Below are 72,089 nucleotides of genomic sequence, written 5' to 3'. Positions count from 1 at the left end.
TAGGAGTTTGAGGTTGAGTTGATGCCAATTGCATTAACCTTCTTGCTAAATCACGAAACACCTTTTGCATTGTAGCCACAAGATCAACAATTGGTGCAAAATCAATCATGAATTCATCCTGCTCATTGTGTGGCTCCTCTGGACTACTTTTTCTTTTCCCTTTTCTTGATCAACACTCATTTGTGAGAACAATATTATTAGCGCTATATTGAAAATCAATCCAAAATAGTAATGAAGAATAAAACATAATAAAAAATATGCATTAACATATTTCTTCTATCTAATTTGTACAACAATAATGAGTTTTACCTGTTGGGAGGAAGAAGTCTCGTGAGAACCATCGCTGTTGTGCATATCCTGTGGCTGTTGATCCATAGAGTAGCCCTGTATTTCAAAAGAAATATTGAAACGTGTTAAAACACATGTTTTATTATTCATTAAGACATTTAAATGTGCATAGTATGTACCACCTCACCCATGATACTGACTCTGTTTGGATCTATGCAATTCAAATTGTAATCAATAAGAAGCTCTTCACCTCCACGTATTGATTTTATCACACATACAAATACACAATTTCCCTCGCACACATCAAATATGCAATTGGGTTACTTCTTAGTTGATGTAGGTCATGTACTATTTATTAAACCTATAATATTCCCTTATGCTTTCTACTATTTTACTTTGTTCACTAACTTTTTGTTGTATATAATTTTCTGTGAGTGCATACCTACACATACCTTTTTTATATCTAACAATCTACATCCAACTATTGTAGTCATAGAAAGGTCTAACATACTCCATAAATTCAACAACCTTGTTGTAAGAAACCTTTATGCTATCCATGGAAAATAGCCCAAACCATGTAATGAGGATGGTGTTATGGGATATATCCTCTCTCCAACAAAAAAAAAAGTGTTTATTAGAGGAAGTTCATTGGGGACCCATTGTTTCTGTAGATGTTTGTACCTAAAGGGCACATCGCAGTTGCTTTCATTCTCATAATCATAAGAACATGACCCCCCTTGAGAAAGGAAAAAATTCATGTGCTTATTGAATTTCTTTCTGATATTTTGACCTCAAGTCAATCTCCTTAATTTTGACATACTAAATGTTTCACTTTCTTCTTCAATTCCTACATTTTCCTCGCTTGAGGAAGACAAATATGAAAAATACCTATTCATTGGTACCTACACTCCACAAAATAAGAGAGATAGGTGATAATGAGAGAGAGATTTTATAAATGGTAAAAGACATTAATTTCTATGGGGTGTACTGACTTATACTTGATGATCCATGAGACTGTGTGGGATCCTCATGAAAGGGCTTTAGTTTCTTGCACATGTAAATCAATTGGCTTATGTTAGCTAGAAAATTCATGATACATATACACAAAAATACATTGAATATTAGCATCACATATGAATTATAAATAGTAAAAGGTACATGACAAGTTAGTCAAATTAATCATTGATCTATCAAGAACTGAATATTGAATATCATAGGCATTGATCACATAAATGTACATTTCATTCTTCTCATTGATAATCAAACCCCCTCCAATGTTAAATAATCAAACCCCTTGTCATTGATATTATTCTTCATCCATCTCATCATCAAGATCATCATCGTTATTGACATTGTCACCACTACTATCATCATCATCATCATCATAGTCGTCATCATCATCATAGTCATCATCATCATCATCATCATCATCATCAGCATCAACATCAGCATCAACATCAACATCAGCATCAACATCAGCATCAACATCAGCTTCAGCATCAACATCAGCATCAGCATCAGCATCAGCATCAGCATCAGCATCACCATCACCATCAATAGAAGCATCATTGTCCTAATCAGTAACAACATCATTTGCATTAGGAGCATCATTAACTAGGTCTCAATCATGATCCACTTCTTCCTCTTCCTTAGTATCTTCTTCTTCCATCACCATCACCATCACCATCAATAGAAGCATCATCATCCTAATCAGTAACAACATCATTTGCATTAGGAGCATCATTAACTAGGTCTCAATCATGATCCACTTCTTCCTCTTCCTTAGTATCTTCTTCTTCCATCACATTATACTTTATCAACCTTCCTCTTCAATCATGTCTAACAACAAATGACCAACTCAATTTATGTGGAAGCTCTGAGTAGAATACCTGCTCACATTGTAATGCCCTACCTGGAGATCCTTGGAACACAAGGATAAAACATGCATTGAATAATTTTTTTCTTAAGATGAGTTACTAACAACAACATAAAGTAACCAAGTGAAAGAGTGAAACAACTATACAAGATAATAAAATAGGGAACATGGCTAAGCTCGCATGTTCACTTACACTAGTGGAAGTCTTACAAACACTTCCAACAATCTTCAAGCACTAAACCAAACTAACCAACCAAAGATCACATGAATCATGAGAATACATAGGAGAGATGTTCTTTTTAAGCCCCAAAGAATAATTTCCTAGCATGGTTAAAAATACAAGTCCATTCCCAACTAACCATAACATAATCAAGATTACAAGAAGAGACCAACAATAGTCATGCACAAGATGAGGGCTCAAAGTTATAACCATTGATCTACTGGACACCATGCTAAAAGATAAATGTTGAATCCTAAAATTTGGCTCAGTCTAAAATCTTGAAGCCTTGAAATTTGGCTAAGTTTGAATTTTTGAAGCCCTGGAATTTCCTAGAATCTTTATCTTAATTCGAAGAGGTCTGCAACCTATCTCAAATGAATTGTCGCATATATTAAAATATATCTTAAGTATATTAAATGATATATTTTAAACCCCATAGAAAATCTAATTCTAACTAGGAAGGTGTGCAACCCTAAAGGGTACCCAAAACACCCTTTAACTCTTAATCGAAAAGTCTAGAGATACCTGCTATTTTCCCAAGTAGGTTTTTGCAAGAAATTAGGTGACACTTTTCCAGTGTCGTACAACATTTCCTATTACTACTAGGCGGTACTTCTTACTACTATTAGGTGACCCTTTCAGGGATCATGTGATAGAGTTTACTACTATCATGTGATACTTTACTAGTGTCGCACGATAGATATTTTCTAGTATCGTATGATCTTTCTCCTTAAGGCATGTGATACTTTTCTAGTATCACCAGATGTTGAACCACTGTCACCCAGGATTGAAAAGAAACAACCTGATGAATAATCGGAAGGGGAAAAGAGTTAGAACCTCCACACTAGGGAGTACTGAATCCACAATAGTTGAGGCTTGGACACTCAAATGCATGAAGTGCAAGACACCATGCCATAGGAAGGGGAAAACATCTATCCATCCAAATCATAGTAGCATAAGAAAGAACATGTAGAAAGCAACATCGCAATGTACATAAATGGTTCATGAACCAAACATCATATGAAGGAAAGTAAAACCATCTAAGCACCAAGACAACTAAAACTTGTGTGTGGTTCCTCCCAATCATAATAAAATCATGAGACCTCAAAGGCCCTAGCCATCCCCCACGTGTAACATCCCAAACTGCCAACTAGATAGTTGGAGCTGTCTTATGAGGGTGTTACTGCTACAAACATAAATAACATCGTAAGAACAATAATATCTAACATCCTAATCCATCAAAGCATAGATATTCCAACTAGAAGTGGATCACAACATCTAAGCATATGCTACAACAACATAATAAAGGAATGCTTCAAATAAAAACTATCATCATCAAAACACGATATCCATACATTTCAATTAAAGCATAAATCACAAGGAACATACTTCGAAAACTTGAAATGCTAAGTGAAACATCAAGCATTAGTCTCAACCGAAAATAGATTGTCTCTCCACATCGGTCCCCAGTAGTGGTATAGGTAGCTGTGCCTCCCAACCATGTGGAGCCCATAGGCCCACTCCTATCGTGCTGATGGAGATAATGACCCAACCAAAAATACACATAAAACAAATGTCCATCGCTATCACTCATGCCTGATAATAAAGAGGACTAAAACCAAGATCACAAGACAATACAAGTACAACAGAAGCTGGTTAGATACTCTATGGGTCAACTATGTAGGGACTCAATGGAGGGTAAATCGCTTGGCATAAAAAAGCCCAAGCTAAGATTAGGGGCAAAACAAATCCCTCAGGAAACCATGACACTAGTGCAAAATGAATCCCTCAGGAAACCATCACACCCACGTGGAATGAATCCCTTAATAAATCATCATGTCATGCCTTTAGAGACACCGTACATGCATTCACTTATCTGAATTAAGTTTTATTACCCATTTATTAATTTAGTTATCACTTGTTTAGAACTTCTTCATGCCAACCTAGGAAATAGTCACTAAGGTTGTGAGAGAAGCCGATCCATGGTGCTACCCTACATACCCATGCTCATTACATGATGAGTGCCTATAGGTAATGCATATTCCCAACCCAACCCCAATGAACATAACTCCATCGATAACAATCAGGAGATTGGGCCTTGCAAGCACCCAACAAGTGCACGGACAGGTGCTCGTGTGTGGGCACACCAATACCACGAAGATCATAAAATAAGGGATGGATGAGAACACAAGAAAAATAACACTCAATTGACCTACATCTAGGAGTACAAATTCTACATGAATCCCAATCATAAAATGGCAAGTAACAGGAACACACACTCTTCCAACCTCAATCTGGGAGTATGGATTTTGCACACATCCTAATGCAAACAAAAGACACAATTGTGGTTAGATTGAAATCCTATAGATATTCTAACTCCATGACCAACACCATGCCAAGAAAACCTGAGAAAATTGGGCGGCATGCAAATCGAGGCAAAACCCTCAAAAACCCAACGTTGACAAAAATCAATAAAAATAAAACCCATTCTACCCTTAGGTAGATGAGCTAAAAAAATCCAATAAAAATTGGGTTTGAGTTCCATATGAAAAAATGACTAGCATAATAGTGCAAAACCCCAAACCCTCATCCCAAAAAATAGGAAAATACTCATACTACCCAACTGGGTATAGCTAGCACTCAAAAATAGAGGGGAACACTAGTCCTCAACCTCCTAACAAATAGCTACCAAAAATAGAAGTAGAAACAAAGCTGAAACAATAAAACAAGAGAGCCCTACTTGACAACCAAAAGAGGCACAATTGGAATCTAAACAATAAAATAAAAATCCTACAAAAGTTGCTAAAAATCAGGACAATCTAAGATCTCCCTGAGCTAGATCAAATGAGACCAACCTTGTAGTGATCTCTTACTCGTAGCTCCTACAATGAACATAAGATTATTTCTTCTTGAAGAGGATTTGGAATTTGATCTCAATTTTCTATTTCAAAAGTGAGAAGTAAGGAATAAAATTCCTTTTTGGATACTTATTCACTTTTCCAGTGGATAAAGGATTAGGGTAAATAATCAAGTCACCTGGTTAAACCCTAAATCAACCCAAATGAAAACATGTTATTCTAAGTAATTGGAATTCATGTACAACAAAGTTGTCAGGAATTAAATTAAATAAGATAAAGCCCAAAATTCCCTTAAACCAAAAATCATAGAAATCCTTAAAAACTTTTGCAACAAATGTGAACCTCTAAATGCACATACACACTTATTGGTCAAATCACATAGTGCCAATGAATCCAAATTTATTAAATCACTGGAGGGTTTAATTTAAATAATTAAATAGGATATGTTGACCATACAGGGATGGAATTGGTTAAATATGAACAATTGAATCACTAACTCCATGTGCGACTACTACGGAAATAAATCTTGCACACTAAAAAACATGATCAAGTGCAATTGCATATAATAATATAGCCGAAGCGATAAATGCATTAAATCACCTAATTTAACCATTTATTTAATTGTACTAAAATAATCCATTTACATCACTTACTTTCACATAAAACATCACAAAGAAAGATCATCAGAGTTGCATCCATTGGGATGACTTACAAAAATCCATTGGGAGAGGCACTACATCATCCCCCCAAGGACTAGGCTTAATCCTAGAAGCTTGTGGTCCAAGAATAGAAACCAAGCACCTCAAGTGCCCAAACACAATCCAACAAATCACAAAAAATCATCTAGCCACAACTCAACACAATAAAGCAAGATAAACACACAGAATCCCAGTTGCCAAGGAATGCAATGTTAAAATGTTCATAACCGCAAGAGAGGAGGAACATAGCCATTCATATGATCACACTTCTTCCAAGCAACTAAGACAATAGAAACCACAAAGTTTAACAACTAGCAACAAGAATAAATATCCATTTAAGAGTTATACACAATTTATCAAATTTATTTCTCTTTCATGGAAAATTTGCATTTATCAGCATTGAACCAAACAACATTTTCATAAAAACTTTATATTTATAAGAAACATACCAATATGTTCTCTAAAATATCATCCCTTATACATACTATTAGTGGTCTGAAATGGACATGATAGAGTCACAACACACAATTGGGTAGCAATAAAATACATTCAAAATAGTCATCATGAAATAAAAGAAAAGCCCAAATAGGGGAATTATCAATAGTAAATCACAAAAAGTGCTCATTTAAACAATAAGTCAAATGTGACAATTGTCACAAAGAGAGCAATAGAGAGATTCTGATGACTAGTCCAAGAGAGGAAAATATTGAAAACCAATGCTAGCCCAACAAATTGAGGAAAGTACCTCTAGCCAAATAAAATAAGGCATCAATTGAATCACATAACACGTGATGACTGAGAATAGTTAGACAAGAGGGATAAATCATCACACAATGCTACAAAATACATCATCCTAGTAGCATTAGAGAACACACATCACACACATAATCGATGTTGTTGCTAGAGTTCCCTATTCTATATTACCTTTCATTTAGTTCTTGTATACTATGATGGATGGGTATACTATATTGTATTGTATTTGATTCATATATTTCACGAGATAATGTAATCTATTTTATGATGTATATTCTTTCAGCCTTTCATACCCTGTGACTTGTACAATGGATGATTGTGCATTTTGATCATTGCCAAGTGGCATGCTATAATTGTATATTATTTAAATGGATTCATACTTGTAGTTTTTTTTTAATGTGGATTTGTTATATATTGGATTTAGTATTAATTAAACTTAGATGTGATTCGATGTCATGGAACCCTTAAGAGATGTAATTTGTTTATGTGTTGCTTATGTATGTGTGTATGTTATTGCTTCCACTATATTATATCTGTTGTTGTTAAGTTATTATCTTTCAAAAAAAAAAGTTTGGAAAACTTAGTGAAACTTTAGGTTAATTTATTTTGGGTTCCCTGGCAGGGCACTACACTTAGCATGGATTTTATGCATGAAGACACTTATCTCATGAGTTTGTTTCCTAGGAGCTTGAGGGGCCAATCTATGGAATGGTTCACGAAGTTGTCACCTCCCCTCAAGTAATTTAACAAGCTTGCATAATGATTCATTCAATAATATTCTTACAATATTCAACATCTTATCACTATGATGGACTTGTGTAACATTAAACAAAAACAAGGTGAGTGTTTTGCTACATACATCCGATGTTGGAGATCTTTATGCTCAAGGTACCCTCGATAGATTCCTGAAACTAAGAAAATTGACATCTTTGTCAACATGCTTGTACCTGAACTATACTTTGACCTTAGAAAACAATTTTTCATATCCTTCAATGAAATAATTGAAAGTGCTTATTGTATTGAGGATGTTTCCATTAAGAAGGGTGATATTATGCTAAAAAAAGAGAAAAATGGCAATGACAATGGTAAGGACAAGAATAAAGCATAGAACAAGAACAAGTATGTCTTCAATGATGGAGTAGTGGACACTCCTAAAATTGAGGAATCAACCTTCAAACTCTCTAATGCTATCTATGCTACAAACAACAAGAGACTTCAAAGTCTCAACCCCTTAACAAAACCAAAAAGATTTCTAAACCGAAGCATGCATATACACCAATGGTAGAATCACATGAGGTGGTCTTAAAAACCTTAATTACAAACAAACTTATCATGCTACTAGAAAAATCCTAACCCTATGACCCACTCATCAAGCCTACTTGGTGGAGGGATGATCACTTTTGTAACTATCATAGGAGTAAGGGACATAACATTAAAAATTGTTTCAAGCTTAAGGATATTACTCATAAAAATTATCATCATAAAGCCTTCAAGCACCCATTATTTGAATATGAAGAAGGGGAGTCATCTCATGCTAACAATAAAAATCATAATGCAAAGATTAATTACACTTACATTTATATAGAAAATCTCATAAACATGTTGGAACTTGTTGAACATATCTGCATGATGGGTCCTAAATTTGACAAAAAACCCAACTATGAAATTGATGATGAAAAACCTAAGGTTGTCTTTCAAACACATAATTCTCAAAAAAACTATAGGGACACTAGGCCTAAGGTAACTCTTAGGGTGGCAGAACCATCCTCTTCGCATACTGAGACACTCAAAACTATCACTAGGAGGCAATCCAATGTTGCCCTTAAAGTAGAAAATGACCCTAAGAATACTTCCTCATCCAAATAGGTGGCTACTCTCACAATATCTAGTTATGACCTTGTTAGTTAGTTACAACAAATAGTTGTGCAAATTTCTATCTTTGAGTTTCTAGAATTGTCTCCTTTGCACAAGGAGATTCTTGAAAAAGCTTTACATACAAAAAATGTTCCTATGGATATTGACGCCACGTGATTCCAAGCTATGGTCAATCATATTTCCTCACCTCACCAGAGATAATTCCTTCCATATTAGCAATCTCAAAACTTTCACTTCCCTCTCATTGATACACCTTAATCTCATACACAATTTTGTTCAACATCAAAGACCAAAGCTGTAATCTTTTCAAAATGATTATGAGATCCCTTTCTACCCAAACACCATTGAACCCATTATATATTTCACCAGTGAACTAATGATTAATATGATAGAAAGAGATATCAAGTACCTTAGTCAAAAAATTGAAAGAAAAATGAAAAAAAAAAGTTTTTAGATGGCGAAAACCATTTCGTGGTAGTGTCTAAACCTCAAAAAAGTAAAAATAAAGACATATCCAAAGGTGACAACCTCTTTGAGGCACCTGAGGATGAGGTACTTGGTAATCTATTGAGCTATTTTTAAGACTGATCTTTGATTCTCATTGAACCTACACAACCTATCAATCTTGGTACAAAAGAGTCTCTTAAGATTATTTATGTTGCTCAATCACTCAAGAAAAGGAAAAATTCACTAAATTCTTCCAAGGAAAGAAGATAAAATTTGCATGGACCTATTCTGATATGCCTGGCCTCAACATAGATCTTATCATGTATCATTTATCTATTTCTCTTGGTGTCAAACTTGTCAAGAAAAAATTGAGAAAAATGCACCCTCATGTGGCATTTCTAGTAAACACTAAACTTGAAAAATTGTTAAGTGCAAACTTCATCTGAGCTATTGACTATGCAGAGTGGATATCCAACATGTTGACATAAAGTTATTTTCCATTAGTGACAACACTCATCATATAGTCCTAACTGAGCAATACAGTTCAAACCAAGTAATACAGTGCAGACCGAATGATGGCAACACAGTTCAAGCCGAGCACTAGAGACATAGTTCAAACCGAGCACTGAAGACACAGTTCTAACCGAGCATCAAAGACCTAGTGTCAACCGAGTAAAGTTGCACTTAGTTGCAACTGTCACAAATGCAATAAACATGGTCACAAGGCATTCCAATGTAGATCCAAATCATTCAATCCAGCTGAACAACTTGTCAAAGCCATATTTGGATGGGACTACAACACCTGGTGCAGATGTCACTATTGTGGAGAATATGGACATACTGACATAAATTGTGCAAGACATCACCTAAGGAAGAAGGACACTACTGTAAGGTGCTATACATGTACAGAACTTGGTCATATAGCCAGAAATTGTATGAATATAGAAAGAATTGAAGATGAAAAGAAAATCAAAGCAGACAACATCCGGAAGCAAATGAAGCAACAATGGATTCCTAAATCTACTGAACAAGATAAGTCAAGCAATGGCAATGCCACTCAAGAAATGAGTGACTCCATCATTTCCAATTAATATTCATAAAAGAAAGTATGGAACTGCATCCTCCAAGAATCATCCTAAGCAGTTCCAAAGGAAGAAAAATGATCAAATCAGTATGCAGAATACACTTTGATCCCAAATCGGTTCAAGACTCAACCGAGTTCGGTCGAGTGCAACAAAGTTTCACTCACTAAGTTGTATCTATCGAGTGAGGTCGGTTCATGACCTTACCGAGTTAGGTCGGTACATCAATACTTTGTTTTGATCACTGAGTTGATAGTATCTACCGAGCAAGTGGATGACAACCTGTCATTTCATGTACTGTCATACCAAGCATTTATGACGAATGTTTCATCAAAAAGGGAAAAATTTGATCTCATTCTTCACTATGAACTTTGAGCTAAGTTATCTTCTGCGATTCCAGAGCAAGCTTAAAGCAATTTCGAGCGAATTTTCTTTAAAAGAGCGAAGAATCTATTCAAAATTTCTCTTCACCTACCGGGCAGCAATGGCATCCGAAAGTAGCAGTTCCAAGACAAAAAGGGGGTCAAAAAAGCTGGTTAAAGGTGTGGAATGGAAGGCACCGAACTTCAAATTGGCACCAGCAATTGCAGAATCACTTGACCCTAACGGTGCTCAGTCTCGAATTCCTCCAAAGGTACTCCTTATAAATGACATTCGCTCTCATTTCAAATGTTCCATTCAAGAGCTTGTAAACCTAGAAATTGATAATGCCCTAGGTGAAATGAGCGTATATGGGAATTTGAAACCCGAGCATAAGCATCTTGAAACAAAAGGGTTAACCCACATTTCACATTTGCCAAGAAATTTTCAAATTAAATGGGTTAGGTATGTACTCATTCGGGTTCACAACGGGCAATTGTGGTTAGAGAAACCAGTGCTTATCACAAAGAAAATGATTAACAAGATTACTAGCCTTCCCATATTGAGCAAAGCTAAGACTACCGAAACCCTAGGTTAAAAAGAATTACAAAGGCTAACCCAAGCAGAATGGGATGGTAGAGGACTTAAGCTCAGTACAGTAACTGATGCTGAATTAAGATTTGGTATTCATGTCATTGCTCATAAAATTTATAGTTCCAGCCGTCCAAACATTGTACCTTGCGAAGTAGTAGATTTAGCATATAAGATAGTAAAGAAGAATGTTGAGTTTGATCTGTTTGAATTGCTTTTGTCTCAATTTAATAAAAATATGGAAAGCATAAGGAATTCAAAGAACAATTCCTGCAAATTCGGTTCACTTTTGATCTGTCTATTTTTCTATGTTCAAAAGTCTTTTCCATCAAAAGGATCAGTAGTATGGAGAAAGGATATTCCCATTCTCTATCAAATAAATGAGTTTATTGCAGAGTTAGGTGAAAATTTTGACAGCGTTTTGGATAATTACTTTGAAGATTTTAAGGAAAGAATGAACAATAGGTTCCAGATTCCACCAAAACTGGTTGAGGAATATAAAGAAGATGTATGCTTTATGGTAGATTGTGACAAGGTATACATATAGGCAGTCAGGCCCCGAGTTGCATGGGTGAAACCTCTTCCTTATGAGGTTAATATTGATGAAACCAAAGACATCATAGAAGCACTGGTGAATGAACCAGTAGACCCAAAGCAACCAGTCTTTGGAACTTATGATGAAGCTAAAGCCAAAATTGAGCTTTTAATCAAAATCCCTTAGGTCATTAGCAAAGGAAAGAGGAAGATTGCAAAGCTAAAAATAGAACTTGGTCCTCTGATGATTACTGAAGGGAAAGGAGAAGATGATGAAGAAGAAGAGGAAACTAAGTCAGAAAAAGAAGAGGAGCCTCAACAGAAGAAAGGTAAGGTGATTATCACCAAACCTAAAAAGAAAACTACTACAGTCTTCTCTAGGAGAACAAGAAAGGGGAAGAAGGAACCTGTATTTGTCAAGCCTCCACTCACATTTGAGGCAAGGTTGAATAAATTAGAAGAAGGTACTAGCTTCACAAACTTCAAAGCATTGAAGTTTGAGACAAGAACAGAATAAGAGAAAATGCAGATTGAAGAATTGGTATTGAATAAAATGGGAAGATGGAAATACTCTCCTGAAGAGATTGCCTCTCAGATCCCTACAGAGCTATTGGAGAGGTTGCAACCAAGATGGGAAATTGCAACCAAAATTGTCAAAGATATCTTTGAGCAAACCCTGAAAAATCTCATGTCGAGTCTCACTGATGCAGAAGTAAAGAAATCACTAAAAGATCATGAAGGTAATATGATGATTAGATTCTACACTTGCTTAATATTAATCAAAGAAATTGAACATGTTGTCAATGATGCAACAAACATGTGGAAACATATCTATCATCTACATAAACCCAGTGAGGATATTGTTGAAATCAAGGACAATGACAGCAGTGATGATGATATTGAAGATATTCCAAGGGATCTGCACTCAATGATGATAAATGTTGAGGAAGAATTCAAGGAAGATGAAATAGAGGAAGAAGACAAGGAAGATGAGGAAGAAGAAGCTGATCAAGCTAAGGAGGAAGATGATCCTATAAAAATTACAGCCAAATTCATTGCATCTCTTCCTCACTCTCCACCTAAAGCAGCTACATCAACTATGGAGATAGCCTCTACTAGTGAGATTGGGTGCACAACAGCTTCATCAATTGCTCAATCTTCACCTGTCTGCTCTCAGCTCCGGGCACCATCTATGCAAGTGTCTACCACTTCATTAACCGAGCTGCAACCATCTTCATTGACCAAGGCATCATCAGCTATAGCAGTAAGTTCATCAGACATATCAACTTCGACTGCAGAGTGTTCAGTAAGTGTACCCACTAGTACTTCAATTTTGACAACTTCATCTGCTCCAATTTTTGCATCTATTAGTTCTCCCATACCAACCTGTACATCAATCTTGGGAAGAACATCAATTTTTGATACTGTTAGCACTTCTCTCAGTTTTCCTCTAGCTAGTTCTATTCCAGTTTTGTCAACTAGTCTAGCCTCATCAATTATTGTTTCAGTCTCAAAGGGAAAAGGTGAAGACACTGCAGGAAGAGCAAAAAGATACATGATTTCCAGCAAGGCAGTGGATGAGGAAATAGAATTGGATAAGGACATTATCATTCCTAAGATAGATCTGGATAATGCATCAATTGATGAAATGAGAATGGTTAGTTAGCTATTAGATCAGAAGGCAAGGCAAAAACAACTAAGGCATGAGAGAGACCAGGAATATAGTATTATTGAAAGTGCTAAGAATATTCTAATAGAGGCTATAGGTGTTGAAGTAGATACTACTCAACACATTTTGAATCAGTTAGAAGAGGCTGTATATAAATTCAATGAGGATACCTCCGGCCAAGAAAAATTGATTGAAAAAGCAGAGAAGAAATTTGACAATAAGGTGCTTGAGCACATTGCTCAGCATATTGCATTAAAACAGGTAGAATTGTTTACAATTTTGAGTAATTTTGAACATTCTTTTAATAATGTAACTTCACTTTTTGGCAAACTTTGTGATGTTACCGAGTATACTAAGGAAATCAAAGAAAAGTTGAATAAAATTGATGAGGATATGAAGGTCAGTGCACAAATGTTGCAGCTTGACCACAGTTCAAGTTCATCCCATCATCTCAGAATAAGATTTTTGTCAGAGAAATAGGCAGAATTGTTGAGAGAGGAAGCAAGGATCAGGTGTACTCTGATTGACATCCAAAATATGATCCTTCCTGTCATGGACACAATGCAGAAGCATATTGCCCATTCCAAAACATTGATTCATGACAAAAACTTCTCAATTGCAGATCATATGATTGAACTTTCTACAGAAGTTCAAATAGCACTCTCCACCAGCAAACTTTTGAAAGAAAATTGGGATAAGACATTGGCTCTTATTGTCAAGGTACATTCTGAGTTTATCTCTCATTTTGGACTCTCTATGTAAATACATATTGTTTAATTTGGCATTATTGTCAAAAAGGGGGAGATAGCACACTCCAAGAGATAAATCATTATGTGCAATAACTTGTAAATACTGTGCATATTGTATGGGGGAGATACATGTAAGAAAGATATGTCAAATAAGACTTGCAAAGATAAATTTTGAAAATTCAGAACTGTATGTCTATTTTTGCACATAATTGTTTTTGTCACTAATGCCAAAGGGGGAGATCGTTGGGATAAAGTTATTTGCCATTAGTGACAACACTCATCATACAGTTCTAACTGAGTAATACAGTTCAAACTGAGTAATATAGTGCATATCGAATGATGGCAACACAATTCAAACCAAGCACTGGAGACAGAGTTCAAACCGAGCACTGAAGACACAGTTCTAACCAAGCATCAAAGACCTAGTGTCAACCAAGTAAAGTTGCACTTAGTGCCAACTGAGTAAAGTTGCACTTAGTGTTAATCGAGTGAGGAAGCACCCAGTGTTGACTGAGTGAGGAAGCACTCAGTGATAACCAAGCTTAGGAGGTTATCGAAGAAGTTAGTTTCTACTGAGTGACACTATATCTACCGAGTCACCAATGGTTACCGAGTTCCAGGAAACGTTGTATGACTAGTATGAATCGAGCCCCTACCTCTATCGGGTGCATGATGATTTCGAGTAACGTAGTGGATGCCGTGTATCAGAAGGTCATCAAGTTTTTCTGAAGAACTCGAGTTTATTTTACCATTTGGCCGACTCAGTTATATTTTGTTTACTTGTGTTTGGCCGACCTTGCATAAATAATTATTGGAATTGTATATATATGTAATGTATTATAGATATTCAAGTGATATAGATATTTCAAGCAGACATACAAGATATTTGGAATAATGATAGTGCAAATTCATCAGCAGAAAAGAATACTCAGCAAGGTCTACCAGGAGCAAAAATGATTTCATCAATCACAGAAGGTGATCTACAATAAAGAACTCAGTCAAGTTGTAAGTTGATCTGTTGGTTCATCCTAACAGGTGAATCATTTTTTTTTGTAAATCCTTTAACAGGGTAGACTTAACCATCTTTATTTAAATCTCCTAACAGAGTGCATACTTATAAAGTATGTTTGTAAATCCTCTAACAAGGTGGATCTAGCAATCCTTTGTGCTCCAAATAGGGCAGATCACCAAAAGTGATCATTGTAAGCCTTAATCGGCCAACTTCATATTGCAGTAACGAAGCTTTGTGGGTATCATCCCCACCCTAGTTTTACTTTCTATTTTTGGAAGGTTTCTGGGTCACCAAATCTCTGTGCATATATGGTTTTAATGTTTAACAGTTTTTATGTAGTAGGCTAGATAAGTAAATGTTGTCTATGGTTGACTTAAAAAGTTTTGTTGTTACTGATTCACCCCTCCCCTCTTAGTAACCTATTATATCTTGAATATTTCCAACACAACATTGTGCCCATGTCTAAACATGATAAGTCCATTCTTGTATGCATAAATTTCATATACTTGAACAAAGCATTCCCTAAGGATGATTTTTCACTTCTTGACATAGACATGATAGTGGACATGACAATAGGTTGTGAAATGTATTCTTTTAATGGATGAACTTTCTGGGTACAATCAAATTAATTGCCCTTGGAGATCAAGAGAAAATAGCATTTACATGTCCATGGGGTACTATCTTCCATGATATGATGCATTAGAAAATGGAAGATTATGTTGATGACACATTAGCTAAATCCCATAATAGATAAATACACCTTGATGACTTAATTTTTATATTGGATTGTATGGAACAATTTAAACTTAGGTTAAATCTCAAGAAGTGTGCTTTTGTTGTCACATCATAAAAGTTTCCAGGCTACATCATATCTACAAAAGGCATAGAAGTTGATCCAGAAAAGGTGAAAGCCATTATGGAAATGCCTCCTCCTAAGAACATTACTCAACTAAAAAGTCTTCAAGGATGTCTTCAATCTATTAGGATGTCCATATCATAGTTAGCTGATAGAGCACAATCATTCAATAAAAAATTACAAAAATGCTCCACATGTATTTAGAATGAAGAATGTTCAAAGATATTATATCAAATCAAAGGATACTTAGCTAAACCTCCAATATTGATGCCACCTACACCAGGGAAACCTTTGATTTTATACATATCAGCTATAGATTCTTCCATAGGAGTATTGCTAACACAAAGTGATGAGAATGGAAAGGAATGTGCTATATACTACATGAGCTGTACTTTGGTAGCTTATGAAATAAACTAGAGTAACATTGAAAAGGCTTAGCTTGTAGTGGTATTTGCATCCTAGAAACTTAGACACTGCATGCTTGCCCACATGGTGCATCTTATTACAAAAATTGATCCTTTCAAATATCTACTCAGTAAAGTTGTGCTTATTAGACTTTCTAAATGGATGATCATTCTTTCTAAATTTAACATTCAGTATGTTGAACATAAACCCATTAAGGGACAAGCTATAGTGGATCAACTTGTTGAGTTTTCATTATAAGACAATGCTCCAATGCAGATTGATTTTCTTGATGCCTCTATCATGTATGCCAATGAGAGGACATAAAAAATGTTCTTTGATGGCTTGCACACCCAAAATGGAGCTCGTGTAGAGATCTTGTTTGTAATGCCTCATGGTTATATAATCCCAAAGTCCTACAAACTCTTGTTTCAATACACCAAAAATATAGAAGAGTATGAGGCTTTAACTAATGAGATAAAATGGACCTTAAATGGAGAATTACAAAACTATACATCTATGGAGACTCTCATCTTGTCATTAATCAAGTAAATAATGACTATCAAACTAAAGATGACAAGATAGTACCTTACAAGAAATTGATTGGTGCCCTATGTAACAATTACACATTTCTACATTCCAACATCTTCCTGGGGTAGAAAATAAGGTTGTAGATGCTATGGCCACTTTAGCATCTATTCTACAATTGCAAGAACATGAATCTCACTTTGAGTTCTTGGTGGAAGAATTATGAAATCATGCATACAACTCCCCCAACAACCATGTAATCTACATCATTGTCGATCATGACTCTTCTTGCTATTCTACCATCTTCTCCTACCCGTGTGATCAAATAATTCCTAAAAACCTCATGTACAACCAAAAATGCCAACTCCTTCACAATGCCTCACGCTATACCCTTGTCTCTAGTGATTTGAATAGGAAGGGTCTAGACATAATGCTTCTTAGGTGTCTACAAATAGAAGAATCCAAAAAGGAATTAGCCAAAGTCCATAATGAAAATTTTGGGGCACACTATAATGGCCTTGCACTTGCTCGAAAACTACTTAGAGAAGGTTACTATTTTCAAACTATGTAGGTTGATGCTATTAGATATGCTAAATTTTGCAAAAAGTGTCAGTTATATGGCAACCTAATTCATGCTCCTGGGAAAGAGCTTCTCCCTTCTGTCATGTATTGGCCTTTTCAACAATGGGCCTTTCATTTTGTGGGTAGAATTCATCCAAGCTCATCTAATTGACACAAGTTCATCATTATAACAACTAAGCACTTCACCAAGTGGGTTGAATTTGTTCCCTTATCTACTGCCATAGGAAAACATGTTGCCTTATTCATACTCAAGCATATCATTTTTTGGTATGGTATCCCTTCCTCTATTGTCACTAATAATGGAGGATGGTTCAAAAATAAGGATCTCAAGCCACTCTACAAGAAATTCAAGATAAAACTGTATCAGCTAGTTTAGTAGTGTAAATTAAATACTAGCTATTAAGGAAAGCATTAACAATATTAAAATGAGTAAACACTTAAGATAGGACTGATTTGTTATCACCACAAATGGAGGCAAACCAAGAATGGTAAGCTCCAAATGGTATAACACAATGATACAATAGATTTGTCCCCAATTTAAGGTATGTGTGCTCACAAGTATAGCTCAAGCTTCAAATGGATGGATGGGGTGAGTGAAATAAGGTTGCAACAATGGAGTCATGGAGTGATTTTTCCATTATAATGGTATTTTGGTAGTGTGTGTGCTCTCAAAATATCATTATAACTTTTCATGGAGGATGGATGATTTTAGTGAAGGAGGGAGGTTCAATTTATAGGCCAAGGGTTGGAGGAATGGAGGGCCAAGATGCAAGGATGGCAAGATGGTGAGCGAGGGCTAGGATGCACTCAAAGGGGAGCACATGGATTGTGCTTGTTTAGCACCAATAGGGAGGTGACACTTGTCACAAGGAGGATGAGTGTGAGAGGATAGGATAAGGGTTGGTCAAAGGCTTGATGAGGGTGGTTGAGTATGCAAGACTCATGAATGAAGGTGTAAGAGCCATTAAGAGGAGTGTAAGAGATATTTGAGGCTCATTTATGTTGGAGGGTGAGGGGAAGATATTTGTTGGCTTTAGCTTGGGTTAGCAAGTCTTAACCCATATTTATGATTGTGCACATGATTAGAAGAGGGTTAGGATTAGCTTAGAAGGGGGGTTAGGTGGTGACTGATTTGGATTTAATGGGATGGGTTAGTTAGGAGGCTAAGTGAGGTTAGTATGGGTGAATGGGTTGGATTAGGGGTTAGGATAGGATTTTAGGATTTTAGATATTTTATTAAATGATTTATTTAATAAAATGAGAATATGGAATTAAATTGAATAGATTTGATGAATTATCCAATTTAATAGAGGCAATAGGGATTTAATTGATAAATTGATTTTGGGTTATCATTTGATTTTATCAATTGGACTATAGTTAATTAAATTAACTAATTAACTAGGGGATGGCGATTAATTAATTAAATAGTAAATATTTAATCAATAATGTCATAGGAGATGACTACATATGATTACCTATTGATGTAATCAGATTTAGGTGTCTACAAAAACAACACTACTTCTCTATATACTACCCTCAATGGAACAACCAAGCTGAGGCCTCTAACAAGATAGTGCTAAAGATCCTGCATAGAACAATCCACAAATTAGGTAGGGATTTTTATCTACAAACCAATCTAGCATTATGGCTTTATAGGACCACTATACACACTGCTACAAGGGCTACACCCTTTTCAGTAGTCTACTATTCTGAAGTTGTTCTCCTTCTGAAGGTCAAGATTCCTTCCTTGTGAGTCTCTCTACATGAATTAATTACTAATGAGGACCATAGAGCTATGAGGATTCATGAGCTAAAAACCTTAGATGAGCATCATAAGGCTACTTTTGATCATAGGATGACTTATCAAAATAGGATGTCTACTAGCTATAACAAAAAGGTCAATCCTTGTGAATTCCAAGTGGGTGAACTTATTCTTCAAGAGAACCATAGAATATGGAATAAAAGGGAAAACTTGAGCCTAATTGGTTGGGTCTTTACATTGTCACAACAAATTTAGATTTGGGGCCTATCAAATTTCTACTCCTAAAGGGGAACAACTACTAGAGCCTATCAATATCTTACACATGAAGAAATTCTATGCTTAAGGCTCTCGTGGCTCAGCTATTTGTACATATCTTATGACCTTGATATATATATCTATATATATATATATATATATGATCTTGAAAAAATCCTAAAAAATATAAAATGTCATGAAAAAATGGCCATCTTAGTGAAAATATAGCAATAAGTGCTTTGATGTATCACAAAAAAAATACAATTTAAAAAAAAAAATTCCTAAAAAATTTCCAAGTGGTGAAAACCTAGAAACAAGCACTACTTGAGACTCTCAGACCTTTGATTATCAGTCTCACTTAATGCTCATTCATTTCACCATATGTTTCCTAAATTGGAATCTACTCTTGTCCTCATCTTGGGGGCATGACTTCTTAGCTTAACAAGGTTTTATGGTGCATTAACGTTTCTTTGGAAACTCATCTAAAATATTTTTTCTCAAAACTTCCCCTTAACATTGTGTGTTTATCAACAGTTCTTAGATATCTTACCTACAGTCTAGGATGCTAAGATATTTCTCACTATTAGAAGTGAGTTTTGAATAAATGGCCTTGTAACATCCACACATGCACTTAAACATTAAACTTGTTGAGATGTGTTAAACTTTATCTTCTTTGTGTGTTGTCTACGACGATTTCTTTGCCAAGTGTTCCCTCCCTAATAGTCTTTCGAGGATTTCATGGACTAGAATATTGGGGGGCTTGGGGCATATTTTACTTGTTTTTTTCTTGTGGGTATACTTTGTTAGTCTAAGGTGTTGAGAGCCATTGTGCTTGTCTTACTTGACACTTTAGGCCTACAATTTATTATCCTTGTTTATTTTCACAATACCACACTCGGGGGTTATCCTCGAGCTTATGCCTTGGTATAGGTGTAATCTTGCTATACTAAACTTAGGGAGTCTAACTATATTAGTCATCTTGAATTACATGTCTTTGATGTTTAGGTTGGATTCCCACATAGCTATTCAACATAGATCATATTCATATCCTCATAGTTATACTAGTGAGAATTGTATGATCTTTTGATGTCCCTAATAATTCCCAATGATGAAATTAAGAGTCTAAATATTTTACGTCCCTTGCAAGTAAACCATTTTGAATACTATTTTACATTATAGGCTCATTCTAGTATAGTCTTACATTTTACATATGGAGAGAGATCTCTCTTCATCTTTCATAGACACGTTAGTTAATTGTACTCATTCTTCTCTTGCTTCTCCTTGATCATATCATGTCTTCTTTTGGCTTTTGTTCACCTCTTTGCTATCCTATCATCAAAAGGGTTAATCATATCATCACATTTATTTGGCCTTTTGAACCTCTTACATAATTTTGAAATTTTGGATCCATTTTTGGGATCAAAATCAAAATTTGGGTTCATCTTGATGATAAATTTTTTTCTTTAAATTTATGTCTCCTTCTATGTAGTTAGCTAACTCTTTGAGGTCTAATCTTTGGATATTCACTGAGATATATTCATTTCTTCATGTCTTCATCATTTCTACACCTCTCACATACTCTAATTCACCTATTATCATCTTTCTAATTGATTTGACCTAATTTTCATACTATATCTTTCTTGGTGAACTCTAGTCAAATTGGGGCATTCTATCATTTCTTTATGGTCACTCTTTGGTTTTAATCACATATCTATCATTATGGACCTTGTTCTATCTCTATTTGATCATATCTTGCCCATTTTTGCATCCCCTTTACCTCATTTTGATTTTGATCTCAAGGGGGTGGAAATATTCTATCATTGCTTGCTTGCTATGGATATATATATCTCAAGAGAATATGCTTGACCTTTCCATTTTCTCTTGATCTATCTACTTTTCTTGATGTTATTACTTTGCTTGAGTTTTGATATTGTCTCTTTCTCCTAGTCTTCAGTATTGTTGCTACTAGGCTACACATTCAGGATTTTCTATCTTGCTCAACATTTTGTTCTTCAGAATTAGATCTCTCTATCTGCTACTACCTACTTTGCTTCTTTATTCTTTAATGTAACTTGAACCTAGATCGATCACACATTACTAAAAGAGGGGAAACGTAATCACCTAAAAATGGTCATCTAGACTATTAGCCCCCTTCTTAGCATTTTGGCTAACTTATTTAATCATTTGCCTAGGCCAAATTGCTAAAAATTAATTTATTTGATTTTAATGTATAGTTTGACTATAATATCCTTATTCCATATTTAGTTAAAATAACATGTCCCCTTTTAATTAAATAAATTACCCCATTCCTCTAACCTACTCTAATGTGCACACATAAAGTCTTTTTCCTATTTACAAATTAAAAGAAAAGACTTTGTCTCACATGAAAACTCATCTATTTCTCATTGGTTGACATGTTCTTGCACAAGGATCATGCTAAAATTCAACTTCCACCTTTGATCATCCACTTCTTGATCGTGATCTCAACCACCCATGCACCTTTAAAAGGGAGAGCTCTCTCCTTCTCTAAGGATCCAAATTTTGAGCTATTGTTATGTTGCAGGTTTATTGACAGATTTTCTTGGAGCATCTTGTAGATAACTTATTTCTTCTTGTCTCATTCTTTTCATCTCTATACTATATTAGATTCATTTGAAAGTAGCTTAGTTTTCCTTTGTAATAGAATAGGTCACTTATCTTAATTAGCATGGTTTTAATTCTTTCATATGCTTAGCTTAGTTGCATTCTTGCATTCCATTCTAACATAGTTCATCCTTGCATTACATGCTCAAGGGTTTCTTTGACACTAGCACTCTTGCTCTTGTCTAAAGAAATCTCCCATCTCATGGCTTACTAGCAATGGTTTCATCTCCAAGGTTCAACTAAGAGCCCTCTTCATGCTTATTTGCACACCTTTGCACTCCATGACTAGGGAGCTCTAAGATGCCATTTAAGCTTTCTAACTCATGGAATACCTTGGATAGAAGGGTTTAGAGGAGTGTACTTTCTTAGTGTACATTTATGATGAAATTGTAATGCTTTATTATGCTCAATCTGTAATTTAGTTTAATTGATTTATAAATGGAAGATATAATCCACATCTAAGGGTTGCCTGTTGATATGAACAAAAGGTAAGAGTTAAGCCAAAGAAATTAGGGAAGTGGTGTTAAAATGAGTACGATTAGAGTTCATCTAGGTATTTATTAATAGTTTTAAAAGGAATAGAGCCCAATAATATTTCATTCTAGTCAAACTACGAGAAGTATAATAAAATAGGACAAATAAAGATGACTCAAAATCTTGAAATAGTTGGCTCTTCATGCTCCTAAGGTTATCATAAGCATTGGTGAAGGGTGTCAGTTGATATATCCCTTGCTCATCCAGATGACTTTGATCTTTCAACTTCTAGGAATTTTGATATTTTCCAACCCTTTTAAGCAATATGAAGACAAAATTTTTGGAAAGGGGCTCAAAATGAAGTTTTTAATTAAATTAAAGGGACCTTTGTCACAAATTACTTTTGATGAACCAATTGTAGAGTGACATCTCTTGATAGTTTTGTAGAGCTCTCATTTTATGATTAAAAAAGTAGTCTATATGATCTTACAAAAGAAATTTATAAATAATATAGATTGGTATAGAGTGTTAAGCGAGATCCCCACAATATTTTTTTCATGATATGTCTACTAGAATATGACAAATTAAGCATTGTGACATTATGCGAATGGTTATTTAAGCTAGAATAAATTAGAAACATTAAAAAAGTGGTAGCATGTATTAGAAATGAGATTTATATTTGCAGGTCCTATCACTATGATATTCCTATTGACCAACGACAACTTATTCCTTCGTATCCTCTATTTTCATCCTTTGATTCTACTAGATTGATTAATTGGTTTCCTATCATCAAAAGGAATATTGGTTTTCTATTCATTTTCTTTCCTATTTGACCAACCAACTATAACAATTGGATGGGTTTATATTTAGTAGAAGAAGAGATTGGAGCTTGGGAGGAGAATTCCTCCTTAGATGCTAGTTTGTTTGAGATGTCGATCTAAAATTGGGAGGGAGAAGTAGAGGAAAATAAATCTGTCTCTTTAAAAACTTTGCTCGATTCCCGAATTATTTGTTCATAATTAGAACACATAAAAATTTGAAGAATTTATTAAATCAAGATGTGATTGAATAATTGAGTATTTTATTTTTAGTTTAATCCTTTAAAATGAACCTTATGCTAGATCTTGATTAAAGTACTTAAGATTTTACATATTAGCTTTCTCAGGAATTAATCGCATGCTATTAGATTGAATTATTTTATTAGTTTAGAATATTCACTAGAAAATGTATAAGTTTAGAGTATATTATATTGATGAAAGGATGAAGTAGATATAAATCTATTAAGATCTATCACTCGAACATATTACGAAGCATTTTAAATCATTTTCTAACGTAAATTAATTGCAATTTTAAACTCTCTCAATCATATTATGTTAAGATCTACAATAATTATTGATAGCTTTCATCTTAAAAATTAGACCTATTTCTAATCCAACAATTTTCTTAAATTATAAATTTAATTTAAAACTTAAAATTAAAAGATATCAAACCATAAATCATATCAAAATACATGTAATTCAAATATTGATTAAATTAATTAATAGTAAATTAAAAAATTTAAAAATAGCTAAATAATAGATGCTATATTCTAAGTCTATATTAATATTATAATAATTTTTAATTTTATAAATGATATTATTAATAATTAGATACCCTTATATGTGTATTATGAAAATAAATATATTGATTTTCGAATATGTATACAAAAATTCTAAAGAGGACTCCCATGGGCCTTATAAAGAAGCTATGCATTGTTATTTTGTTTAAAATAAAAATAAAAATTAGTGTACACAAGAATGCTTTTAAATATTTTGATAATTTTATTTTTTTAAGCTTTTATACAAATGCCAACACTATTAAATATGGTAATTCAAACAATTTATTATAAAAAAGAAATGATTATGTGGGCTAAAAACTTGAATGTTTCCAAAACTAAAGTGCACAAAGGGAAATTAAGTAACGATGTAAACAATGACAATTATCTATTTGTGAAATAGTGTGTTGATTTAATTGTTAGATCCACTACAAATAATTTGTTGGTTCTGTCATTAGACTAGGTGCAAACAATAAATATAAACTCATGACATGAGATATACATGTTTTCAATGGTCATTCAATGTTCTCATACATTTTTAACCATGGATTTCAAACTTCAACTCTTCCCTCTCAAATACTAAATGCTTTTGGCATAATATTATTATATTTTATAAAGATGGTTATTACATGATGTTAATATGATTAATAGTTATATATATTGAGATTATAAAATATTTAATTGATAGTTAATCTTTTTGATATGTAGAGAAAGACTTAAAGTTTTATTTTGATTGTATGAAGGTTTTTTTCTTCTTGAAGAGTTTTTAGATAGATTTTGAGGAGTTTTAGTGGAGATTGTGGTGATTTTGAGCTCATTTCTAGTTTGATATTAGTTGACAGGACATTCAAGGAAGTTAAATAATAAAGATGTATTAATAGGACAAAAACTTGATCAGTGAGAAATAAAAGTTATAAGAAGTAAAAGAATGTATTAATATGATTAAAAAAATCATTAATCATTCATTTAGTCATTTGTTTTGATGACCAATTATTTACTCATTTATTTAGTCACTTATCTTTGTCTAGCCTTATGATTTTATATGATGACCAAATTGGTCATTTATCTAGTCACTTATAAATTGCAAAATATTACTTGAATTTGATCACATTTAGTCACAAAACTAAAATATTTAGTCACATAGTCATTTATTTGCCAAAATTCTACTAGTGAGACTATATCTTTTTGGGATGCTCTACCAAAAGAAAATCTTACCCATGTCTAAACCTCTAGACAAATAAAATTGTGGAATCTACTAATGTGAATGTAGATGAGTTTTTAGAGAAGAAAAAGAAAGAAAGAAAGAAAGAACCATAAGTCTGCAAACTATTCAAATACATCCCACTAAATGATATAGTAGATAGAGTACCAATAGAGGTGGAACCCATACAAGAAGTTGTATCATCTTAGGAAAAAGTTTTTCAACGTGAAGAACAAAGAGTGGAAGCACTTAAAGGGGAAATGATACTAGAAAAGTATGTAAGAAGATACTAAGTTGGAAAAAGTATGTAAGAAGACACTACTACACTCATACTTAATAAAAAGGCTTTGTAAGAACAAGTGATAACTACAATCTATATCTGAAGCAAGAGATAGAAGCAAGTTTTCTTACTACTAAGATATTTGTAGATGATATCATCTTTAGAGGAGATGAAAAGATGAGGGGTGAATTTGCTAAATCCATGAAGAGAGAGTTTGAAATATCAAAATGGTGAAATCAAATTCTTTATTGGACTTCAAGTATCCCAACATAAAGGAGGATTCTTCATAGGGAAAATAAAGTATGTAAAGATATTCTAAAGAAGTTTGGTATGGAGGAAGAAAAATTGGTGGACACCCCAATGGTAACTAATTAAAAGTTGTCAAAGGATTATGAATACCTAGTGTACAAAATACCATACACAGCATGAGCAGTTGGAATAGTATCCATATTTTTAACCAACCTAAAGGAGTCACACATGGTAGTTGTGGAAAGAATATTCACAAATCTAAAAGGAACTAAATATGGCCTATGGTATCCTTACAAAAGAAACTTTGAGCTTAGTGTCTTTACTGATGCTAATTGGGTGGGAAACATAGGTGATAGAAAGAGCATGATTGATTGTGCATTATTTTTGAAGAAGACTGATTGCTTGAGCTGACAAGAAGAATTTTTTTATATCATAGTTAACAACATAAGTAGAGTAAATTGCTACAATAATTAATTGCACTCAAATTATTTAAATCAAACAGCTTCTTGAAGGAATTCAATAAAGCATGGATGAACTAATGGTTATCAATTGTGATAACACTAGTGTAATCAACATATCCAAAAACCTAGTTATGCACTCGAAGCTAAAGCACATACCGATCAAGTATATATTTTTGAGAGAGAAAGTATAGGAAAATGCAATATTGTTGGAATATGTACCAAACAAGGAACAATTGGCTAATCTATTCATAAAGCCTATTCAAAATGATACTTTCAAGTATTTGAGAGAGAAGTTAGAGGTCTTACCCCTATCAAGAATGAACTAAGAATAGATAGGAAGACATGAATCCATGATCAGGTAGAAGAGTATCAAATGATAGATTTATGAAGCAAGAGAGACTACCCCAGAGGGGAGTAGTTTTAGAGTTAAAGATAAGCTCCTTTGACATTGTTGTCAAAGGGGGAAATTTTTTATGAAGAAGTAGAAAAGGAAAAATTAGAAGGTGAACAAAAAAGGGGAGCAAGACTTAGAAGAAGTAGAAGATAGATAAAAAAAGGGAAGCAATAAGAAGAATAAGAGAAAGAGCACATGGAGCACAAAAAAGTTGAGAAATATCACTAAAAAGAGTAAAGTTGAAATGAACCCACATAGGAGGAATCCAAGTGGTCACTAATGTGGATGCATCATCCTAGGTAGAGATATTGAGAGAAAGAAGGGAAAAGGAAAGACACCAATATGCTGAAGTCGAGAAGTTAAGAATGTTGAAGTGTTTCCATCAATGCCAAAGATAAAGATTGTTGGAATAACTACCTTAAAGCTCAAAGCTCAAAGATTGAATGGTAGAATGATTGGTAGAATTTATAATGATGATGTTTTAATTGATGTCGAGGAACAAGAATGATCAAAGGCATCATAGGAAGAAATGATTGGTGAGGAAAATGGATTTCATGTGTGTAACTCTAGTTCACAAGGGTGATTAGAGAAAGGTGAAGGAAAAATCCTAGTAGTGGAGATGATAAATTTTAGTCACTTAGACAAAGGAATGATAAGTGAAGTAAGAGTGTACAAAAATATGTCAAGAATTAAAGGAGATTAGAGAAACCAATGATCATTAAGGATGGTCTGGTAGAGTGAGAAAGGAAATCATGGAGTAGGATACTCATGATTTACATGTCACAAAGTAGATATTGGTGCACTCATTGTTGCACTTAATGGTGATGGAATGATCACATTGGACAATAGTCAAAAGAATTTAATTGCAAGAATTGAGAACACAAGGTACCTATGACTCTTGTATGAATACACTACATATGACAAGAGCATCATGGCAACAATGGGAAGAAGAGATATAAGCAGGCTTGAAAATTCAAATTTTGAATTCATAGCTTAGGGTTCCAAAGGGGAACAAGAGGACATTATAAAAGGAAACAAAGTTAAAAGAGTAAATGTTAGCTTTTTTATTGATTAGCCAAAGAGCCAAGAGAGTTAAGATAATTATAGTCTCACATTGTGAAAAGAGTTACAGAGTAAAGTCATAGCTAAGAAGATAGCATACTAATGAGCTAGAATAGTACAAGAGTGATAATGTGCAAGAGAAATTAGTGCCAAGTACACAAGTGATCATGTTTGAAGTTGTAGAGTCAAGAGAAGGCAGAGAAAAGTTCTAGATAGGTCAAAAGAGTTGCAAAGGGGTCTATAACCAAGCTAAGTAGCTATCTAATTAGATCATTCCATATTGCTTACTAGTCTCTACAATGATAAAAAATGTTGTGGGCGGACCCTAACAAGTTTTTTATATCAAATCTCCTAACAAGATAGCACATTAACTTGTGTTTCAAAGTCCTTTAATCAGGATGCTCCCAATAGGAAAAGACTTTGATAGGTATTATCCAAATCCCTTAACTGAGTGACACCTAACAATGTCTTTTTAATCTTTTAATAAACACAATCTCTTGACTGGGTGCATTTCAAAAGAATTCAAGCTTCATGAGGATCAACTCACCCATAGTGGTTTTTACCCTAACTAGGTTTTCATTAGATAAATACGGTATTATGTGTTTCTATTGATATGTTCATTATTTTTGCTTGATCATGACCAATTGAGTTATAGCTAGCATAAACCTGTAGTTGTCACAAGGTAGAGCATAAATATAAAAGTTGAAATTGCTAGGATATGCTAATTCACCACCCTCTCAATATACAAATCTATGTTTGGACCAACACAAGTTGTGTTAAAATTACACATAAGAAATTTCCCAATGTGATGACCCCTTCTACTAGGTAAGTCTTAAAATGATCTTTTAGAATTCTATCCTTGATTTCATTAATCAAATTTCAAATATAATAACCCAATACTATTACTAAATTGAGCTATCATCCATAATCCTCTTGTATTGAATCCCGTAGTGGATGGTAGATTTACAACTGCTTGAGTTTGCACACAATCTACATAAGGTTCCCATATTATGATCCTCTTGTCCCAATGTGAGTGGTTTAGTCCTCACCCTATGCACACTCCCTATCCACTACACACTAATGCAATAAGTCTTACAGAATCATCCACAATTAATTAATAAATATGATTATATTAGATCATAAAAAAGAATTAGTGATAATAGAAATAATAATAACAAGTCTATAATATAAAAGAATATATTTATTCCCAATATTAATTCATTTATAAGAATATAATACCATAATCCTATATTTGAAAATTATTAGAAATAATATTAAAAGATAGTTCTTACTCTTTATTCATGTAAATATTGATTTATAATAATGATAGTGATTCTAGCACCCCACTTGAACAAGAGAACAAAGATGTAGATCTACAATAGATTGGGAATGCCAAGTTGCAACAACCAGTTACCAAGCAAATTGATTGTGGGTGTTGATCAATAGAGAAATGATATCGAGTCACAAACAAAGGAAGCCAAAATCAAGAAGACAATGTCAAGCATGCAGAAAATGAACCAAAACTAGAATCAAAGAGACATAATGAGATTGAAATCATTTTTAGGATGAACCTATTGAAGAACAATGAAGAAACGAACATAATGAGCTTCAAATTACTAAATTGAGATATCATCCATAATCCTCTTGTATTACATCCCGTAATGGATGGTAGATTTACAACTTCTTGAGTTTTGACACAATCTACATAGGGTTCCCATATTATGATCCTCTTGTCACAATGTGAGTTGTTTACTCCTCATCCTGTGCACACTCCTATCCACTACACACTAATGCAATAATTCTTATAGAATTATCCATAATTAATTAACAATATGATTATGTTTGATCATAGAAAAATATTAGTGATAATAGAAATAATAATAAGTCTATAATATAAAAGGATATCTTTATTCCCAATATTAATTCAAATATAAGAGTATACTATCATAAATAATTGTATATTTGACAATTATTAGAAATAATATTAAAAGATACTTCCTACTCTTTATTCATGTAAATATTGATTTATAAGAGATTATCTATATTCTATATATTTTCAAGTACAAGTATGTTTTTATAAACTCCCCTATAAAACTTATGCTATTTTGAGAAAGTAAGGGATAAAGCCCCTTTGTATATTTTGTTCCCTTTTTTTTAACATGTAGTTTTCCTCCTCCATATTTAGTGGTATTATATCTTACTTTTTCTAATAAATATATCTTTTCTTTTAATAGTGGACCAACTCAAATAGGTAACACCCTTTTTAAAAATTTGTTTGTCTTTCCTTTTATATGTCAATGGCACTAATGGTCCCTAATATCTTTCTTTCAACATATGGTGGTCAGTATAATTCCAAGTATATTTTAATTACTATGTATTGTGGGCCCTATCACTAAGTTCTCTCCCATTTATATGTTTGGACTATAATTGATGCTACTCACATGGAATGATATGGTAATGGGCCAACCCGATGGGATAATACCTTTTATATCTTCATTTATTTATTTATTTTAGTTTGGTCATTTTTCCTATTATCCCTGGGCACATGGCATCAATTGTGGTGCAACTTATTTGCATCTAGTCACTGCCCATCTACATACCATGACCTGCTATCCTTATTTGACATAAGTAAATGTAATTTTCATTCGCATAAGGCAATGTTTTTCAAAAATGAATTAGAAAACATATCAAACCAAACTCTTTTTTAATATTATTACTATTTGTCTTTTCTATATATATATATATATATATATAGTTTTATGGAGGGTTCATACTTGCGAGGCAACTGATGTAAGTTTAGGTAGTTTTCTTTCTTAAGCTTTATCTTCTCATGACTTTTTCAAGATTTCTCTTAGCCTATTAGGATTACCTTTAACACCCTAATCTCTAGAGGATCTCTATGCTATCCTCTAACTACTCTCTACCTAGTTACAACAAGAATTTCTTGATTCTTCTTGTACCAAAATGCCTCTACAAACTAATTGGCCAACTTTAGTTCTTGTTTCCTCTTGTTAATTTTGACAAGTACATGGAGTAAGGGGTTCATCATGAGATGTTGGAATTATCCTAGGCTTCTAGACATAAATCCCTCAAGTTTTCTTCAAGTTCTTTGCATCTACAACAAAACTGTCAAAATTAGGCCTAATGGAATTAACCCTCCTACTTGGGTTTTTGGGCCATAACCCTTAATTTCTATAAAAAAGGTGTCAAAAAAAAAAAGGATTCAAGTACCCATTTGGAAAACCTAAAGGTTTTTTGTGGGTCTAAAATCTCCAAGTCATCTGTACACCTGAAAGTAATTTTCATGCCTATAATCAAGGGTTTGACAATATGAATGACAACGCAGTCTAGGGTCTAATCATCCCCTTATTAAAAATTATTTTGAAACCTTATCCTTTTGTATATAGTATCATCACTCATCCCTCTCCATTATGAAACTCATGGTTTGAAGTATCTTTCACTTTCAAACCTCCAAAAGCTTCTTGCCAACATTGTGATTGTTTAACCAAGTGTCAGTGACTTGCCTAGAGCATCACATTTAAAATACTTAACCAACTATCCAAGGACCCAAAAAATATATACATAATGTAAACATGATAAAATTCCATTCACCTCAAGGTCATGATGAATCTAGTGTGGGAATTCATGGGGGAGCCATTTTTTGCAAAAACTGGCAAGACTAGAACAACAAAGTGTCTGTTTGCAAAAGATTTTTGAAAACTAACCAAATGAACTTATACAACCTAATAATCTGAAAGAAAAAGAACTGTACAAGTATGAAATTGAAAAATCCAAAGAAAAAACTCAAACTTCAATCCATCATTGAGATCATGCAATCTAAAACATGTAAACCTGTCAAAACTGGAGCAAAATTCATGGATTTCAATATCAAAGCTTCTTTCTTACAACTTCCAACCTCTAGAATGAGTGTATTAATGGTTTTATAAGTTTCCCAAGAGGATTCAGATAGTAATGGCAACCATCAACCTCAAAACCATGACATGTGCAATTGTTGCTCAAATGTTGTCAAGCAACTTTTCAAAGTTGCTAACAACTTTTGCAATTTTAAAAATTCTATCACTTGGATCCTTCCAATTAGGTCTAACATAGTCCATTTACAATGTTTAGGAATGATATAGCCTTTAAAGCATCAATCCATAGGTTTTTGACCACTTTTCCCTATTTGACAACTTTGTCAATATTTGACATCTTCTTGACATCTTTCTCACTTCTTGCTCCAAATGATAAGTAGGATCTCCAATCCATGAAATGGAGTATAAAAAAATCATGATGGACAATATAGGTTAAAAACCATACCTTTCTCATGATTTTATGGTCCTAAACCTATAACCCTTAACAAAACTAAACAAGCAAACCAAAAACCTCCTAGAATGGATTGAACCTAGCCAACTCCACCAAGGAACAAACTCAAACATGACCTTGAAAAGTCCAAACTCACACTCCTATCTTGGCTAGAGTCATTACATGCTAATATCAAAACTAGCAAACAAAACAAGGAGCTTTGACTAGGTGCTCCTACACCAACAACCCAATGAGGCATGAGGCCTACGAGCTAGCAACTAGTGAAGACCACCACTAAAAAGATTTGGAAACCTGATACAGGCCCACTCATGCCTAAAACCTCTTTGGCTTAGAGCCAAGGATTGAGGAGCATCCATATTGTCAAAATCACCTAGGGCATGATCCTGACCTTGTCCCTCATGGTGTTAGAGCCTTGCACTCAACAAGACCTGAACCCTAGTGGGCTCTTTGTAAGCCACTAAACTTCACCAGTAGACCAAGGACCCATTGACCTATTGAAATATTTAGAATGCCCATGTTTAAATAACATTTTCAAATGCCACTTTAAATACTTTTAAAAAATTGATTTATAAGTAAAATTATCGATTAATTTTTTATTTAAATATTTAGAATTACAAAATTTATTTGATTTAATTTTAAATAATTTATTAATAGTAACTTTTTTAGGTCTTGCTTAAATCTATTAGTCTATAATATTAAATTTTTTTTTTTTACAAAAGATTTAAATTTAGTATTTAATAAGTAAAAGTTATATTATAGATTTTTTTTTGAATATTTAAAATTACATGTAAAATATATTTACTTTAATATTAAATAATAAATTTAATAGTAATTTTTTAGGCCTCACTTAAATTTATTACCATGTAATATTATTTTTAATTTTTTTTAAAAAAAGTTTAAGTTTACATTTTTAATAAGTACAATTTTATATTATAGATTAAGTTTTTGTTTGAATATTTAAAATTATATGGAAAATACATTTTATTTAATTTTAACTAATTTTTTCAATAGTAAGTTTTTAGGTCTTCTTTTTAAATATTTAGAATTACATCTAGATTTTATTTTATTTGATTTTAAATTATTTTTTCAATAATAAGTTTTTAGGTCTTACTTGAATATTTAGAATTACATGTAAAATATATTTTATTTTATTTTAAATAATTTAGTCAAAAGTAAAATTTTAGGTCTTACTTAAAGTTATTACTATATAATATTATAAAAAATTAAAGTTTAAGTTTACATATTTAATAAGTAAATTTTTAAATTTAATTATACACATCATATTATTTTGCCTTTTAATAAAAAAAAATTGTAAATATTTTGTAATATTTTTTTATTAAATCACACTTAGAATAAGTTTTTCATTTTCACTAAAAGAATGTGTAATACATTTTATTTTATAATGATATAATTATTTCAAATATATAGAAATATGAATAACAAAATGTATTTTTTTATTAGTAACATAATATTTATTAATAAAAAAGATAGTACATTACATTCAAAAGCCACCAAGTGGTAGTGATGGGAAACAAACTTCCATTCTAAGTGTTAGAATATTTAAAATAATTGAGAGGGGGTGAATCAATTGTCCAAGGTCCAAATGTACAAATTGAACAAACTAACACCTAAACAACTTCTTATCTTATCATTCCATAGTTTAGTCTCTATAATCAACTTTTATTAACATCAACTAATTGTCCATTGTCCTAAATATTATAGACTTGTAGAATATAAAAATTAATTAGTAAAATACCATAAATAACACCCACACAAGTTTGACACTAGGATTTAACATTGAAACCCAATTTTGGAAAAACCACTAGTAACATGTCACCAATTTGTCACTTCTCTGAAGTGAGCTTTGTTAGGAGCCAACCTTGTTAAAGCTTACAAAACACATTGTTAAATGTGACCTTGTTAAAGGATTTAATCACCTTATTAGGGGTGGCCTTATTATAGAAATTTAGAACATTCCATTAGTATGTCACCCTATTAAAGGATTTACATATCCTTGTTAGGTCAACCTTGATTAAATGATTTCAAATATTGTTTACAATGGTTATAAAGTAACACCAGGTTATAATCTATCAATCAGAACTCACTTTTAATATACAAATCTCAATTTGGCTCATAAGTCGATTCACTATTTGGCCTCCATTGTCATCTTAGTCTCTGATTCGCTTGGCAACCCTTCAAGCAATCACTCTTCACCTCTTCTCAACTCTTCTTAGACTTTTGCTTAGATTCACCAATCAATAACATCATCAATTTCTCTAACTTTCAACAAAACTATGGAACTCTCTTAAAGTTCATGCATGTACCTCCTTGAATAGGTAATTTTAATTTATTTTTGCTTAAACATCACCACAAGTGTTAGGGTTTACGATTAGATCCATCATATATAATGAATATGATTGCCATCTTACTTTTCTTCTTCTTTTCTAGAAATTTGTCTTGGAATCCATTCCTTAGGTTGTTTACTTGATCCTCTTCTGGCATTAAATGATCCAACTCATCAATCCTTATCTTCAACATGCTTTCCAGATTTCAAGAATTCAACTTAGTCAACTAGAAATTATGATTTCTCATAAACTATTAAAATGTTGTTCCTCGGCTAGCACTATGTTCCAACACTCAGTCATCATTGGGTTACTCGATCACTATTAAATTTCTTGCTCACCACATAAATTGTCACTATGCTTTCACATTTTACATATATGCGGGGACAACTGATTTTATATATGTAGAGACAAGTGGGGGACATTATCTCTAAGTAAGATCTAAAGGTGCATCTTTCATAGTTCAATGCATCATGTAATAGTACATGGTCGATTTGGTGCATGTAGTGGTTAAAAAAAAAAAGCCTCTTTTCTTTTCACTTCCCTTGTCAATAGTTTTATCATTTTAATTTCATTATTCATGTGCTTCTATTTTTATTCTACGCATTTATTGATTCTTATTTATGTCATTCAAATCATTGTTAATTGCTTGGATTTTTATAATGTTAAATGAATTGGGAAAAATAGTTAGATGGTGAAATTTGTCTTTAAGCGACCTACAAATATCTACAATCTAATAAGAGAGCTTTGAGTTATCCTCAAAGTTGTTGATCTTTAGACCTTGGCTCTACATAAAATTGGGAATCTTCTTAGCCTTTACCATTCAATAATTCCTAAATTTATTATGTTTCCATAGCTCCCCACTAGAGTCCTGTGTTGGTTCCACATGAATGATGATGTCGTGGGAATCACTTCAATCTTTGGGAATATTAATGAGGTCATGGGCACCATTGTTCTATTTAGGAATCCTCCATTTACCCCAATATTATTTGCAGTATTACATTTCTTCTAGTTCTAGTATTTCATAGTGCAATTATCTTTTAATATTTAATACAAAAATCTCAAATATGAAAAAGGGCTTTCCACTTTCTCACTCTAGTGAAAACCATTAATTACATTAAGTTTATTAAATTTTGAAACAAATGATTCGAACAAATGTTCAATTGCATTTTTTGGATTATTTTGTTGCATTTAATTGATTTTTTGTTGGTTTTGATGATCTTCATAATATTATTTTCGTATTCATTCCAATACAACAAATTAAATTGGGAGTAATTTTATTTTGGAGCTTGGCTTTTAATGAAGATCAAAATTAGTTTCTCAACTATTTGGATTTTGTAAATTATTTCCTTGAGAATCTGTTGGTGGCACTTAAGCCTAGTTTCCACTCTTTATCATTGATCCATTTTCTTTCTTATTGTCTTCCTTCTTAAACTGAGAATAAAGTGTGTTAGAATAAGTTACATGAACACGAAAAAATCAAAAAAATAGATTATAGAAATCACAATTCTGGTGGTTGAATTTGATATGAAAGAAGATCCATAGAGAATGGTGGGTAGTGATGACACCCTAATTAAACCCCTTATTATCTAGACCTTATCTAATCCATCATAGGACATGATCCTGCAGATTCAGGAGGATTGGGAGAAAGTGCATAATCTGGTTCTTAATTAGGGTGAATTTAGGGGAACCACTGGTAGAAAGTAAAGGATAATCTGTGAGGTTACTTCTTAATGATCAATTGCTCCCATTGGAAAGGATGGGAGGCCTATGCTCTAAAGACAAATCCTGATCATGCCTACTATACAAAAAACAAGCCCACATTCACAAGCTACAAAGAGGGTTCATGTGGAAGGTGTAATGAAAGTCACAGTCCATGTGTCTCTAGCTTAGGAGGATCACAACCATGCTTGTGGACAAGGAAGGGTGCTAGTATAGGATGACAACCATATTCCCAACTTCACAAGGGAAGATGTTGTTGTCTGGTTCATGAACTTAGGTTCCCCTCCCTTTGGAGTTTGTTCTTAGTCCCTTTGATATGTATGCATTTCATTTTGTCATGTTAGTTTAGGTTATATAGTTGATCTTTGTGTTGTAAGCCTTTTCCCAAATTCGGTTGATGAGAATCTCAGTGGTCTGATTAGGATGGTCCTTGGTGTTGGAAACTATAATTGGAATAATTTTTATGTTGCCATTGATGTCAAACTTATTGGTGAGATAATTTTCTATCTGATCTAAGTGTCATATCTATTTTATTAGTGAAGAGGATTTAAGAATTTGGTCATAATAAAATATCTAGAGGAAAAGAGAGTTATGAAGAGGAAACTACAAATGAACACTTGATTAGTCAGACTTTGACAAAATAAAGTGATTGTTTAAAAATTGCAAGTGGAGAAGATAGTAATGCTAAAGCCTTGAAGATGTGATCAAAGATAGATCAAATGCATAAGCTTGATTGAGTAGTAGTGTAATACCCCAAAATTGGCTCATTGCCGTTATACCAATTCTAGTCTATTTTTGATAATTCCAAAGTCCTATTCTAATAGGCAATTCTCATTCTGCTATTCGCTACTTGACTTAACTGTCAGATGTAGAAAAACCCTAATCTGCATTCATCATATTTCTTATTTAATTCCTATAGTACGTACTCATATTAGTTGCATTAAACCTACTTGATTAATATTTAATTTAATTATTAAGTATTTATACTTTAATTAAATTAAATTATATCCTAAGGCTAATATACTATGGAATTAAATTTATTTAATTTAATAAATACGCCTATCTTAATTAATTAAATGTAATTATTTAATTAAATGGGAAAGGTATTTCTAATTAATTAAAAGAAATTATTTAATAAAATAGAGTACTTACTTCTAAATAATTAAACAAAGTTATTTAATTAAATGAGAAGACATTCTTAATTAATTAAATAAAGTTATTTAATTAAACAAAAGTGTCTCTAATTAATTAAAGGTTATTTAATTAAATAGAAAAAGTAATTATGAGAGCATATTTCATTTTATTAAATTAAATATCTCAACAAAATCTCTCTTCAGTTCAAAAAAGGGGAATTTCCAGTTCACTATTGATAAAAAATGAGTTAACACAGTTAACTCCTTTTTCTACTCAAATTAAAACAGTTAACTCCTTATTTATCTCAAATTAAGTCTGTTAACTCCCTTTAACTTGGGAATCTCCCTTTATGACTGAAACTCATCTTCAATCCTGACCGTTGATCTAAATCAATCTCAACCATTGATGGATTCCAGGAAACTCTATTTAAGAGACCCTCATCTCTTCATTTGGGAGAGGATGAATTGATTTTCTATCGAATTGCTGTTGAAATTCATGCTCATATTTGCTTACATTTCTTGCACACATTCTCATTTTTAGTTTAATCATGCATATGCTTAATCTAGTTTGCTTCATTTGTTCTTAGATTACATTGCATCTTTCATTTTCTTAGATTAATCTGTATACTCATTCTTAGCTTAACTCCATTATCAAATCCTTCATTCTTAGAGGGTCTGGTTGCCTACACCTCGATTCTGAGGATATTAACAGGCAAAATCCCTTTAGATAGAAGGCAACAGGTCGCTTTGCAGGGCAAATTTTGGATGTACAATTCAATGTTCATTCCGCGATGAATCCGCAAATAAGGACCGTGTTGAAGTGTGTGTGTTAAGCATAGGCCACATTTTCATGCATACATTTCTGGCGCCCACCGTGGGGCAGGGAAAATTAATTTTTCTGGCCTCTTTTTGTATTTTTAAAATCATTTTTTTGTTCTCTGTCCATACTGTTTTGTACAGGTTCAAATCTTCATGCGAAACTGTTCATTTTCGCGCGAGGATCTAGAATCTTCGCGCGAAGATTCTTTCCACATCGTGCGAGAAAGTTCTTCGGCGCACGAATCTTCGCGCGAGACTTTATTTTTTCACACGAGCTAATTTTGATCTCGCGCGAGCCGGATTTGATTTCGCGCGGGCCGTAAAACTTCTTCGCATGGACTGTCAGGAATTTCGTGCGAAACTCTGCTGATAGAGGCAAATTTTTTTGCATTGATTTGCGTGTTTTAAAAAAATTTTTCTATTGACTGTTAGCAGTTTCTAGTGTTTTTGTATTTTGTCTTGATTTTTTTTTTAACAGCATAGTAGCGATTTCAGGAATAATGGGAAAAGCGTGCTAAAGTTGTCAAGAACAGGTAAGAATCTACTAAGTGCGTTGCGAGGATCACCAGGTAATCTTCATCAGTTGATAACATTTCATTTGGATCTAAAACAAACATCTTTTGTGTCGAGCTTGTGTGTTTCCTTCTGTACTTCCATTTTACAACACATGCATAAACTCATACTAGGGTGTAATCTCTGTTAGTATTCATTTAGCAGGCTTAGTCTTTAGTGATAGATCTGATTAACTATCTTGGGTTATTGGACTCGCTAATTCACCGGCCCCTCGTTCCACCCTATGGTTGCAAGCTCAGTGCCATGATAAATAGGGGAGGGGTCTACAGGACATAAGCGTTGAAGGCTCCACAAGGCAACCCTTTTGTGCTTTTTAGAACTCACTAATTTTTGAGTTGTGGACTCATTTTCGCTTGTGTGAGGGGTTAAATGTTCCACATATTTGGACTCACGTCACATTAGTTAAAGCGTTAAGTGTACCACCTTGGGCTTTTTGATTACTTTTAGATAGATTTGCTTTCAGGAATTAACATCTGTACACACATAGTAATTAAGCCCCCATGAACACTATTCGTGGATCTTGAGGGAGTGGGTTCCTAGTGAAACTCCTCTCTAAGACGGATTCCTTATGGGTGGGGAGGATACTTTGAGAATCTCGTAGATAGATGAATCTTTGACTTGTTGATTAAGGCATCCTTTCTCCGGAGAGGTTGATAGATCACAGGAAGATGATATCATAGATCTTTAAGGGATAATCTTAGTCTAGCGTGTCAGATTAATCTGTTTGCTTTGATTGAGCTAAAGGTGAAAAGGTGTCAGAACCTTGAATCTGGAAGCTAAGTCCCCTTGTGGTATACTATTGTGAGTCGGTCACCTTTAGAGAGGGTTAACCGTAGCAGACAATCCCTCTACAGGGAAAACTGTGATGACGGAACCTCAAGCGGTAATAGCCATTTTCGCCATGGTAGTGACAACCGCTATATAAATGCTCTTGTGGAAGAAATCTCCACGGATGTGGTTCACTGTGGGTTGTCAGATCTCCCTAGCAGCTCTTGAAGATTAAGTTCTTAGACTGTGTCAAAACCTCGGTGCGCTGGGATTGGAGGTCACCCTTGTGAGCCATAAAAGTTGCAGAGTCAAACCATTATTAAATGCCTTAGAGAAGCCAACTTTTATTTTTCTAAGGAACATGTGCGATGATTCTAAAACTCTTTGAAAATGTACACAAATAGCTCTCTTATGGATTAAACACAAACTAAGTCACTTGATTATTCATGCGCAAGGTTGCTTTTTCCCTTTCTCATTGTTTTCGGACGTGCTTGAAATCACTTGCTTGCTGTTCTACATGCCTGGTTATTGGATCGATCAAAATTTTTGTCAAAATTAGTCGCTGTTGTGAAACTGTTTTGTCTGTTTGTGCGAAATCATTTGGATCTCGCGCGAAGCCATTTTTCCCTCGCGTGAAATTAAAGTTCTGTTGCGCATCTTCGCGCGATACAGAAACATTCTCGCGCAAAATTAAAAACTATTACTGATCTTCGTGCGAGACATAAACATCTTCACGCGAGCCGTAAAACTTCTTCACGTGACTCGTAAAGGTTTTTTGCGCAAAGTTTTGTATCAGCATTTACAATCTGGGTCTGTTTTAGCTATCTGTAGCCTGCACACTATCTTTTTTTTTTTGCATCCATTTATCGCTCTCTGTTTGCAAACAGTCCTGGAACAGCAACACTTTGCTTAATTGAAAACTTGTGTCTTATACCTTGACTAGTCTCGTCTCATACATCCTCGTCTTAATGCTTGCCATAATTGTGCTGCAGTGGTCATAATCTCTGGCTGTTTTAGACTTTAAATCAGACCATTTGTGCCTTAGTGAACAACATTCTTGTTACTATCTTGTCCTTTTTGAGACTCAGTCTTAGTATAGTCCTGGTCTAGGTTCTAGCTTCATGTCCTTGCCTATGACTGTCACAACCAGAAGTGGCAATGTGTTTTATCCTGATAACATTAGACGTGGTCATGCTAGGGGTCGTAATCACAGTAGAGGTAGCTTACCTTTTGCTACGCAATCCATATCTAGTTTGGCTAGTGAGGCGTCTTCACGGTCTTCCTCACCTGCAAGGTCATCTCAAGATCAACAAACATTTCCCAATTTGCAACCAATTGGGAATCTTTTTTACCAAAAGGATACTGAGACAGGTAGGAGTCCTGCATTCTCAAACACAATGTATGACCCTTTCTCCACGGACCCTTTTCAAACACAACATATGGAAACTGAACAAGTTCCTATAGTGCCTAATCATGAACTTGAACAGGGTAGCCATAGTCGATATCAAGAACAACCTAGGGATGACAAGGAGAAAGAGAAAGAAAATGACATTGATGAAGAACAAGAAGAGGTGGAAATCCTTCCTAAACACATAGCAAGATGTCGAATAGACAAGAACTTTTAGAAGGTCATGAGAATCCTAATCAACGAAGAGAAAGAAAAGTATTTTCTCAAACTCGCCCAAGAGGGAGCTAAACTGCCCACACATTTCGATGTGGAGACCATTATCACACGTGAAGAAGAAACTGAGACCACTAAACTCCAAAAACAACTAAAAATTATGCAAGACCAATTGGCTCAGATGATGCATGAGAAAGAGAAACCTAAAAAGACATACACATTGGACACTCTTTGTTCATTTCCATTTGACAAAAGTATAAACATAACGCCTTTCCCAAGAGGTGTAGAACTACCCAAATATGACAAGTACTTTGGTACTACTGATCCCCAAGATCACTTGCAGGAATTTGGTGCTTTATCTATGGAGTTTATACACAATCAAACATACCTCGTGCGTTTATTCCCTAGAAGCCTAGGTGGTCAAGCTTTGGAGTGGTTTTCACATTTACCTCCTGGCATCAAGACATTTGACGAAATTGCTAATTCATTTGTTCAGCAATATTCTCATAACATTCAACACCCTATAAATATTCGAGATCTATGCAACCTTAAACAGAAGGTGGGTGAGCCTTTTCTCACTTTCCTCCAATGGTGGAGATAGCTTTATACCAAGTACTCTCGTAAAATCCCAGAAATAGAGAAGCTCGACATTTTCACCGATAACCTCTTACCTGATTTTGGGTATAGAGTCCAACTACAAGGTTCGCGCACCTTTGAAGACATGATTACACAGGCTATCCGTATCGAAGAATTTATGGTCAAGAAGGGTGAGCTCACTCTTCAGAGAGACTCAAAACAAGGTTCCACTTCCAACAAGGATAAAATCAAACATGTCAACAAGAATTGAGAAATTGTACATGATGGGGTTGTTGATAATGACACACCAAAACCTACTAAAGCAGCATTTAACCTCACAGACTACTTCAAAGCGGCCAAAAGTGTTGAGAAGCCTCCTCCTGACAATAAAATGTCTGGGAATAAACTGAGAAACTCATGGGCAGCACGACCCAAGTGAGAGTATACGCCTTTAGGAGAACCTTTGGATATGGTGTACAAAACATTGCTAGAACACAAGCTTATCTCACCAATGGATAACCCTCATCCCTATGATCCACAACCATGTCCACCATGGTGGAATGAGACCTCATTTTGTGAGTATCACCAAAACAAGGGTCATAAGACCATCAACTGTATAAACTTACATCATAAAGTCCAAGACATGATTGATGCTGGTGAACTTGTGGTAGATGGACATAACAAAAACTCGGACCACAAGGCGTTCAAAGAGCCTTTCCCACCTTATGAAAAAGGAGAGACTTCGAAACCAGAACCCTACAATAAGGTCAAGTATACGTATTCCAATGATGACAATGTCATTCACATGGTTGAACTTGTAGATTTTGAATACTGCGACGTTATTACCATAAAGGGGAAACAAGATAACGATAAACCCAAGACACCATTTGTCTTGAGAGGCCCTACTTTCAATAACATGGATAATACGTCTTCACAACACTGTGCTAAGCTGTTACTCGCTCTCATACGAAATTTGTGCTCAAGGGTCCTACATCTCCTACTTCAAATCTCGAACAACACAAGGACAAAGCCCTTGCTGGTCCATCTGATAAAGGTGCAAAACACATGACGAACTTGACTGTAACTAGTTATAGTGTTCTAGATCAATTGAAACGAACCAATGCTCACATTTCTATATTTGAGCTGCTTAAAATCTTGCCCGCTCATAAGAAAATTCTAGACAGAGCCCTCACTGAGACAAACGTTCCTTAGGATCTTGATCTTGAATGATTTCAATCCATGGTAGGTCACTTGACCTCATCTCATCTTATGACCTTCTCCGAGGAGGATGACAACTCACTGAATCACCCACACAATTAGCCTCTACATATTGAGGTTATGATCCACCAGACACGTGTTCGTCGGGTACTCATTGACAATGGTGCTGGCCTAAATATTGTTTCTGCAGTTCTGCTTAGACAATTGAGTTATTCTGAGGACTCTATCGATCCTCGACGAAAGATCACTATTAAAGCATACGATGAAGTAGAACGAAAGTCACTAGGTCTTGTGACTTTACCAATTCATGTCGGTCTTGTCGAAAGGGATGTCACTTGTCAGGTGCTTGACATTCCCTTAGCCTACAACATTCTGTTAGGACGACCATGGATACATGAGATGCGCGCTGTGCCATCCACATACCACCAATGCATTAAATTCCCATTTCATGGCTCTAAAGTTACTATTCCAGCAACTACTAGCTAGACTTGCAATATGCTCAAAGCTGCTGAATCTTTCGTCCCTGCTAACCGTGAGTCTATTGATTGTCACAACAATAAGCTGAAACAAATTGAGCAGTCATTTAAATTGAAAGAAACTGGAATGGGAGAGTACCACATGGAACCAGTGTTATCATTAACATCAATTCCAGAATCCCCTCGACATTTTGGGAGACCCTCACTAGCAAAGAAGCCATTCGTATTGACACCTCATACCAAGTTTAATGGTTCTTTTGTCAAAGCTACAGTTCCCTTAGAAGATGAAAGCGAAAACAGAGCCATTTCTGCATGGCTTTACAAAGATGAGTCTCCAGTAGACCTAACAGAACAAGTTTGAGAAATCATTCCTAAGAAGTATGGACCTGGTCTTAAGCTTATAAAATGTTTTGGCTACAAGGGAACTGGCCCTATTGGGTGCAATAACAATGGTTTAATAGATCTTGTCAAAGCAACAGCTTGAAGCAACAGTGACACAATTGGCCTAGGGTTCAAGAAGGTCCCTTTCCATTTGGGATCCAATAAATTCATACTTGTACCTAAGAGTTCATCTGAAAATGAGTCACAATCTGAATCAGGTACTCAAAAGGAAGAATCTGATGATGAGGATTCTTACCCTCATCCTATTCCTTATGATCTTGCTAAATTCTTTGCTGAGCCAGATGACTTTGTGCCACATGTTAGCACTCTGGATGATACTAGTGATTCTTCTGAGGACAATACTGAGCAACTCGAATATCATTCAGAAAAGGGAGAATCTAGTTAGTCATGTCATGTTGAGTATTTGTGTAAGAATCCAGAGGGTGAAGGAGAGTATGTCCCTATCACTGTTGGGGAGTTCTATAGTCTCTCACCATGTAGCACCGATTCTCATGAATATGAATTTGACAATCTTTCAGAAGCGACTACTGATAAAGACATTGACCAAGTGCATGTCTATGAAAATCAAATCGAAGTGAGTGAAATGTCTAGGGATAGGTCATAGGGGTCTGGTCCAACTACTGTCTTAGATTCATCAATTACTAATGTTCGTACTCCGAGACGTTTGAGTACAACTGTGGGTGAGGTCGCTGTAGGTCTCAAATTGTTGGTCCATGCATTTAATAACTATACTGTGAACGCAATTGAACCAGCCACTACTCTCTCACTCGCACATCCCGAGCTTATAGACTGGAACCCCCATGTTCCAGAATGACTATACTCTTGCCTGTTACCTAAATGCTATCGAACCTGTAATGTCTTCCACCAATGAATAGAGCGTCAACATGACTGAGGCCGACATCAAATATCTTAGTCACATAATTAAAAAGAAAAATTGCAAGAGGTCCAATGGTGAAAACCACATTATGGCAGTATCGGATCCAAAAATAGTAAAAACAAAAGATGTATCCAAGGGTGAAAACCTCTTTGAGGTGCCCGTAGATGAGATATTTGATGTCCTTCCCAGTCATTTTCAGGAGAGATCATCAGCGTTAATAGAGCCAACACAGCCGATTAACCTAGGCATAGAAGAACATCCTCATGTGATACATTTGGATCAGTCATTGTCAACTGAAGAAAAGGAACATTTCATTGCCTTTTTCAAGGGAAAGAAAATAAATTTTGCCTGGACATATTCTGACATGCCAGGATTGGATCCTGATCTTATTATGCACCACTTGTCCATAATGCCAGGCATAAAACCAGTTAAACAGAAGCTCCGCAAAATGCATCCTCATGTTGCATTGCTAGTCAAAGACGAATTGGAGAAACTTCTGAAGGCTGGTTTCATTCGTGCAATTGATTATGCTGAATGGATATCCAATATTGTCCCTGTGTCCAAGCATGATAAGTCTATCAAATTTTGCACAGATTTCCGTGATCTTAACTTGGCATGTCCTAAAGATGAATTCCCACTCCCTAATATTGATATGATTGTGGACATGACAGCTGGCTATGAAATGTACTCACTTATGGATGGTTTTTCTGGATACAATCAGATAAAAATTGCACCAGAAGATCAAGAGAAAATAGCCTTCACATGTGCACGGGGAACCTTTTGTTGGAATGTAATGCCATTTGGTTTAAAGAATGCTAGAGCTACATATCAACGGGTTGTTACTACAATCTTCCATGACATGATGCATAGAACTATGGAGGACTATGTTGATGATACTTTGGTCAAAAGCGCTAAATGCAATACCCATTTGCACGATTTGGGACCAATCCTAGATCGTATGGAAAAGTTTAGTCTTCGGCTCAATCCTAAAAAGTGTGCATTTGGTGTCACATCAGAAAAATTGTTAGGATATATTGTTTCTGCAAAGGGAATTGAAGTAGATCCAGAAAAAGTACAAGCAATAATGGACATGCCACCACCTCGAAACATCAATAAGATGAGAGGACTACAAGGAAGGCTTCAATCTATTCACAGATTTATTTCACAATTGGCGGATAAATCACAACCCTTCACAAAGACTTTACATAAGGGTGTGAAATTCAATTGGAGCCAGGATTGTGAGCAAAGCTTAACACAGATTAAACAGTATCTTGTCAATCCACCAATCCTGATGCCTCCTATGCATGGGAAACCTTTGCTTTTATACATTTCAACTACTGAAACATCTTTGGGAATCCTGTTGGCTCAGGAAGACAATGATAACAAAGAAAGAGCTATTTATTACTTGAGCCAAACATTGGTCTCTTATGAGAAAAACTACAGTATTATTGAGAAAGCTTGCTTGGCAGTTGTCTTTGCTTCCCAAAAGTTGAGACACTACATGCTTGCCCACACTACACAGCTTGTGGCTAAAATAGATCCCTTAAAGTATTTGCTTAGTAAGGCAGCTCTCACAGGAAGATTGGCTAAATGGGTCATGATACTAAGTGAGTTCGACATCCAATATGTTGAACGCAAAGCTATAAAGGGACAGGCAATTGCAGACCAGCTAGCTGAGGCACCCATACCGAGTCTCCTACCAATAAACATTGATTTTCCAAATGAGTCAATTCTAACACTCACTCACCATACATGGGTTATGTTCTTCGATGGATCCTTCACACAACAAGGATCAGGTGCTAGATTGCTTTTCATCACACCACAAAAATACTCATTGCCCAAAGCATACAAGATTTTGTTTCCTTGTACAAATAACATTGCTGAATATGAGGCTTTGATCAATGGTATGAAAATTGTAGCTAAATGGAGAGTAGATCAATTGGATATCTTCGGTGACTCCCAGCTTGTCATCAACCAAGTAAATGATGTGTATCAAACAAAGGATGAAAAACTAATTCCTTATAAGCACATGGTTGATGACTTGACGAAATATTTTGCACACATAACCTTCCAACAGGTTCCACGTGTAGATAATAAAGTGGCTGATGCCATGGGCACTCCGGCTTCCCTTCTACAAATGCCAGAAAATGATCTCTGACACAAGTTCTTGGTGGAAGTGTTACACTACCTAGCCTATGACACACCTGATTCCAAGATGATCTGTTCTATTATAGGACAAGAATCATCCCGCTACCATCACATCTATTCCTACCTTCATAATCAAACCATTCTGGAAGGTCTGACCCGGAGTGAGAAACGTTACCTAATCCGTAACGCTTCACATTATGTCATTATTGTTGACGATCTATATAGGAGAGGTCTCGACGGAACACTCCTTAGGTGTTTAGAACCCGACGAGTCCAAACGTGCACTAATTGATGTTCACGAAGGCATTTGCGGATCTCATTCCAATGGCCTAACACTAGCTCGCAAACTCCTTCGTGCTGGTTACTACTGGCCTAAAATGGAGCAAAAAGCTATTAAATATGCTAGGTCCTACAAATAGTGTCAACTACATGGGAATCTCATTCACACTCCAGCTAGAGAGTTGATTCCCTCTACTTCAACATGGCCATTTCAACAATGGGCCTTTGACTTGGTAGGATAGATTCACCCACCCTCTTCTAATGGACATAAGTTCATCATCACCGCTACAGATTATTTCACGAAATGGGTAGAGGTAGTCCCTCTCACAATTGTTGATGGAAAAACTGTAGCGCTTTTTATCACAAACTACATCATCTATAGATATGGTATACCGTCCTCAATCATTACTGATAATGGAGGACAATTCAAAAATAAAGACCTTAAGGAACTGTGCAAGAAATTTAAAATTACACAACATTGGTCTTCCATTTATTACCCCCAGGGTAATGGGCAAGCTGAGGCATCAAATAAGGCAATTCTCAAAATTCTTCATCGCACAGTCAGTAAGTCAGGGCGAGATTGGCATCTCCAGATCAATCCAGCCCTGTGGGCATATAGAACAAGCATTAGAACTCCAACGGGCATGACTCCTTTTGCGTTGGTATATGGGGCAGATGCTGTGCTCCCGATAGAGATTGAGATTCCTACCTTGAGAATCTCTATGAAAGGCCTTATCACAGATGATGACTGTAGGATAGCCCGGCTTCAAGAACTTGTGTTGTTGGATGAACGACGACAAGTGGCCTGTGATCATCTACGAGCATATCAACAAAGAATGGCGCGAAGCTACAATAGGAGGATTAGGCCACGTGACTTCCAGTTGGGTGATCTTGTCCTAAGAGAGAATCCTAAGAATCAACAACAACGAATGCAAAAGGGAAAGTTTGAACCAAACTGGCTAGGTCCTTACATCATTACTGCAGTATATGGATCTGGCACCTATCAACTTTCTACAACTGAAGGAGAAGTGCTTAAAGAGCCTATGAACACTCTCCACCTGAAGCGATTTTTCAGTTGATTCAATCTCAGCAAGCTCTCTGTACATATCTAAATGTCCTGTCCTGAAAAAATAAAAAAAAAATCCTAAAAATCAGAAAAAGTCCTAAACAAAAAAAAAAAAAAAAAAAAAAAATCCAAGAAGGTGAGAACCTGGTAAACAGGCGCCTCTTGTTAGTCACTTTCATGCTTTTGCTTTCCTGCTTGTCCTGCTCATGTATCCATGGACTGAGTTTTTGTCATAGGTCAAGTGCATTCCCCTCTAGTGTCTCACTCTTTTCGAGATTTTCCTTATAGAATCTCCTTCGTGACAGTCACCAGTTGTTCTGACTGTGTCTGCCTATTGTCACCAGTGTCACTCTTTTCGAGATTTTCCTCATAGAATCTCCTTCGTGACAGTCACCAGTTGTTCTAACTGTGTCTGCCTACTGTCACTAGTGTCACTCTTTTCGAGATTTTCCTCATAGAATCTCCTTCATGATAGTCACTAGTTGTTCTGACTGCATCTGCCTACTATCACCAGTGTCACTCTTTTTGAGATTTTCCTCATAGAATCTCCTTCGTGACAGTCACCAGTTGTTCTGACTGCGTCTGCCTACTATCACCAGTGTCACTCTTTTTGAGATTTTTCTCATAGAATCTCCTTCGTGATAGTCACCAGTTGTTCTGACTGCGTCTGCCTACTGTCACCAGTGTCACTCTTTTCGAGATTTTCCTCATAGAATCTCCTTTGTGACAGTCACCAGTTGTTCTGAATATGTCCACCTACTATCACCAGTGTCACTCTTTTCAAGATTTTCCCCATAGAATCTCCTTCGTGACAGTCACCAGTTGTTCTGACTGTGTCTTCCTACTGTTGTCACCCTACTGAAGAGATTTCTTTCTTACATATTCTGGACATTGACACTTGACATCATCCCGAAAACATTAATCTCAATGATATACTTGTTTGGATCTTCTGAGCATTTTCTCTTATTGCTTTGTTTTGCTTTATCATATCTCCTCGAGCAACATCGATGATGTCATCTCCGACTAGAGAAGTAATGACTGGGGGCATGATCTTTTCATATGTTTTCTGTTTGCGGTTTAGTTCCAATATGTTGATACATTCCTATAAGAGGGGTGTCCACTATAAGAGCCTCCATTCTGTATTGGATGGCCGTGTGTACCTCGACTCCTTTTATACATATATGTCAAGGATATTGGTTCTTCTCCTTGTTTGTTGGAGTGAACTCTTCATGCTATAGTACATATTGATACTCGTCCTATTAAGTGAACATATGGGTCACTGCGAGTATATTTAGCACACTCCTGTCTCAGGTTACGAACGCAAGGGTCGTTGCGGACAACATGAATATTGAATACTTTGCATAAGAGAAATCTCTCGTGTGTTTGGTGTGCCTGTCATACAAGAAACATTCAGGTCATCCTAGCATTCATGCTTTGATGCTTATGTTAACTTGTTACATTAAAAGGGAAAAATGTTCTGGTCATTCTGGCTTCTTGTGCCTTGAATTCTTACATTTAATCCTGACATTCCAATAACGTATGTTACATTCATATTTTCATGATTGCAATGTCAGTGGAAGTTGTGTAACATATGAGCTTTGTTTTATATCCAATGATGATAAATCATCGAGGCTTGGTGACCAGACCTAAGGCTGCATTTAACATAGTCTTGCATACTTCATTGGCATTAGCACACAATTCGACGGTAATCCTATTCATACTCCACATGCATCAGATTCCTCCACGGCTGAACAAGCATTTGGTTCATCGATTCTCGTTCCTCCATGGAATACTTGTGACTGTCAAATAAAAAATGCACAAAACTATGTCAGATGTCAGTTCATACATATACGTTCTATCTAAACATACATCTCATGAACATCAGAGCAAAACAAAACAGACAATGACATGTACACAGGAATACTTAGCTCAAAATCTCGTATATGTATATATCAAAGAATGGGTCAGTACAAATAAAATGGGTGCTACTCGAGCGCAATTGATAAAAAATGATACATCTGGTGCTGGCACACCAATCGATACATAGCCAGAGATCAAAATAAAAGTTAGGCACAGAGCATCTAACTTTGTCTCGAACCCTCGCCTCCGGGAGGAGCAGGAGGAACAGGGGCAACAGGTGGTGGACGCGGTGGTGGCATATCTAGCCTGATAGGAGGTCGTGCACCTCCGGACTCTCGTGCGTACTGAGAGAATCGCTGCACCTGCAATGTCTCATCAGGTACTGCACTAGTGTATGCAGCATAATAATATGCGGCTCGAGCAGACTAGAAGCGGATCTCATCCTCTGCCAACTCTAGCCTCCGCTCTGCAGCCTCCACGCACTCTCTCTGGCGATCTGTCTCTCTTTGTCTCTCTACCAGCTGTGCATCCCTGACTGCCACTGCAATCTACAACTCTCCCAACTGTCAGGAGGCTGCACGAACTCGCTCTTGGTACCGCCATACCGCATCCTGTACTCCACCTACCGGCTGATCCGGCATATCCTCATCGACCATCTCTGGTGCATGCTGAGGTGGAGGTGCCTGCTGCGGTGGAGGTGCCTGTCGTTGTGAGACCTCCTACTGAAGAACCTGCTCCTCTATCCTTTGCCTCCTTCACCAACTGTGTCCTGCTCCACTACCCCCAGCACTTGGGTCTGATCCCATCTACCGTGGGGGAATAAGCATCTGTTGTACCCGGTGCTGGACCTGTGGTGGCACCTGTGGCTGTGCTTGCTGCTGCTGTGATACCTGTCCCTGCCCCTGTACCTGCCCTGCCATCCCTAATGGATCTGTGAAGCGTGGGAATGGATGGATCATCAAAAATGCCTGATATGCAGGCATCATCCCAGCATCTGCTACCTCTGGCAGGTAGTCCCACTGAACTGCAACCAAACTACGAATATCTATCATGGATCGTCTTGGATCCATACGTGGAGACCATCCCTACTCTATATCCTTCTATACCCTGGCATAGGCACAGTACTAAGCTGCAATATCCTATGGTCTACCATACTGTCGCCACACTCGAGAGATGACAAATCTCTCTATGACAGATGTCATCCTGTCTGCCAGCGGTCGAGAACTAAACATCCAGGGTAGCTCTCTCGGGGCATCATCCCAATCCTCTGTCTCTCTCCAGGGTCACCATATAACAGACACCAGGTCATTGAGATGTGCCCGCCAATGCTCAGTCTTACCCAGGTGGGCCTGGGTAATATGCCCTCGATATCTGCAAATATAGGGCTCCATGGGCTCCCGAGAATCCTCAAAAATTGGTCTACATACAGGGAGATGCTCCAAGGCCCAGATCTGTAACACATAAACACCTGCTGCCATGGTCTTCTTCTCGTGGAAGATGACCTCATGCATCTCATGAAAAAGATGGGCCAACATACACTGACCCCACCCAAAGATCTCAGGTGCCTCAACCATCCTACGGAGCATGACACCCCATCCACACTCCAACCCATGCTGTCCCCTGTCAGGACATAGGAAGCAGCTCAAGAAAATATCCAACACAGATGCTAACCTATGTGTAGGTCCATAAGTATGCATCAGCTCATCCCAGCTGATGGCCCTGCCCCTTGGTAGCTCTCTCTCAAAAACAATGGATAGTGCCTCTGTCCCTAATCGAGGCACTGTATCATATACAACCCGGGCACCGTGAAAGGGAATCCTCAAGATCCTCCATATGTCCTCTGGTGTGATGGTCATCTCACCCATCGGCAAATGAAATGTGTTCGTCTCCGAATGGAAATGCTCTACCAATGCAGTCAGTAAATTGTGATTCACCATCATGACTGGAATCCAGCATAGTGAAGACAAACCCAATTGGGCAATGTGTGCCTGATCTGCATCATCCAAACTCCGCAATAACTCTCCATAAGGCGGATAATGAGATCTAAATGATATGTCTCTGAATACCTCCTGCATGCACAACAAAAAAATTATAAACAAACGATCAGTATCAAGTCGAATCGAAGCATCAAAACATAATACAATGCGATTTCTAAATGCAAAAATTACAAAAATGGCACAAAATTTCGTGCAAGATTTCTGAAATCTCACACGAAATAGTTCTCTCCTCGCGCGTAGAAACTCTCCTTGGCGTGAAAATAGATCTCCTCATGCGAAGATAGATCATCTCGTGCGAGAAAAGAGGTTCTCGCACAAAACAGGATTTGCCACACGCCAGGAATCTACATCTTCGCGCGAAGCCAAAATCGCCTCGTGCGAAGATATTTCGACCGCGCGCGAAGAAACAACACATCCTGTTTCTTCGCGCGAAGAAAGAATATCTTCATGCGAGAAGAGATCGGTCTCGTGCGAAGAAAGATTTGAGCATCCTAAAACATGCTAAAAATGTGCATAAATGATCTTGAAAAACATGTAATCGAAAGTACAAAGATGGGAGATCGATGACTCACCGGTGGTCCGTAGTCAGCTGGCCGGCTGTGTCGTCTGGAGCGCTCAAAACGATGATATCTCAAGTTCACTGCCATGTCTATATCAGAGCTCAAAATCACTAAAAGACAAAAGCACGAATGAATTGAAAATGACCCTTCAAGCCATTATATAGGTGTTGACCAAATTTTTCAAAGTGCTCGAATTTGCGCAAAAATCGCACCCTTGGCTAATTGGACCATTCTAGATCCATTTTCGGGATCAAATTCGAGATCTGACACATGCAAAAGCCTTAAAAATGCATTTTAAAATTTTAGGGACCAATGTGATCGAATGCTTGTGCAGTCAAATCTTTCTGACACTTTATAATTCTTGGAATCTTTTCAACTTTACATTCTCCATATTTTCAAAATTCATTTTCAAAATAGTCAACTGAAGTCAACTTTACTGCTTCAAATCATATTTCTGGTGTGTCATCTTTCGATTTTGCTCCCGAGGGGGCATGATGATTACATCATTAAATACTTATTGCTCAGGGCATTTAGTTCTCATCTTATGTCCTAGTCACTTGGGGCATCTCATCACTTGGGGCTTTTTGTTCCCTTCTATCTGACATTTCTGCCATCTATTTTATCTTTTCATCAATTGATCAACCTTATAACAACTCTTCTCAAAGTTTGATGGACAGGTATTGAGACAGTCTAAACCTCGACTCCTGAGGATCAAACCTCATTCTGGGGATGATTCTATGACTCTAATGAGACCTTGTTATCTTTTATCAATTTCGGGTATCTAGGTGTTCTATCTGGATCCTTGAAGGCTAAGCTTCGTTCTGGAGATAACTTTCTAAATGCTATTAATTTCGGGTATCTAGGTGTTCTATCTAGATCCTTGAAGGTTAAGCTTGGTTCTGGAGATAATCTTCTAAATACTATCAATTTCAGGTATCTAGGTGTTCTATCTGGATCCTTAAAGGTTAAACTTCATTATGAAGAAACTTTTTAAATGCTTATCAATTTTAGGTATCTAGACATTCTGTCTAGATCCTTAAAGATTACGCTTCGTTCTGAAGATAGTCTTTTAAATGCTATTGATCTTAGGTATCTAAGTGCTCTGCTTGAATTCCTTAGGATTAAGCTCTGCTCTAGAGAAGGTCCTTAAAAAGCTTATCAATTGGTCTCCGTGTCATCACCTTCGGAACCAATCTCATGTTCACATCATGCTTTCTGATTATCTTTGAATTGAACGTGTTGCTCACACATTCATTCAAAGAGGGGCAAAATGTAATACCCCAAAATTGGCTCATTGCTGTTATACCAATTCTAGTCTATTTCTGATAATTCCAAAGTCCTATTCTAATAGGCAATTCTCATTCTGCTATTCGCTACTTGACTTAACTGTCAGATGCAGAAAAACCCTAATCTGCATTCATTATTTCTTATTTAATTCCTATAGTACGTACTCATATTAGTTGCATTAAACCTACTTGATTAATATTTAATTTAATTATTAAGTATTTATACTTTAATTAAATTAAATTATATCCTAAGGCTAATATACTATGGAATTAAATTTATTTAATTTAATAAATATGCCTATCTTAATTAATTAAATGTAATTATTTAATTAAATGGGAAAGGTATTTCTAATTAATTAAAAGAAATTATTTAATAAAATAGAGTACTTACTTCTAAATAATTAAACAAAGTTATTTAATTAAATGGGAAGACATTCTTAATTAATTAAATAAAGTTATTTAATTAAACAAAAGTGTCTCTAATTAATTAAAGGTTATTTAATTAAATAGAAAAAGTAATTATGAGAGCATATTTCATTTTATTAAATTAATTATCTCAACAAAATCTCTCTTCAGTTCAAAAAAGGGGAATTTCCAGTTCACTATTGATCAAAAATGAGTTAACACAATTAACTCCTTTTTCTACTCAAATTAAAACAGTTAACTCCTTATTTATCTCAAATTAAGTCTGTTAACTCCCTTTAACTTGGGAATCTCCCTTTATGACTGAAACTCATCTTCAATCCTGACCGTTGATCTAAATCAATCTCAACCGTTGATGGATTCCAGGAAACTCTATTTAAGAGACCCTCATCTCTTCATTTGGGAGAGGATGAATTGATTTGCTATCGAATTGCTGTTGAAATTCGTGCTCATATTTGCTTACATTTCTTGCACACATTCTCATTTTTAGTTTAATCTCATTTTAGTTTAATCATGCATATGCTTAATCTAGTTTGCTTCATTTGTTCTTAGATTACATTGCATCTTTCATTTTCTTAGATTAATCCGTATACTCATTCTTAGCTTAACTCCATTGTCAAATCCTTCGTTCTTAGAGGGTCTGGTTGCCTACACCTCGATTCTGAGGATATTAATAGGCAAAATCCCTTTAGATAGAAGGCAACAGGTCACTTTGTAGGGAAAATTTTGGATGTACAATTCAATGTTCATTCTGCGATGAATCCGCAAATAAGGACCGTGTTGAAGTGTGTGTGTTAAGCATAAAGAGCATAAAATTAAAGAACTTGAAGTATATTCCAAGTGATGCTAGTGTTGATCAAGCATCAGTATTGACCAAGCAATAGTTTATGTGTCAAGTAAGAAATTTAATAGTGACTGGGTAACCTAGTGATGACTAAGTGTTAGAACATAGTGTTGATCAAGGAACAACATTTTAATAGTTTATGAGAAATCAACATTTATAGCTGACTAAGTTAATTTATTGGACTATAGAAAGAGTGATGAAGATAAGGATTGATGAGTTGGATCATTTAATGTCAGAAGAGGATTAGGTAAATGACCTAAGGAATGGATTCCAAGATAAGTTTCTAGAATCAAAGAGGAAAAACAAGATGGAAATCAAATTCATTGTATGTGGTGGATCTAATTGTAAACCCTAAGATCTATGGTGATGTTTAAGAGGAAAAAAGATTAGTATTACCTATTTAAGGAAGTAGATAGGTAAAATTTAAGAGAGTTCCATAGTGTTCTTGAAGTCAAAGCAGTTGTTGATGTTATTGACTGGTGAACCAAAGAAGAAGGTTGAGAAGAGTTGAGAAGAGGTAAAGAGTGATTGCTTAAAGGATTTCCAAGAGAATCAGAGGATGAGATGACAATGGAGGCCAGATAGTGAATCATCTTATGAGCCAAACTAAGATTTGTATATGCAAAGTGAGTTGCACTTGACATACCAAAACCTATTGTTACTTTCTAACCACTATAAACAATGTTTGAAATCCTTTCAGCAAGTTTGACCTATATGTCATATGTAAATCCTTTAATAGGGTGACATTCTAATGGAATGTTCTAAAGTCCTCTAACAAGACCACTCCTAATAGGGTGATTAAATCCTTTAACAAGGTCACATTTAACAATGCATTTTGTAACCTTTAGTAGGGTTGCTCCTAATAGAGCTCAACTTTATAAGAGTAAAAATTTGGTATCATGTTACTAGTGGTTTATCCCAAATTGGGTTTCCATGATAAATCCCAATGTCAAACTTATGTGGATGTTATTTATGGTGTTTCACTAATTAATGTTTACATTCTATAAATCTATTATATTTAGGACAGTGGACAACTAGTTGATGTTACTAAAAGTTGACTGTAGAGACTGAGCTATGAAATGATAAGATATGAAGTTGTTTAAGTGTTTATTTATGTAATTAATACATATGGACCTTGGCTAACTGATTCACTCTCCCTCTCAGTTATTCTAAATATTCTAACAATTGGTATTGGAGCATTGGTGCTTTTAGAGAAAACTTTGAAGGTACTCAAAGATAAAGATCATGACATACAAAAAGAAGGTACCAAAAATGAATAAAGAGATTCTTCTAAATGAAAAAAATTGACAAGGCTAAGTATAACTAGTATTGGCGATGCTTAGAGTTTATGGATAATGCATATGTGAATATAACAACAGTCCCTCTGGTAGCTCAACAACTGAAAGAAAAGAAATAACACAACCAAACAATGTTGGAGATTGCTTAAACCCTAAGCTATGAGGAGTTTAATGACATAAAATATTGCAAGAATGGAAAGGAAATTTTGGATAAACTGAAGACCATATATGGAGGAGATGATAATGCCATGAGAGCCAAATTAGAAAGCTTGAGAGGAAAATTTGATGAAATGAGAATGATAGAAAGTGAGAATATAGTTCAGTACTGTACAAGAATTAAAGAGATTTTTAATGCTATTAGAGGTGCAAATGAAAAGATTGAGTATGAAATAGTGATAATCAAGGTATCAAAAACTCTACTTACTATTTATGCTATTAGGGTTTTTGCAACACAAGAACTAAGATGTAACCAGGTAATACCCTAACTCTTGAAGGTGTAATTGGTAGGCCTACTACTTTTAAAATGTCTATTTTGATAATTAAACTCTTACTATTTAAAATACTTTTAAATCACAATTGGTTCTTAGCAAGAAAGGAAAAGAAAAACATGTGAAAAGTAATAGTGATACTTTTGATGATGAACTTGATGAACTTGAGGCATTGATGGCTAGAAGATTTGGAAGAGGCAAAGGAAAATACAAAGGTAAACTTCCTATAATCTATTTTTTATGTAATAAAGTTGGTCATATTTTTGCAAGATGTCCTCACAAAGAAGATAAGGATGAAAGAAAGGAAAGAAAGTACAAAGGAAGAAGAGATGATTGAGACAACAAAAAGAATAAGGAATACAAAGACAAGTGTAAGAAATATTGTTATATTGTTGAAGAACAAATTGATACTAAATTTGAAAGTAATGATGAAGAAGTAGTCTATGTTGTTTTGAAAGAAGATTCTGATGAAGATAAGAAAACTCCATTAATCTCTTATGTGAATACAGGTGATAGATGGATAATTGATAGTGGTTGTTCAAATCACATGATTGGTGATAGAAGTAAATTTGAGGACATTAGACAATGCAAGGGTAGCTGTGTTAAATATGGTATTGATGTTCCATGTCTTGTGAAAGGTAAAGGATCAATACAACTGACTGATAAGATCGAATGTGACAATCTTTATTGGGTTGAAGGATTTAACTAAAATACTTTGAGTGTTTTATAGTTAAAAAAATCAAGTTACAGAGTTGAACTCCATTAGAGAACGGCCAAAATATTTAATGTTGATGGTAAACTAATTGGAATACGAGACATGTTTGCACAACATGAATATATTTGGTTATGGCACAAAAGATTATGTCATGTAAATTTTAACAATTTTGTTAGCATTAGTAAAATGAAAAGAGTAAGAGATTTTCCTAAATTGAAGAAATCTAATAATGCTATGTGCAAACAATGTCAATTGGGAAAAATAACAAAGTCTAGTTTCAAGAGAAAGACATATTCGTCTAATGATATTTTGGAATTGATTCATACTAAATTATATGGACCTATTGGCATTTGAAGCTATTGTGGAGGCAAATGTTTCATTATATTTGTTAATGACTACTCTAGAATGATGACTGTGATGTTTCTTAAAGAAAACTCTAATGATTTTTAGTTATTTAAGTGGTATTTGGCCATAATTAAAAAGGAGATAGGAACGAGTCTAAAATGCTTGAGATCTAATAGAGGTGGTGAATTCATTTTCAATGAATTTAACATATTCTGCAATGATAGAGGAATCAAAAGATAGATGTTGGCACCTAGGATCGCTCCTCAAAATGGAATAGCTAAAAGGAGAAATAGATCAATCATGGATTATGCTAGAACATTGATGATGGAGAAAAATGTATCATAGAAATATTGGAGAGAAGTTGTAAGTATAGTTGTCTACCCTAAATAGAGTGCAAGTGCAGAAAGGTACAAATATTACACCTTTTGAATTATGGTATGGGTATGCACCTAATGTAGAGTATTTCAAAGTTTTTGGAAAAAAATATTACATACTTAATAGAAATGGAAAAATTGATGCTAAAAGTGATGAAGGCATATTCCTAAGTTATTCCATTAAGAGAAAAGCTTATAAGTGTTTGAACTCTAACACTAACAAAGTTATGGAAAGTGAAAATGTAAAAATTGATGAGTCTACAAAAAGGAATGAAGTTGAATGGAAGATAGAATCTGAAGACTACAACTCATTCATATATGTGAATGATAGTGATCCTAGCTCCCCACTTGAACAAGAGAACAAAGTTGCAGATCTACAACAGACTGGGAATGTCGAGTTACAATAGCCAATTGATGAGCAACAGACTGCAGGGCTTGAGCAATAGGGAAATGATGCCAAGTTATAGATGGAGGAAGCATAATACAAGGAATAGAATGAAGAACATGCAAAACATGAACCTAAACCTAAACCAGAGAGAAATAATGATCTTGAAATCATTTTTCAAGATGAACCCGTTCAAGAACAAAGTTTAAAAGACCATGTATGAGAAAAATATGTGAGAAGACATCATGCACGTAAACAAATCATTGGAGATAAATAATTTGGTGTTATGAAAATAAAGAGGATCAAAAGTGATACATGCTTACTTTGTGAGTTTGAGCCCAAATCTATGAAATATTCTTTGGAGAATGAGGATTGGATATTGTCATGCCCAAACTATGGGGCAAAAACACACAATTTTAAAATTTTTTTTATAATAATTATAATGCTCAAGTTTGATAAGTTTGCGATCACAGTTTAAGTAAGGTTCTTTACAACTCATCTTAAATTACATATCTTGAGAAGGAATAAATCGTTAAACTGAAGCTCTTGTTATTAAATAATATCGACGTTTATTTTGTTTCATATTAATCTTAAAACAATAGATTTAAATTTCCTCTATAACAATATATGAAAATTATTTAAATAAAATTTTAAATGAGTTCGTTCCAAATTATTTTGAAAATATCAGATCAAGAACTCATTAAAGGAAAATATTACATCTACCCATACACCTATATAAACTATTAAGTTATGATCAATTATCAACCTATTAAAGTAAAACTAAATAATATTCAAAGGCTAATTTATCATTGATATTAAAATTAACTAATCTTTTAACTACTCATTAAGTTATAACTTTCTAAAGTTAATTAAACAACTAAATTAATCTAAACACTAAACTATCTAAATCTAATAATAAACTAGCCATAATTCTATCCTTAATTACATGATAATCAAATTTTAATGTAACTCAATAAAAATTTAAAACAATAACTTTTAACAAATAACTATTAAACAAACATAATAAAACACAACTAATCCTAAAAATGAAACTAAAAATATAACTTAAAACTTTAAAACTTAAATAAAATTAAAACTAACTCCTAATACTATAATCCAAACTAAATAACATTTTAAACTAACTTAAATTTAAAAACTAATACTAAACTAAACTAACTCCAACACCACAACTAAACATATAAAACTAACACTAAAATAATAAATCAACTAACCTAAATTACTAACTAAACCTACCTACTAACTATCCCACCCCTAAGCTATCCCTACACCATGGGCAGCGCTTCCCAAGGAGTGCTTCCCAAGCACTGTCCTTGGGACAATGCTCTGCCCAACCCAAGCTTAGCATAGACCAAGACAAGCAAATACATGCGCAGGCCAAAGTTATGAGGGATGGCAACCAAGTTTGCCAAAAAGATCCAAACAAATATTACTCTTTTTGCATGGTCAAAAAAAAAATTAAGGGGAACAGAGGGTGACATCATCTTCATGATGACCATTGATTTTCCCAAAAAAAACTTTCTAATAGAACTGTTTTATAAAACTTAAAAAAAAAAAAAACATTTTGAGAAGTGACGCCCAAGGTAAGATGGGTATGAGTTTAAGGCAAAAAGTTTATTAGGTGAGAAGAGATATTAGGATATATATATATATTATGTATATGTATATATGTATATATGTATATATATATATATATATATATACATATACATATACATATACATATACATATACATATACATATATATATATACATATATACATATGTATATATATACATATATATATATATACATATGTATATGTATATATATACATATCTATATATATATACATATACATATCTATATATATATACATATACATATATACATATGTATATACATATGTATATATATATATAGATATGTATATATATATATATATATGTATATATATATATATATATATATATATATATATATATATATATATATATATATATATATAATTTTTAAATATAATTTTTCAATAAAGCAAAAGGGTTTTTTAGGGAATCTTTTGATTCTCTGTTACCAAAGACCATTTAATTGTTTCTCCCATACAAAAGACAGAGAGTTTTTACTCTCTTGAAACTCATTTTTTTTTTACAAAAAATTTTTAAGTAAGGTTTACAAGGCAATGTATTTTTTTCTTCAAAGTGTATAATTTTGAATAGATTTAAAACATTGATACAATAGTTTGTGTCACATTAACACCATATTTATTTGATCTCCTATACAACTTGAATTGAAATATATCAACCTTAGCCATTATTTTCTTTCCTTAACATAATTTTCATTTTTGAACATATAAGGAAACTTGAAAATTTTGCTTAATTAAACCATCATCATAATATCTTATTTCTGATGTGCATTCATCTAACTGAAAATTACGATTAAATCACATGATAAACAAATATACTCAATCACCATTTTTATTAGCAAACTTGATTCAAAGGCTCAGTTAGGAAAGGACCAGGAAGAAAACCCAACGTCGTTGCCATTACCACAAAGTTTGAAATACAAATTACATAGGATTTCAATCCCGAATTACAACAATTTAATTGAATTTCCTTCATGACCCTCATCAGGGGTTCCATAACAATTTTTGCAATACATTGCTAAGATCGTGAAGAGAACATAATCTGATCAGGTGTCAACAAGCATGACCAAGAGACAAAATCAAACATGCATATTCATACTAGGTTTCCACAACATGATTCACAATGAATAAAAAACTAGGGAAAGGTGGATTTTTCCAACAGGAGATGTGAAACACAACACCAAACTAGGTGCCCAATCGGGGCTATAAATCAAGAGCTTCCATTCTTCCATTCTTACATGTCAAAACTCATACGTGGTTTGTGCTAACAGGCAGGGGCCCATAACACCCTACCCTCTCTCCCTCTTCTCGTCTTGAGAAGAGACTCTACACTATTGGAGTCCAACTAAAAGGACCTTTCCCAAAATTGGTCACTTCTGCCCTATCCAAAGGTGAGTAATACCAAAACACCCATACAAGAAAACTTCAAAATTCAAACATAAACAAGAAAGAAAAGCATTCAAGAACATGGTTTTCAATCCTTCCCAACATACCCAACATACATACAAGCATCCAAACAACAACGAATAGCATAAGCATGAAATAAGAATGAAAATCTGAACAAGGGAGATGAAGAACTCCTACCTTCACAAAGAGGTAATGGCAAATGAACAAATTTGAGTAGAGCTTTTCCCTTCCTTCCTTCAATCTTCTAAGTATCCTCTCTAAAAGTAGAGATTGGGTAACAACCTAAACTACTCCAAGAAAGGCCTCTAAATAAGCCTCAAACTCACCCACCAAAAGGAGTCATAACTTCTCCCACCCACCTACAAATCTAGAAGCTCCCAACTCAACCCACACTATGGTTAACCACTAAGTGGAGGTGAGGTGAGGCAACTCATGGTAGCCATAGTCAATTTTCGCACAAAGGCAAAAAGAGACTTTTTGAGTGATCTCAAAAGTCAATAAAAGGGGCTTAGGGGTTGGAAAAGACCCCCAACCCATACCCATACCCGTTGGGTATAAATATTTCATGTTTTAAAGCCTTAGGAATAGGTTTGGAACCAAATAAAAGGTAAGAAATAATTAGGACCATCTAACAACTCTAAAAATGTAGATTAAGCATTAATATGGATTAAGGGTGACTAAACTCAATTAAGAACCAACTTAGCAAAAAGACACTAACTTAATTCGACTTAGGTCCGAAGGTTACACAGCTAACCCTAATTAGCACACTGAAGAACATAAACAATTCACGAGTGTCAAGTGACACTAAAAGAACATAGTTACGAACGTTAATATTTATTGATCACAAAAAGATACATACATACATCTCACAATAAATTTGATTACGAACAACAAGGTTTCCACAATTAGCACATAGGGATCAATTCTGTTCCTCCATTGGGTTTCTCGGCTAAATATCCTGCACACTCATTGCACACATCAGTAGCCTCGTAAAATCACATGTACATATGTATATATGAATCAGAAATTCACATAAATTGAAACATACATCAATCAGGGTTTCTTTCATCCTACTTATATCCTTAATCATAAGGATTCCAAAATCAATGTGTTAATCCTATGTTCTACTTAATTCATCAACATACATATACATAAAACATTAAATGACAAACATCAAATATCTGAAAGTAACATCACACAGCATGAAATAATATAATATGTTCAAACCATTAGATAATGTCTCGACATCTCGAGTCGTGAGTATCAAAATAATAGTAATGTAACAACTAAGACTACAAAGGGTTGGGACGAGGCCTCATAGATACAAGCAATGAATGAATAAATTGAGAATATTGAAGAGAAAAAAACATAAACATTAGTACCTAGACCCAAAGACAAAAATGTTATTGGAAAAAAGTTGGTATTCAGGAACAAGCTGAAAGAAAATGGTGAAGTAACAAGGAAGAAGGCTAGATTGGTATGCAAAGGATATGCACAGGAAGAAGGTGTTGATTATGGGGAGACATTTTAACCTATAGAAATACTAGAATAAGTTAGAACACTACTTGCATATTCTTCTTATAAAGGATTTGAGGTATATCAGATGGATGTAAAATCTACATTTCTCAATGGGATACTTGAAGAAACCTAAAGGATATGTGGATCCTAGCAAGAAAAATATGGTGTGTAAGCTATACAAGGCTTTATATGGTTTGAAACAAGCCCTTAAAGCATGGTATGAAAGACTGCATAAGTATTTTTTGAAGATTGGATTTTCAAGAAGTAATGATAACACCAATATGTAATTGAAAACTGGCAAGAACAATGAGGTATTGTTATCTGAATTTTTTTTAATGATATCACATTTGGAGGAAAGGAAGCATTATGCAAATTATTGGCTAAAGAAACGAAGAAAGAATTTGAAATGTCAATGTTTGGTGAGAAAAAATTCTTTATTGGCTTACAAGTATCTCAAATGAAGCAAGGTATATTCATCACTCAATCCAAATATGTCAAGGAGATACTAATTTTTTTTGGAACCAAAGACTCAAGACTAGTTAGTACACCTATGGTCACTAGACAAAAATTATGTAAGAATGATGATTTTACTAATGTGGACTTTGAACAAATATAAATAAAGATAAAACTTGAATGTTAATGTTTGGATTTAAAATCAGATTTTAACATAAAATAAAGAAAAATGTACTCATATGAATTTGAAAAGAAAGTGTAAAAATAAAATTAAAAAATAGTGGTTAACCAAAAACAAACTTGAAAATGAATAGAGACAAAAGATAAAATGAGAACTTAGAGGGAAATTAGAGCCATTAATTAATAGTAAAAATTCAATAATAATTCCCTCCAAAAAGATCAAAGGTCATTTAAATAAAATATTTAAATGAGATGATAAAACAAAAAAATAAAAAAATAATTCAAAATTTAAAGATAAAAAAAAGATAAAGCATAAATAAATAAATTGGAAAAAGGGGACAATCACCCATAAGGACATTTAATTCAATAATTGTGAAAATAATTTAATAAAACTTAAGATAAAATGAAAAATTTAATAGTCCCCTCAATAAAGACAGATACACATTTTAAATTTTATTTTTGCTAAATTTTATTATTTTATTATTGGTGCACAATAATTTTATTAGGGTTTAAAGTTTTCCCCTATTAATTAGTAAATTGGAAAAAACAATTTCAACCAATAAGCTTATAGTAATAGAAAGCTAAATAACATTATCTAATGCTTTCCCCCTCTACAGAGTTATGGATGGATTAAAATATCACATGCAAATAGATATTGTAGACACATTTTTGGATAACTTATTGTACACTAAGAAAGTGCACTCCTCTAAATGATTCTATCCAAGGTATTCCATAGATTAGAAAGCTTGAATTGCATCTTAGAGCTCCCAAGTCATGGAGATAAAAAGGTATACAATACAAGCAATAAGATGGCTCTTAGTTGAGCCTTAGGAATGTAGCACTTTCTAGTAAACCATGAAATGAGAGATTCTTTAGACAAGAAGCAAAAGTGCTAGTGTTAAAGAACTCTCAAATATGCAATGCAAGGATGAGACTATGCTAGAATGAGATGCATAATGAAACTATGTTAACAACATGATAGTATTACCAAACCATGCTAATTAAACTAGGTGAACTATTCTATAGAAAAGAAACTAGATTAATGCAAATTAGGATAAGCTAGAATGAGGATGCAAGAATGAGACAAGAAGATAGAAGTTCTCCACAAAATGCTCCAAGAAAACATGTAGATAATCCTACGACATAACAATAGCTCAAAATTGAGATCCTTAGAGAAGAAGAGAGCTCTCTCTTTTAAAGGTCTACGAATAGTTGAGATCAAGGGTGGGGGTTGACTTTTGACATGATCCATTTGCAAGATCATTTCCATCAATAGAAATGAGTTGACTTTTTATGTGAGACAATGTTTTCTTTTAATTTATAATTAGGAAAAAGACTTTATGTGTGCACATTAGAGTGGGTTGGAAGAATGGGGTCTTTTATTTAATTAAAAGAGGACATGTCTTTTAATCAAATATAGACTTAGGATATTATAGTCAAACTATGGGTTAAAATCAAATAAATTGAATTTTAGCAATTTGGCCTAAGTAAATAATTAAATAATTTAGCCAAAATGCCGAGAAGGGGGCCGATAGTCTTAGTGACCATTTTTAGGTGATTAAATTTTCCCCTCTTTGACTAATGTATGATTGATCTAGGAATACATTATGTCAAATAATCAAGAAGCCAAGTAGGTAGCAGTAGTTGGATAGATATGATTTTGAAGAACAAAAGTGCAGAATGAGATAGCAAGTCCTGAATGCACACCTTGGTACTAACAGTATTGAACACTATGAGAAAGAGACGATATTATAACTCAAAAAGAGTACTAATATCAAGAAAATAAGATAGATTAAGAGAAAATGGAAAGGGCAAACATATGCTCATGAGAAATGGATAGTTAGAATATTCTTACCCCCTCAGGATCAAAATTGAAATGAGGTAAAGGGGATGTAGAAATGAGAAAGGTATGACCAAATCAAGGTAGATCATGGTACATGATGATATATATATGATTAAAACCCAAGAGTGACCATAAGGAAGTGATAGAATGCCCTAGTTTGACTAGAGTTGACCATGAAGGATGAAGTAGTAAATTTAGGTCAAATCAAGTAGAAGGATGATATCAGGTGAATTAGAGTAAGTAAGAAGTGTAGAAATGGTGAAGACATGAAGATGCCTTAGCAAAGATTTGAAGATTAGACCTCAAAAGGTCAGCTAAGGCATAGAAGAAGATAGAATTTTAAACTACAATTTTGGCCATCAAGATGAGCTTAGATTTTGATTCAATCTCAAAAATGGATCTAGGATGTCAAAATTAGACAAGGGTGCAATTTTTGCAAAATTTTGAGGAGTTTGAAAAATGGGTCAAAATTAAGTCAAAGGACTATATAAGGGGTGCAAGGGTCATTTTCAACTCATTTTGTATTTTATGGATTTGAGAGATTTTGATTGGTTTGAGAGAGATAGTGATGGCTTTGGTAGGGATTCCTACTCACCGACACCATTTTGAGCACAGTCGGTTGCATAACCAACCTCTAAAGTACAAAACCCTAGTAAGTTTCCAAAAATTTCAAGTGTTTGGGTCATTTATTTTAGTTTTAGCACATTTTTATGCATTTTAATGTCTTTTGTGAAAAATATCATGTGATGCTTTAAAAGTATTGCACACCTATTATAAAAAGTATTATGTGATACTTGTAATAACCACAATGTATCGCACAAATATTATAAGGTGTATTGTATTACCGGTACCCAAATATTGCATGACATTGTGTGAAGTATCACATGATACAAAAGTATTACACACTTCTTATAAGAAGTATTGCACGATACTATATCAACAAATAGAAAATGATAGTTTATTTTTTTAATCATTTTTTCATGTTTAGAAGCAAAACTTGAGCATGTGACTTTTGTTTTTTTATTGTTCTTAGTTGTATAGAGATTTTCTTGATCCATTATGGTTGATAGTGAAATTCTTTTGTTTCTTTTTTTTGGTCAAGCAGATAATTTTTCTAGCATTGTTGATCAGAGCCCCCAAGGTGGTGGGGTTACAAGTCATGAGACACCTAGAGAATGATAAGGTTGCAACATTGGAGACCATGGGCTTCAATTGGTTGTTGCATATGCCCCATATCTGGGCAAACCATATGTTATTGATAGTGTTGCTCAAGAGGTGGCACAATGAGTATAACACCTTTCATTTGTGCACTAGGAAGGCCATGATCACCCTCAAGGATGTGTATCACATCCTTTGTGTACCATGCCACGATGATCCAATGAGTGTGGTAGATATGTATTGAGACTTTTCTTTAGGTTCTTGATTTCCATATGAGGCATACTAATGTGAGGATTTGCACGTCAATTTTTTTATATGATCAGACCCTGATAGAGGGGAGGTTAGCAGTACAATAGTTGTTCGAGGATTTCAGCATCCTAGACTACCATATTAGTTTGGAGAGACTAATAGATGAGTATGGGGATCAATATCCTATAATGTGTCTTGTATGTTCATTGGTAGCTCAAACCTTGGTTATAGACAAGAGCCAGAAGGGCTTCCCTTTGGGATAGGGTCAGTTACTAGCAGACCTGATTGGATGATCCCAAAGGATGACATGGGGACCCGTGATCCTCATGAATAGGTACCATGAGCTACATGAGATAGTTTATCGAGATGAGATAACATAGGCCTATAGAGCAATTTCTGCTTAGATTTGGGCATGGGAGCACATAGTAATGGTGCAACCCTAATTACATCCACGAGAAAAGAGTCATTCATTTATCTATAGATATACATGTTTCATCCCACAGATGCATAGTGGAGATGTCACTTACTATAGAAAACTTTTTGATGAGTTGACAAAATTTGTATTGAGACCATATAGGCAGTGTGTGAGATGGGTTGATGCATGGGATCTAGAGTATATGTGTTATAACATACCACTTGTTGGGAGATATTCAGACATTGTTGAGCACTTTATGATTAGAAAAGTATGGAGGCAATTTGGGCAGTGATAGGGTATATCCATCAAGACAGTGACATATTCCTACTTTAGGGGTTAGGAGGATCAGGGATGGTTTTCGATATTGGATTATCAAACACCTTTGAGAGATACAAAGGCATTACAATGAGAGCCCTGAAACTATTGTCTTAATCTGGTAGATGTAGAAGTAGATCCATCCTACTTGTATGTGTTGGCAATATGGCTAGGCAGATAAGTAAGTGTTGTTATTTATGGAAACATATATATTTTGGTATTTCATTGTGAAATTAGAGATACAAAATTTGTATGAACAATACGATGATACTTATAGATGAATTACTAGTACAAGTAATAAATATCACACAATAGAGTATGACAATAAAATGAATTGTACGACTTAAAGAATTCTTTTGATAATTTTTTTTACTTAACTAGGATGATTAAACATTCTTTACTTTAACCTTGAGTTACTTTTATAATTAGCCAAGTGTATGGAAGCTTTAAGGCTGATTGATCAAGAGTTTTGATAATTTGCAAGGTATAAGTAAAAATCATATCTTGTGCAGCTAATATGAAGTGAACAAGTGATGCAAGCTATTGTAAAGAAAGTATATGTGATATGCGAGCTTTGTGGGATGCAAAATCTGGTGTATGATCAGAGAAAGTGTGAAGTATAGCAGTGAGACAGTATTGTATGTATATTTATTCTTGTGAAGAAACTTATTTGTATATTGCATGTTAGGGCAGTGGGCTCTTCTTGCACACGGGCATGCACACACACACACACACACACACACGTGAAATTGTATGTTAGGGTAGTAGGTTCTTCTTGCATACATTTTAATTGTTCTACCAACTCCTAATCGGGTTGAAGCAAATCGTAGTAGGTTTGAGGCTTTTAATAGGGCCTAGTCCTCTAACAAGGACTTGAGAAACTATATGTATTTGATAGACTCCTAACAACATCAATATCCTTAACATGATTCTTTTTTATAGTGGATCATCTTGTGGGTACCATCCTATTGTGGTTTCATAATGCACACCCTATTTCACCTAGAAATGGGGACCCCCTACTTTGTTTTTTGGCTTTTAAAAAACCTAGTCTAGGATCTGAGTCTTTTTTTAGTGTCTATGGTCAAATTTGAGTCCTAGTTCAAAAACCCAATCTCTGAAAGTTAAGTTTCTGAGGGAAGAAATCATTTTGCAAAAGAAAAAGGCACACCAACACACCTATCTAGGTGCGCTGGTCTGCCTAAACATAAAGAAAGCACTTATAGAAGGTGCATGTGTAGCAACACCACTGTGCAACCCGACGACTATGCACTTATTTTGCTAAAAGAAACTTTAAAACATTAAAATGTTTAAACTCAAAGGTGTGCATCAATGCACCTATGTAGGTGCACTAATGCACACCTTTGCTAAACTTAAAACATGAAAAGAACCCAATATAGTGCACAATAGCGCACCTAATTAGGTGCACTATTACATACCCTAAAGAAAAAATACACACAATAAGAAGTGCCATAGTAATAAAAAAGAGGTGTGCATTAGTGCATCCCATGAGGTGTGCTGATGCACACCCATATTAAAAACTTTTCTTAGAAAATGGCACACCAAGCACACCTATTAGGTGCACTAGGTGCACCCTTTTTTGCAAAAAGGGGTAAAATTAGGGTTTTTTAGTGTTTTCAAACAACTAGGCTTTTTGGGTTTTATTTGTGTCATTATTGGGGTTTGGATTAATTGATTTTTTCAACTTTTCATATTAATGTTTTCTTCTTTGTGCAAATAAAAAAGGCATCCTTAACTTGTCAAGGTCATAACTTTTGACCCAAAGCTCAAAATTTAGAACCGTTTACACTGTTGGAAAGAGGAACTAAAAATCTAATTTCAGTCCCTAAAACAACAAGGCTTTAGCTGCCCAATTTTAGGGATCGAGGAAAGTTTCAACTTGAAATTTTGAGAAGAAGACCTTCCAAAAAGCTAGTTAAAAATGCCTATAATATCTTGTGAAAAAGTTTCAAACATTTGAGCATTTTGGATAATCTAGATCACCTGGTCTCTCACCAATAAGGATAGGATAGTTGGAGAGAAGAAAGAGATCAAAGATATAGAGGTTGGACACATGAACTAGAATAGGTTCCTCATCCTATGCGACTATTAGTGACAAGATTCAACATGGGTGCCTTGGGATTTCAGATAGAAGAAGCAGAAGGAGTTCAAATGTATAAAAATGTGTTTGGATATAAAGAGAATATAAATCATGAAAAAGGGGCAAAATGAGTACACTAGAGTGCTCCTAGACCTCGACTGAGAAAAACCTAGAAACTGTTTTCAAAACTAAGAATTTTGATTTTTTGGCAAATTGAGCTTCCGAGGTGCACAGTTGCACTGGTGTGCTTTTTCAATGTTTTGGAAGATTTTGAAGAATTTAGAGGTGTGCTACTATGCTAGTGCACATTTTCAATGGTTTGGAAGATTTTGAAGAATTTGGAGGTGCGCTTCTGTGCTAGTGCACTTTTTTAATGTTTTGGAAGATTTTGAAGAATTTAGAGCTATGCTAGTGTGCTTTTTCAATGTTTTGGAAGAAAATTTTAAAGAAGTTAGAGGTGCATAGGTGCACTTCTTTCAAGGTACTCTTTTCTAGAGGTGCACTGATAGTTAACTACTAGTTCTAAAAATAGAGCTTCATATGCACTGGAAAACATTTTGACAACAGTTTAACTTTGACATATGCCTACTAAAGATGGAGCTCCATTTTTGACACTTCCAAACACTTCTACATCAACTCATGGCTCTCTTTTTCTTATTTTCTCATAATTTCTTTGTTTTATCACATGTAAAGACTCATGCATCTAGTTAATGATATAAAAATGGATGGAGTCCTACTAAGCACCAGTTAGATAGTTTGTATATAATTAGTTTGTTTTATTAAATTAGAAGCATATGATTGCATGAATATATCTCTCACTCTCAACACAAATTGAGGAGAAGATTTCTTATAAATATGGGATTGTACTATGTAATCAAGGCCACTATTATTTTGCAATTATATATGCTTTTGGTGCTCACATTTGCAGTGTGGTGATTCTTATCTAAATGTGTCATATTTTTGTGAATGTATGTTCATGGAATTTTGATTGAGCCAAAAGTTTATTGTATTATTTCTAGTTGTGCAATCTTTCAATTTTGGTGTTTGCTATGGTTTTACAAATTTTGCTGATGTATCTAGCTCAAGAAGAAATCACCAAATTGTTCCTGCATAACTTTTTATCTCACATGAGTGCACTTTCTGTTGCCTTGCGATTTGATGAAGAGTGAAACATCATACAATTACTTAATTTCCCATCAATGATTGCATTAGTGGAATTAAGGAAGTGTTGCTCTTACTTTCATTGGTTACCCATTAATTTCTTCGAAAGCTTAACTTGTAGATGTGTTGTTTCTGTAGCTTATGTCCATTAGGAATTTCACTTTCATGTTATTTGCTTAAAATTCTTGTTACCCTATCTTCATTATTTGCTTTACTAAACCCTTGGTTAAATTAGGAATTCATATAGCTGCATTGTTAGATTGCATTCATCATAAAAACAAAAAATACCAAAAAAAATCTCTTTTGTGGTTAATTATGAAAGAAGAAGCAGATTGATCATTTGATCCGAAATTGGTTCGAGCCAACAAAAGCCTCCTTGTGAAAAAAAGCATTTATCTTCACCTAAATAGATTCCAATAGGTCACAAGATCATTTGAAATCTTGGAGTTGATCCTAGATTAACTTTTCAAGAGAGGAGTTTGAAAGGATTCCTGTCATTAAGCATCGTGTAAAATGAGAGCTCAACATAAGTGACGCTGGAGGGAGGGCCTAAAAACCATTTGGCTCAAAAAACCCAAGTTTATATTTGAAAATTCTATGATTTTTAGAAGTTCAAAAAAAAAAAATTTAAGTCTGTGAATTTTCAGTAGGTGCACTGGTGTGCCATTTTGAGAAAGTGTGCTTCTTCAGAGTTGTGCTTTTTCATAATAAACACAAGTTCCTAGAACTCAGTCACTTTCACAAGTATCACAATGATAAAGGGGTTCCAAGAACTCCACCCATTCACATTACACATTCCATCATCATCATTTGCTTTATATTCTACTTTACACATTCCCATCATTATGCACCATGCCTTTCTTCAATGCCCAAATTTCACCTTTGAACCTAACTAGACCATTACATGACTTGCCCAAAAGTCTTGAAAAGTTTTGCCCACAATTCATCTATGGAGAATCATGAATAGCAGAAGATTATA

This window comes from Cupressus sempervirens, chromosome 4 (assembly GCF_028749045.1).
Source record: "Cupressus sempervirens isolate cs-2001-9-10 chromosome 4, ASM2874904v1, whole genome shotgun sequence".
NCBI classification, from domain to species: Eukaryota; Viridiplantae; Streptophyta; class Pinopsida; order Cupressales; family Cupressaceae; genus Cupressus; species Cupressus sempervirens.
The sequence above is the reverse complement of the archived record's forward strand: the minus strand, read 5'-3'. Positions refer to the sequence as shown.